General features: G+C 39.4%; 3 protein-coding genes and 1 long non-coding RNA gene across 5 annotated transcripts in view; 2 read left to right on the top strand and 2 right to left on the bottom strand.

Annotated features, from left to right (window-relative positions):
• The window catches only part of LOC136696840 (hyaluronan and proteoglycan link protein 4-like), an 11,193-nt gene extending 3,066 nt beyond the window's left edge, over positions 1-8,127 (top strand). Inside the window, exons 2-4 of the mRNA XM_066671553.1 lie at positions 3,886-4,221; positions 7,389-7,487; positions 7,641-8,127. Coding sequence (XP_066527650.1) covers positions 3,886-4,221; positions 7,389-7,487; positions 7,641-7,702 — 497 coding nt within the window. The 3' untranslated portion in view covers positions 7,703-8,127. The remainder of the gene's footprint in view (positions 1-3,885; positions 4,222-7,388; positions 7,488-7,640) is intronic.
• A 31,281-nt stretch (positions 8,128-39,408) lies between these two features.
• Positions 39,409-40,789, top strand: LOC136696836 (uncharacterized). 2 transcript variants are annotated; one of them, XM_066671549.1, is made up of 4 exons: positions 39,409-39,537; positions 39,736-39,843; positions 39,934-40,026; positions 40,333-40,789. In XM_066671549.1, exons 1-4 carry the CDS (start codon positions 39,436-39,438, stop codon positions 40,639-40,641), a joined length of 612 nt encoding a protein of 203 aa, XP_066527646.1. In that variant the 5' UTR covers positions 39,409-39,435; the 3' UTR covers positions 40,642-40,789. The 2 variants fall into 2 exon arrangements, with proteins under 2 accessions (XP_066527646.1, XP_066527645.1); XM_066671548.1 differs by having other exon boundaries at positions 39,688-39,843.
• Positions 40,790-58,252: 17,463 nt separating this feature from the next.
• On the bottom strand, positions 58,253-61,930 carry LOC136696414 (polymeric immunoglobulin receptor-like). The gene is made up of 5 exons (XM_066670809.1): positions 61,882-61,930; positions 61,410-61,736; positions 59,138-59,446; positions 58,774-58,938; positions 58,253-58,453 (listed from the first exon to the last, which is right to left on the bottom strand). The coding sequence occupies exons 1-5, from the start codon at positions 61,928-61,930 to the stop codon at positions 58,413-58,415; spliced, it is 891 nt and encodes a 296-aa protein (XP_066526906.1). The 3' UTR covers positions 58,253-58,412.
• A 2,739-nt stretch (positions 61,931-64,669) lies between these two features.
• LOC136696850 (uncharacterized) lies at positions 64,670-69,102 on the bottom strand. Its single transcript, XR_010802646.1, has 4 exons — positions 69,041-69,102; positions 67,852-67,911; positions 67,708-67,770; positions 64,670-66,130 (listed from the first exon to the last, which is right to left on the bottom strand). It is a non-coding gene; the product is annotated as an uncharacterized lncRNA (long non-coding RNA).
• Positions 69,103-72,089: the final 2,987 nt, after the last annotated feature.

Here is a 72,089-nt window from a genome sequence, read left to right as displayed (position 1 = left end):
AAATAAGTTTCTGTAGTAATTCAAACAGTGAATAAAACTTACACAAGTTAAACTCCTGCCATGTACAAACAGTTGTTTTTGTCCATCAAGCATACCATTCCACCTTAAAAGACATGGAGCTTCTGAACGTAAACAAACCAGAAGGAACAGCGTTTCCCCAAAATCATAGCCATCCCCTTTAAGGCTTGAGGTGTGCAGTTTATAAACGTAACCTCAGATTATGTCGTAGTCCATGCACGCAAGCTGAACATTGGTCTGGTTTTATCTTCTTGATGACCCACTGCAGGAATTCAAATGTGTATTTCATTTTGCGATGGTACTCAAGATTAAGGCAGTATATTGTACCCATTAGCATAGCAAATCCAGTGGACACATCTTTGATTTCATGAAGAACAACTGCCTCCTCTACCACCAAAGCAATGTTGATAATTTTATTAGGAAAAGCATCAAGGGGAACACCTTCATGTCCAATCAGAAGTCCAACGTGCATTCACTTCATGAGGACATCCAGGGTTTCACCATGAACCTAAAAGACATGGACAAATTTAGTTCCAATTTATCATGACCAGCCACTTTATTAAAACTATATGTAAACTTCATAGGTGTACAGTTACAGACTGCAGTCTGGCTGTATCTAGTTAGCCCTTATATACTCTGTCCAACAATGGTCAGGACCACAACAGAACTACTACTGCAGCATGTTGTACTGGTATAAGTGGATCAGACAGCAGTGCTGCTTGACTTTTAAACCCCTTATTATCACTGCTGGATTGAGAAAAGTCCGTGTACTAAACATTAAACCAACAGCGTCCTGTGTCCAATGATGAGGGACAAGAGAAATTGTGAGTTACTGTCTGAGGTGGACCAGCATGGAAGACCAAGTAGGGCAGCTGTTCTTCTGTTTTGTGTCCTACATACAAATAGAGTGCACATAAACATAATTATCCAAATTCCTTATTTTAGTACATATTGGTAAGTACATTTGTATACGCACCTCCTTTTTAAGACACTGCATAACACTGTTAAGTGTCAATTTCCTGCTTGATAAAACAATTGCCTTGAACTGCTCTAGAAGCCTTGGCACGAAGGCATCCAGTCAATCTAGGAATGGCTGCAACAGGTCAGTGGTGACTAATCTACAGAACTCTGCCTTTATCTGAAACAGATGTATAAGACAGCAGATTTGTCAATACATTTTGTTAATACTCGTCGGTTCCTTGTCGAAACTAAAACGTTAAAATCTTCTGTGGAAAACCTCCCTCACCACACTTTAGAGTATAACTTACCGTCTATCTGTATATCCCTCTGGTGTGCTTAACGTAGGAGAGCTATGCAGCAGAAAAACGAACTCCGACGGTAATGACTGAGCCAATCAACAATTATTTGAGGCTTGGATAAACAGAAAACCCATGGTAATGTCTACTATGCGGAACCTTTCTCTTTCCACCCCGCAAGAACTTATCAGCACCATTACGTCTTATCAGCACAAATTCACAAATATAAAAATACACATTTAGCTATCTAGCTACATCCTTGCTGCCTTCGTGTTTTCAGCGGGAGTTCCCCTTACTTCGCAAACTTTCCACACAACTCTCAGCGTAATAATCTACACTCTGCCTCAAATTAGTCCGGTGTGTCCCTCCGCCACTGGCATTAGACGACTACTGTTTTCTACACTTTCAAAGTTTCGGATTAAAATCTTCTGTGGAAAATCTCCCTGACTTCAGAGTATAACTTGAAACCCACTGTATAATTCCCTGGTGTGTGTAACGTATTCAGAGCAAAAAACGGCGAGCTGTGCAGCGGAAAAACGAACTCTGATGGTAGTGATAATGACAGTCAGCAGCTAATTAGCAGCAATTAACAATTATTCAAGGATTGGACAAACAGAAAAAAAAAACATGGACATATTTAATATGCGAAATTATTCTCCTTTCAACACGCAAGAAAGGGGCAACATCATTACTTTATCAGCAAAAAATACTATAAAATATACATTCGCTGTCTTCGTGTTTTCAGCTGGAATTCAACTTACTTTCGCGAACATTCCACACAACGCTCAGCGGAGTAATCTTCACTCTGCCTAAATTAGTCCTTAGTCAGGTGTGTCGCTCCGCCACTGGAAGTAGTCAACACTGTTTTATCTGTCAATATTTTATCTGAAATATTATGTAAATATTTAACTGAAATTATAAGGTTTATCCGGTGTGAAAACTGATAATAATGTTTTAATGGTTTTCTACTAATTGTTCTGTATAGTTAAAAAATGGCGGCAAGTGTTTAATAGATTCTCTGCATTGCCCCTCCTCCCACTTTTCATTTATTTTTTCAACATGTAACTTACAGACATGAGTTAAATGAACATTGACAATGCAGACAAAACTCACAAATAGTCAAGACAATAGATTACTATAATTTTAAATTTGGAAAACCTAAAAACAAAAAAGCAGATTTGTGAGAAACTAGTCTCCATTGTGTCATTTCCCAAATCTGAGAAACAAAAGCATGGTGTAACATTAGTGTAATGAGGCTGAGGCTAACAAGTTGGTAGGATCCATATGCAGGCTTTAATACCACAAATCCAAAAAGCAGAGTCAAGGGCAGAGCAAAGAGTTAGAAAACCAAGAACAGGAATCAGAGATAACCAGGCAAACAGTTCCAAAACACAATCCAAAATCTAGATGTTTGAGATCAAAACACAAGAGGGCAAATAAATATGAACACTTGGCTTTGCAGAACAGACTGGCAATTCTTCACCGTGAATTTCTGTGTGAGGGGAGTATAAGTAAAGGAGTTAATGAGATATTGGAAACTGGTGCGTATAATGCATCCGATGCTAAGGGCGACAGCTAATTTTCTGGTGATGAGGACCTCTGGTGACCGGGTTGGGTATTGCACATGACAATTAGACTGTGCTGTTTTATTCCTCATGTAAACACAGTCACTACAGTGGGGTTTTCTCTCTGGAGAAACTCTGCTAAAGTGCTGCACAGAAACATGTTGATGTGTTTGTTACTATCAGGACTGATTACTGAGAGAGAAAATAGTGGAGGGTAGCAGCGATGCAATCCGAAGTGGATCTGTTGGCACGGTAGGAATACTGCAGGAGGTCCAGGGTATCCGGTATACTGCGCTGGATGTGGGTCAACACTACTCTCTCAAAGCACTTCATAATGATCGGAGTGAGTACCACTGGCCTGTAGTCATTCAGGCAGGTGGGAGTGGTTTTCTTAGGGAGGGGGATGATGGTTGTGGTTTTGTAGCAGGTTGGGACGATGAGGGACAGGTTGAAAATGGAGGTGAGAACATCAGCTAACTCGGTTTGTAAGGACTGGGTGTGTGTATGCCTCTCAGTGCTGCTGCTGGAGGTCTCGAAGCAAGTGTAGAAGATGTTGTGGTCATCAGGTAGGCTGTCTGTGGAGCTAATGGTGTGAGTAGTGCTCCTGTAGTCTGTGATATGCTGCAAGCCTTGCCATATCTGCCTGGCATCAGCAGTGGAGTAGAAGCTGGCCAGTTTCTCCCTGTACTGCCTCTTGGCTGCTGTGATGGCTTTCTTCAGTCTGTACTTCACAGCTTTGTACTCAGTTAAATCAGCTTTGCCTGATTTAAGTGCCAGAGAGTGAGCCCACAGCATGTGTCGTACCTGACTGTTGATCCAGGCCTTCTGGTTGGTATACAGTATACATTTTGTATTAAACTTTCATTATATTACTTATCTATTATTGCATCTATAGTTTATACTTTACTAAGTTATTGTAAAAAATGTTGCGCCACGACAAGCACAATACTAATCTACACCTGTTGATGTGGTTCCTTCAGAATCAAACGCAGCTTTACACTGACGTCCAGTCCAACTTTTTACAACTTTTGCTCATTTTCCTGCAGGTTGCACTGTAGATCAAGGTCTGCAGGGATCTATCACTAAATCAGTTGGAGAGTCTGTGGTGCTGAGCTGCTCCTGTGAAAATCTAGAGGATAAATCTTATACAGTACAGTGGGGCTATACGGAGACTATCACACATGACACATACAATGTCCAGCTACTGGTGTTTCCAGAAGACCACAAACAGAATCAGCGCTACAGAGGCAGAGTTCACATACTGAACCAGAATCCAGGAAATGTATCTCTGATAATCTCTCACCTCACTGTAGAAGATTCAGGAACATACCTGTGTGGTGTCAAAGGGAAATTTTCCAGTGCTGTTTCTCTTCATGTCAGAGGTAAGTCTAACAAAAACACGTCGTGAAATAAATCAAGTAAAATAATATGATCTTTTATAAGCTTTATTTTATAAAGCAACATGCAATTTGAACAGATGTCCACTAAATGTTTTCATATCCACTAAATGTTGTTATCTAGTTATTAAGGTTTTAATTCATTAATCACCAATTGTTGATATGTAATTAGTTGTTTATGAAGCAGATATTATTATACAGTAACAGATGTATCAATAGTGAGTAATAATCCAATCCTCTGATTTCTAACAGTTGTCATAAGTTCAAAGCTTCCTTGCTTATGAATGGATTTGGTAGAGAAGTCTGTAATTAAAATGAATAAATCTGTGTCAAATTTAGGTTCAAGAGTAACACAGACTCAGGGCTTTGGTGATTCAAGAAATCTCTCAATTTTTAAAAAACCTGATGCCGGCAAATCTCTCAAAATGTAAATAAATTTAAATAAAACAGAAGGCAATGATTTGCAAATGTTGCAGATCCATATTTTATTCACAACTGAACTTGACACAACACCAACAATATCAGCGGTTCAAAGTGAGACATTTTACAATCTCATGAAAAATATGAACTCATTTTGGACTTGATGGCAGCAACATCTCAAAAAATTTAGGCCGTGTCTACTACTGTGCAGTGTCCCTTTTTTTCTCAAAGCAAACACAACATGTTGTGACATCAAGGAAAGAGCACATATTTCCAAATATCTAAGAGATTCTGTCAAAGGCAACAACTATAGGTGTAAATGAGGTTAAAAAACCAACCATTTCCTGTGTCAGTACAAGCAGTTATACACGTTGGAACACGATTTATGAGGACTTCAATAGAAAAGAACTCTAAAGCTTATAACTGATCATGGTTTTTATATGACGTAAATCGGATAAGGTAGACACGTTCTCTGGTAAATATTATTAGTTTGCATGCCATGACAAGAAATAGGTTAGCCATAACACGTTTCTGCTTTACCTGTTCTACACCATTATCCAATCCGCCCCATATCTCAAACAGCACCCTGAAAAAACACAGCTTTTATATTTGTCTTAGACTTTGATTTCTCATCACTGTATTCTTTCTCACACTTTAGAGGAGCTCCACAGTATCTAATGTGAAATTGTATGTAAAGTGTGGTGTTTTAAAAGATATATGCACTAACAATAAAAAAGACAAAAAAATCATTTTAATTTTAAAACATAAAGCATGAGCATGGTTAGAGCATGCTCCTACAGGCTGCACACTTTCAGAAACATTTCATTTGCTGCCCTGTTTGTAGAGGATAAAATTTCACGCTGTGCTCTGGGCCGGGTCATTGCAAAAGCACAGCCAATCAAAAACCATTGCTGACAGAATACATACATTTAATGACATACATTAAGCCAATAATTGTACTCGATCTTGTTCAAAGCTGTTTACGGCGGAGTAAAAATTTGATGATTATTGGGGATTAATTCAAGAACAGGATTTCAGCAGCTTCCACAACAAGATTCACTTATTTCCAAAACACATCTGAGAGAATGACTTTGGTTAAGGAACTACAGGATAAAGATATCTAGGAATGTAAAGCTTTCTAAAAAAATTAATATCATCTTAATAATGTTTCTGCTACTTATGTTTCTGAACCTATCTGTAATGTATGATTCATATAATGCAATACCCCTTATATCTGAGCACATTACAGCTGCAATCCATTAGCAATGACTGATTTTCACTTAGCTTTGCTGTCCTGCGGTATGTGTTAAAGGGTATTAGAATAGTTTTTGAAATTGACAGTGTGGCAAAAAAGTGCCACCTAGAAAAAAAAAAAAAAAAAAAAAAAATATATATATATATATATATATATATATATATATATATATTTTTTTTTTTTTTTTACCAGGGGCCACTGCTGACTGCTGACAAGTCACTCTCACTTCTTCTTTACCTGATCAAACCATATCCTTGCTAAAATGAAACATTTATAGTATCAGAACTGAGAGATTATTACAGTGTTGGTGTTCCTGAATTTTGCTGTAGTCTGAAAGACACGACTCATGGTTTTTGATGGAACATTTGAATATCCATCAACATAAAAATTCAATATATTTATTACAGTGTGAGATAATAATAAAAAAGAAAATAAAACAATATAAATTAAATGTGCCATTGTAATTATCTATATAATTTTTCACTGTGATGTTCCTAGAGTGGAATATTGACATATAATTAGTTATGGAGTTAAATGAACGCAAGGATATCTGGCATTGCTGCAACCTGATATCATGGCTTAAATGTACCTATGCTACTATATATATATATATATATTCATTCATTCATTCATTCATTATCAGTAACCACTTATCCAATTCAGGGTCACGGTGGGTCCAGAGCCTACCTGGAATCATTGGGCGCAGCTCCTCACAGACAGTCACCCGGAGCAGGAATCGAACCCACAACCTCCAGGTCCCTGGAGCTTTGTGACTGTGACACCTACCTGCTACCGTGCCGCCCTACACATTTTTCCACTAAAAAAAGTTAAATAATCTTCTACTTGAATGCTTTGGTTCAGCATGCCATTTTCCAAGCGGCCTTAGAGGCTAGGGGGCACATATCAAGTTAAATGTACGTTTTAGCTGGTGTGGTCTTTTAGTAGCATAGGTACGTTTCAACCATGATATCAGGTTGCATTAATTATTATTTTTGTATATAAATAATTAATTTCTGTATGCCCTATGCTGGCACACCTGAAACATAGCTTCAAAATTTCAACTTTTCAGAAAAAAGTAAAATCATGAATCTGAAAATACTTCAAACCTCAGTGGTGTTTACTGTTACTCTGATTAATGAAATTGTAATACCTGCATTATTAAATCATGACAGTATTATTATACTGTATTTTAACATACTACAGTTTGGTACAAATATTGATAATTAATTACATAATGAGTTTCAAATGATTTTGCATACAGAGAAAAACATACTAGGACATGTTTAATAAAACCACAGCAAATTATTTAATCATCTACTTTAAACACCAACGTTGATTTAGAACTTTCCTATGTTTCCACTTGTTTCAATGGTCTACAAGTCAGTATCAAATCTAATGTCTTTACAGCATAATATTGACTTCTTAGGATGAAGTACAGTATATGAACAACTTTTACAAACATTTTTTCTTCCTGCAGGTCCATCAAGAACTGTTTCTAATCCCGTGATAAACTGGACCATCATCTGTATTGTCTTACTGTTACTGCTCTTACTGCTAGGATGTGCTGCTTACTGCTGTAAGTACAGAAAATGTACTTCAAATAACAAAACATTACATTAAAACGTAAAAAAACAAGGGACTTTTAAAGTCAACCTGAAATAGAAAATATTTTTTTGGAAAATGATTCATATTCATTTCATATTAATCCTAAATTTCATATCTGTTTCAGGTCACTCTGCACCATGTGAGAGATGTTTCTCTGATTTTTGCCTGTTTATGAGTGTTGTATAACTTTGATGCTTGTGGGGGTAAGATTATTCTCAACAACTTCTCCATCAAGCTCACTAGCCAACAAACCAAGTCTGAGTTGTGAGCTGTGCCAACCTCTAGATGAAGGTCCTGCAAACATAAACAGCCATTCTAAACCATGCAATGGTGAGTTTAATTGTGCTGTCTTCACTGAATGATACTAATAAATTAACAGACAATTGCGAAGTTAAATTGATGCAAACTTACTTAAATGTTATGAGGTTATTAGAATACTAATGTAGATAGGATGTGACCCTATGTTTTAGAGGTTTGACTGCTATTCAAAGTACTTGTGGTTTCCTTTCTCACATAGGTGATGAAAATGAGATGAGCATAATGACATGCGTGACTCTGTTTTGTTGCATCTTGTCTTAAACCAGTCACAAGGTTTGATCATACTGGCATGATCAGGGATTCCTTTTCTTATTTCAACACACATTTACACTTTTATATCAGAGATAGATAGAAAGATATAGATGTAGTTATATGTATTTCTGTATGTTTGAAAAATTTGATGCATAAAATAAAAATAAAAAAATATATATATATATATATATATAAATATTGTAATAAAATGATCTATAGAACTACAAAATATTAGCTTCTGATGAGTCATTGAAATGTAATATTTAACATATTTAGCTTAGTTTGAACCCACTGTGAATCAATAATAAAAAAAGAAATATGGAGAAAATGTCTCAATAGTTAAGTATACAGTCTATTGTAAAAACATAAAAAAAAACAACAACAACAATCTAACACAGGGGTAATTAGTTAAAAATAATTACGGTCCAGTTAGAGAAACGTTTCTCTAAGCCTGAAAGGCAGTGGCGGTTGCTGGTCTTTCAAGGAGGGGAAGCTCAATTTCGGCCTACATCATAAAATGTGTCGGTTTATTTATACGTAAATTCTACCCTCCGTTCCTTTTCAAGAAAATGATCTGTACCCTGTCGTACCAACAAGGCGTCTTTTCCAGGGACTTGACTAGTGTCCTCTCAATGGCCAGCAGAGCTAGGCTGCTTAAACGGCCTTGGCCCATGTGAAGTGTGTCCGCCTGTGAGTGCTTTGTGACGGTGGAGGGGCTCAGCAGCACCCGCTGGACAGAAACTGAGATAGAAGTCAGAAAGAGTGATAGAAGTCCGTCTCCAAACACAAGCAGCTACAAAAAACCCACCAGAAATAGAAGCTCGATTTGTCGCTAGTCGTTTTTAACAAAGAAAATGCTGCTAAGAGGATTAAGAAAGTCTGGTTCAACGCAGAACAGAATGAAAATGTATTGCTCCCTCGGATCTTTACACCAAAGGATCGCTGATTCACTCATTTCGCTGTCAATCAAACAGGGATTCAGCCTCAGACAGATCATCCAATCATCATGCAGAAGCTGAGCGTCCAGGCCAGCCGAGGCCAGCCCACTGCCCCATAGACCCCCAGAGACGCTGAGCGTCCGATGGGCGGGACAAAGTCCAGCATTTATCCAATGACTCGTCTCGTTTCGCTGCACTTCGCTGCTTCACAATTGAACTCTGTGGACGCTCAGCGTCCTCACTGTTTAAAGCACTGTGAAACTGCGGGAATGATTGAGAGTAAAGCCGCGTCTTTACCAGTGATAAGAAGCTGATTCTGAACAAAAGTTGAGCGCGTTGTAGTGCATATTTATTCAATGACTTGTACACACAACAGTATATATATGATCACTTATTTTTTGACATTTTAGGGGAAGCTGAGCTTCCCTTGCAGTCTTAGAGCAATCGCCAAGGTCTGAAAAATAATGTAAAATCTGCATATGATCAGTGCCATATCCTGCATATTGAAGAAGCCTTGAAGTTATACTAACATTTTATGTCATTAACAACAGATTTTCAAACCAAATTACACCTTCAAATACATTTCAATATGCAACAACATATTTAAATACTATAAATAACAAATATTCTAAATAAAATATCCTTGTACAATTGTAGAAATAAAATGCATATGTGAAATACAGTCCCTAATGACTTGTAGTTGCAGTCAGAGTTGTACAGGCTCTGGTTGCATTTGATTTACTGCGTTACATAACCAGTTGAACTTCATAAATTTAGCTTTGGAGATACTGCTGTGAGTTTCTCTCTTTGAGTCTTATTTTTTAGTTGGAAATGTGGCAGTCTTCTGTCCTGGCTGATTTATCACCATCACCTAGTGGTGATGGGGGAAAGGAAAGGTCGTGAGATAGGATAAAAATCTTCCAGACCAACAAGTTACTTGGTGCAAGTTTTAGTAACCCAGCTTGTTTTCAGTCTGTCTTTGATGACATTTACATATATTTCATGTTGTTTTTAGTCTGTTGCCTGTCTCCTGTTATACAGGGTTCAAGGTTTATTTTGATCTCTGTGAGATTAAGTTTTTAGTTTACCCTCAGTCATAGGTTACAATCTCAGGTCTTTTACTCTGTTATTGTCTAGTTCTAGTTTTGCCTTTAGTAGTGCCTTTAGCCAGTGTTTCAGTGTTTTGTGTTTATCTAACTCAAGTTGTTGCTTGAGTGTTTATACCTTTCCTGGTCTGTGTATATTTTTATGTGTTACTAATAAAATATGCATCACTGCATCTAATTCCAGCTCCCCTGTTCTTTATTGGCACTGTGTGTGATTTAGACAGAATCCAGTAGTGTATGTCTCACGCTGAGTCTGAAGTGGCGGTACTGGTTCTGGTTTATCCAGCATGAATACCTTCCTCCATCCTCTTCAGTCAGGTCTGAGATCAGAACAGAGATTTCCTGGAGAGATCTTGTTAAACTCCTGAACTCATCTGCTGTAGCTCTGATAGATTCCAGTAAATAGTTATCCACTGCACTGTCTAAGGTTTGTCCTGCAGCTCAGTGCAGGAGCAGAACAGTAGTACAAAGTCTACTGGAGATCTACTGGTGGTTACTGTCTGTTTATTCTCCAGCAGAGCGCAGCATGAAACAACAACAGAACAACTAATAATAATAATAAAATTATTAATAAAAATTAAAATTAATAATAAAAAAAAATATGAAAATGTAGAACCTACTGGATGATGCAGGGCTGAAAGCCATATAGCTTCACAAAATACTCCCTGGATATTAGCACTGTTATCCGTAAAATTCCCCACTACTTCTGCTTGGCTGGACCCTGTGGAATCTGGCTCTAATAAGACACAATGTTACCGCATCTATTGGTCAGTCAGTCATTCTGTAAGGCAGGAAGAGATGAAGAAATGGAGGCATGTGCTGAAAGGGATTTTTAATATTAGAAATGACAGTGAAGCTATAAACATAGAGCTTAAAATAGCTGATGAGACACAGGGCTTTAAATCTACAGATACAAAATTGTTAATTATGCCACTTTTGCATCTGGACCACTTATATTATGAAGAAGCTAATATTATGAGCCTTTGCACAACTATGATGATGAGTTTGGAAATATTTATTACATGGATACTTTGATCTTTTTTATAAACAAACAAATTATTAAATATTAAGATTTTACCTTTTAATTACTTATCTTTCCTTTTTTTTCCACAAGCTTCACCCACATTTCATCCCATGACTATTGCTTATAAAAATACAACATTGACATTAATTTTAAAGTGATTTTTACAATTTAAATGTAACACAATGTAATTCACAAATGAATAGCATTTAAAAAATATATTCTAAAATACAATATTCGAAAAACTGTTTAAAATGTTTAAAAATAGAGGCAGGGACACACACAAATCACAGTAAGACTTTCACGTGTGTCTAATTCTAAGGTTCCACAATTTCTTGATTCAGGAGAGAGCACACATTTATCTACAGAGAATTCACAGAGCACACTTCACTTCATTTCACATCTAAACGCTAAGACCTGGGGTTTTCACCAAAATGTACCACCCCTGAGATAAACAGCACTGCCATCAAAACCCAGCTCCACTCTCCCTTCAGATCTGAACAAATCCACAGGCCTGTGTGTTTACTCTTCCACTGTGAGATGAACAACTCGACACTGTGTCGGTATGTGGCTTGATCAAGGAAACCTTTAAAAGTAAGTAGGCAAAAAAAAAAGAACATGTGTCAGAACAATGATAGAAATTGCTGCCATTGCTAAGCACTTTGTACCAAACTTAATGAAAACATTGTCACAAATTTCAAAATTAACATTACTCAGCATAAGATTGCAAAGAACAATTCTTGGACACGACACATACACTTTCTTTATGTTCAATCACCTGCATAATATTTATGTGAATTATTTAATCCGTTGAAAGCCACTTCAATATTTTAGTATTTTTATACTTTATTGTAATATACATTTTTTCTATTTTAGTAATACATACTTTAATATCTCTTTTTTTTTTTTTGCTCTTGTTGGATTTTGTTTTGCTCTTATGGTACTTATGATGCTGTAATACATGACTTTCCCTCTTGAAACAATAAAGTGAGCTGTATATCTATCTATTTATCTATCTATCCATTGCTCTAATATTGTAATCACTTACATAAATCAGAATAAAGATGTTCACACACAATGTTTTATTTGATTTCATCAACACTTTCTTTGCTTTTCTTTTTTCTTTGTAAGGAACCAAAATTGGGATATATTTATATTTGCGGAACATGGTTTATATAGATTTCTCTGAATACAGTTTTGCCACTTTCATTTTCCAGCAGTCTGGTATGGCTTGAAATGAAACCTGAAATCTTCAGCTAAATGTTGTACAGAAATTAGCTTTGTATTGTTTTGCATTTACCCGGTCTTTTGTGGGTTTACAGATTCATTGGTAAATTACAGTTGTGTATGTTTTCCAGCCCTAAGGAAGGCAAACAATTTGTACATATTACTGATCTATATATTACAGTATCTTTATGTTGGTTGTAAATTGTTTAGAAAACTTAATTTATAAATGTATCATTTATTTTACCTTGTCCTTTGGTCTCCATTCAGTTTCTTCTTCACTCTTTTTTGTTCCTGTAGAGTTTGAATGTAACCTCATTTATATTCACTCACACACACGCTGTTTTTTTACACAAACAAAATAAACTGTGTAATCCCAACCTGAACATAACATTGTCCTTCTACATCTGATTAGAAAACAAGGTTTTATTTATTGCAGAACGGTCTCTGGACTAAAGAAAAATATCACTTTCAGACATTCAATGAACATTTTGACATTGCCCACAACATAATGACCAAGGACATGAACAACATTTTTAAATAGTTCCACTTTTCCATCTCAATTTTTTAAATGTCCCTACTTTTATTACCTCCAACTTTAAGTGATTTCTACAGTGAGGAGCTGATGGTGATAATGGAGCTGTATGTTTGTGTTATTGTGGATGTTTAGTTGATTCTGCTGTACCTTTTCCAAATTTCCAGAAGTTGTAAGGAGCTCCTCCCAGCAGTAGGAGAAGTGTCAGTAAGAAAACAGAGAAGATGATGATGATGAGGTTCCAGCTTACCGAGAAAAAATCACTTCCTGATGGATCTGCAGAAAATATCAGTTGTTTGTTCAAGTGGTTTATGGAAACACTAAGCAGGAACAGCTTAGACAAGCTAAAGAGCTAAAGAGCAAGGAAAGCAAAGGAAACCAAGACAAGCAAAAAAGAGGAAGAAATCAAAATCAAAATGACCCCCCTTCTCCAAAAACAAAAGATGTCTACTATAACACATGAAAAATAAAGTGACAAGCTTTAAAATTATAGTCTCTACATAACATTTTAATGAATGAATTTGTACTAAAATAGTGACTTTCAATGGATAACGGTGGCCAACAATACACCGAAAATATTACACCTTTAATATAGATAAAACGTTAGCATCATCTACATCTAGAGATATAATTTCAGTAACGTTCTTATTCTGAAATTTTATTTCTGGGTGCAGACTAATTACCTTCATGCAAATCTTTGACATAAAAATTAAGTAATATCAAAACCATTGTTTTAGAATAGAAACATTACACTGAAAAAAAATCCACATATAATAAAAATAAATACACATAATACATTTGCTGCTAAAATATATTTATGTGCAAATCTTGTTGGTCCCTTTTTCAGATTGAGTTTTAGTGAATGGATATTTAATGAGTGAGCATCAGAAACATGGCTCATGAGAGATGTGCCCATTGGACTGCAGCATAATTTATGAACATCAAGATTGAAACAGGGGTGGCACTGTGGCGCAGCAGGTAGTGTCGCAGTCACATAGCTCCAGGGGCCTGGAGGTTGTGAGTTCAATTCCTGCTCTGGGTGACTGTGAGGAGTTTGGTGTGTTCTCCCCATGTCTGCGTGGGTTTCCTCTGGGTGTTCCGGTTTCCTCCCACAGTCCCAAAACACACAAAAGTGTCCGTATGTGTGAGTGCGTGACTGTATGTGTGTGTCTGTGTTGCCCTGTGAAGGACTGGCGCCCCCTCCAGGGTGTATTTCTGCCTTGCGCCCAATGATTCCAGGTAGGCTCTGGAAACCGCGACACTGAACTGGATAAGGGTTACAGATAATGAATGATTGTGAAATAGACCATTTATCAGTTCATAAAAAGTTTTAGATACGCTGCAGTGCGATTATATAATGAGGAAGTGGCAAGCCCTCAGAGAAGTGTCAATTTACCTTGAACAGTGAGTCTGATGCTGACGGACTGGTTGTTGTTGATTGTACATCTGTATGTGCCCTGGTCCTGCTCCGTCAGGTCGGAGATCAGTAGTAAGACTTTTCCTGGAAGGACATCATTAAACATGTGGACTCTACCTGTGTAGAGTGGTGTTCCACTGGAGACCTCAGTCCCACCTGAATCTACACGCTGCCATTTCACACTCAGAGGTTTGGTGTTGCGGTCGGTGCAGGAGCAGGGCAGGAGAACAGACTCTCCTGGGTATTTCATAATCATCTTCCTTCGAGGTTCGGACAGTGTGCAGCCTGCAAGGACATAAACGGCAAAATAATCAGGGATATATTCATTACTGCTGTAGACGTTTTACACAAATGTACTTATGGCATGGCATACAAACCAAAATTTACTAGACATCACTAGACTTTTGTTCTAAATCTTTACATCAGCAGAGCAGTGATGAGCTGTTCTTGTTCAGTGTTTTTCTGGGAAATATTGCCCCAATGTCCACAAATGCTTACATTGACACATTCAATGGCTGGATTTATAACATAGTAAGTGTGCCTTTAAGTGTGCCATAAGTGTGTGTAATCATTGTTTTTTAATACTTGTAAAACTGCTCATTTTCTTGTTCTGATCTTGTTCTCAGGGGTTTGCCTGGTTTGTGTCGTATATATAATCTATTGGGCTTTCATTATTCTTCAACGGATTGGATATTCATCAGGGAAAATGTCAGGTGAATTTGTGATACCCAAAGAAATGTGATGAAAGGTGTGTTCACAAGATTGTGAGTTTAGTAAATTCTCGGTCCAAAGGGGATCTGCTTGACATTTGGAAAAATACAGCATGCTTCAGCTATATTCATGCACATAACTGCTGTTTGGCTTTGTTTTAGAGACCTTTTTGATCTATTAAATTTTTTGGCTTGTGACGTTATGTAAATCAGTGATGACCATTTTGGTCTGAAATATAAAACACCTCCAATTTCCAAAACCTCCAACAAAACACTGTATTATGACCAAAAGTGAAGCACAGTTTGATAAAAGGTTCACTGAAATATTTTAATGTTTAGTTCTAGGCAATGCATTTTATAATAATCATTTTATTTATTTATTTATTTATTTATTTTAAGATATTGTGTGTGAGTTTGTGAGTGTGTGTGTGTGTGTGTGTGTGTGTGTGTGTGTGTATGAATAAGAGAGACTCCAGTAGTGTACCTCTCACACTGAGGCTGAAGTGGCGGTACTGGTTCTGGTTTATCCAGCATGAATACCTTCCTCCATCCTCTTCAGTCAGGTCTGAGATCAGAACAGAGAGATTTCCTGGAGAGTTCTGGTTAAACGTCTGAACTCGGCCGTTGTAGCGCTGAGGGAGTTCAGTAGAGAGGAGATCTCCATGGTGTGGTGTTATCCACTGCACTGTCTCAGGTTTGTCCTGCAGCTCAGTGCAGGAGCAGGACAGAAGAACAGAGTCTCCTGGAGATCTACTGATGGTTACAGTCTGTTTATTCTCCAGCAGAGCGCAGCCTGAAACAACAAACCAACCACTAAGAAATACAGTGATATGAAATAGTGTTTGCCCGTTCATGATTTCTTTTTTTTTTTTTGCATGTTTGTTACTATTGAATGTTTCAGATCATCAAACAAATTTAAATATTAGTCAAAAACAACACAACTAAACACAAAATGCAGTTTTCAAATGTAGGTTTTTATTATTAAGGGTAAAAAAATATCCAAACGTACATGGATGCTATATGAAAAACCTAATAACTGGTTGGGCAAACCTTAGCAGCAACAATTTCAATCAAGCACTTGTGGAAACGTGCAATGAGTCTTTCACAGTGCTGTGGAGGAATGTTGGTCCAGTCAACTTTGCAGAAATGTTGTATTTCACCCACATTGGTGGGTTTTCAAGCATGAACCGCCTTTTTAAGATCATCCCACAGCATCTCAATAGGATTCAGGTCAGGACTGTGATTAGGCCACTCCAAAGTCTTCACTTTGCTTTTCTTCAGTCATTCACACGTGGACTTGCTGTTGTGTTTTGGATCATTGTCCTGCTGCAGAACTCAAGTTGGTTTCAGCTTGAGGTCACAAACTGACGGCCGGACATTCTCCTTCAGGATTTTTTGGTAGCGAAATTCATGGTTCCATTTATCACAGCAAATCTTCCAGCATCAAAACAGCCCCAGAGCATCACACTACCACCACCATATTTTAGTTTAGGTATGATGTTCTTTTTCTGAAATAAGGTGTTACTTTTATGCTAGACGTAACGGAGGACACACACCTTCCAAATTTCAACTTTTGTCTCGTCAGTCCACAGAGTATTTTCCCGAAAGTCTTGGGGATCATCAAGATGTTTTCTGGCAAAATTGAGACAAGCCTAAATGTTCTTTTTGCTCAGCAGTGGTTTTAATCTTGGCACTGTGTCTTGCAGGCCATTTCTGCCCAGTCTCTTTCTTATGGTGGAGTCATGAACGCTGAGCTTCACTGAGGCAAGTGAGGCCTGCAGTTCTTTGGATGTTGTTGTGGGGTTTTTTGTGACTCTTGAACGAGTCGTCACTGCACACTTGGGGTAATTTTGTTCGGCCGTCCACTCCTGGGAAGATTCACCACTGTTCCATGTTTTCACCGTTTGTGGATAATGACTCTCACTGTGGTTCTCTGGAGTCCCAAAACTTTAGAAATGGTTTTATAACCTTTTCCAGACTGATAGATCTCAATGACTTTCTTTCTCATTTGTTCCTGAATTTCGTTGGATCTTGGCATGATTTCTATCTTTTGAGGATCTTTTGGTCTCCTTGGCTTTGTCAGGCAGATCCTTTTAAGTGATTTCTTGATTGAGAACTGGTGTGGCAATAATCAGGCCTGGGTGTGGCTAGAGAAATTGAACTCAGGTGACAAACAGTTATGTTTGTTATGCGGGGGCAAACACATTTGCACACTGGGCCATGTAGGTTTGGATATTTTTTTCTCCCTTAATAATTAAAACCTTCATTTAAAAACTGCATTTTGTGTTTAGTTGTGTTGCCTTTGACTAATATTTAAATTTGTTTGATGATCTGAAACTGTTACTGGTAAAACTGAATGGTAGCATGGTACAATATCAGATGGAAACTGCCAAAGTTTTTAATCAACATTTTGTTGGTTCAGTTGTGGAGATTGCAGTGTTTTGCCCTGTAGATGACAGAATGTTAGTGGATGTTTCTAAACCTATGTTTTGTCTTAGTAATATCTTGGAGTGTGAAGTAATTAGGATAATTATTAATTTATTCATTCATTTTCTTTTCCGCTTCTCCATTTCAGGGTCGCGGTGGCAACAGGGCGAGCAAAGAAGCCCAGACGTCTCTGTCCCTCGCAACATCCACCAATTCCTCCTGGGGGATCCCAAGGCGTTCCCAGGACAGCCGGGAGATATAATCCCTCCAGCATGTCCTGGGTCTACCCCGGGGCCTCCTTCCAGGTGGAGATTACCATGGCCTCAGACTTGGAGGTGCTGATCCGCATACCGACCGCTTCACACTCGGTTGCAAACTGCTCAAGTGAACGCTGGAGGCCTCCGTGCGAAGAAGCCAGAAGAACAACATCGTCCGCAAAAAGCAGAGATGCCACCTCCTGAGCTCCTCGACGGAAGCCCTCCTGCCCCAGGCTACGCCGCGCCACCCTGTCCATGAATATCAGGAACAGGAGTGGAGATAAGGCACAGCCCTGACAGAGTCCAATGCCCACATTGAACAAGCTTGACTTACTGCCAAGGATGCGAACACAACTCAAACTCTGAGAGTACAAGGACCGTACGGCTCGCCGGAGTGCCCCATACTCCCGGAGCACCTCCCACAGAATCTCTCGGGGAACACGGTCATATGCCTTCTCCAAATCCACAAAGCATGTGTAGAGTGGAGTAGCAAATTCCCACGCCCCCTCAATCATCTATGCAAAAATAAAGAGTTGGTCCATAGTTCCATGGCCAGGACGAAATCCGCATTGTTTCTCCAAAATCCTAGGTTCGACTATCGGACGGATTCTCCTTTCCAGCACCTTGGCATATACTTTCCCCGGGAGGCTGAGAAGTGTAATGCCACGATAATTGGCACACTTTCTCCGGTCCCCTTTTTTGAAAATAGGAACCACCACCCCGGTTTGCCAATCCAAAGGCACCGTTCCCGAGGTCCATGCGATATTGTATAGGCGTGTCATCCAAGACAGCCCCACAGTATTGAGTGCCTTCAGTAACTCTGGGCGAATCTCATCCACTCCTGGAGCTTTGCCACTGCAAAGCTTTTTCACCACCTCAGTGACTTCAGTCAAGGAAATGGAATCTGATCCCCCAGACACTTCTGGCCCTACCTCACGCACAGGAGGCATGTCTCTCGGGTTAAGGAGTTCCCCAAAGTGCTCCTTCCAACGCCCAACAATACGCTCAGTCGAGTTCAGAGTTTCACCATCCTTGCTGAGCACAGCTTGGACAGTGTCCCCCCTCCCCCTCCTGAGCTGTCGGAGTTTTATCCAGAACCTCTTTGAGGCCGCCTGGAAGTCATTCTCCATGGCCTCTCCAAACTCCTCCCATGCTCTGGCTTTTGCTTCAGCAACTGCCACAGCTGCAGCCTTTTTCGCCTGCCGGTACTCATCCGCAGAATCGGAAGTTCCCAGAGCTATCCAATCTCGAAAAGCCTCCTTCTTCCGCTTGACAGCTTCCCTCACCCCTGGTGTCCACCAACGGGTTCTTGGGTTGCCGCCATAACAGGCACCGACAAGCTTTTGACCACAGCTACATGCAGCCGCTTCCACGATGGAGGTCCGGAACAGTGTCCATTCAGACTCCATTCCCCCTACCTCCTCCGGAACATGTGAGAAGTTCTCTTGGATGTGAGAGTTGAAATCCATCGGGACAGAGTCATCTGCCAGCTTTTCCCAGCACACCCTCACTATACGTTTGGGTTTACCAGGTCTGTCCGGCAGCTTTCCCCACCATCGGATCCAACTCACCACCAGATGGTGATCGGTTGACAGCTCAGCCCCTCTCTTTACCCGAGTGTCCAAAACATACGGCCTCAGGTCAGAAGACACAACCACAAAGTCGATCATTGACCTTTGGCCCAGAGTGCTCTGGTACCAAGTACACTTATGAGCAATCTTATGTTCGAACATGGTGTTCGTTATGGACAAACCATGGCTAGCACAGAAGTCCAACAACATCACACCACTCGGGTTTAAATCAGGCAGTCCGTTCCTCCCAATCACTCCTCTCCAGGTTTCCCAGTCATTGCCAACATGAGCATTGAAGTCCCCCAGTAAAACAACAGAGTCAGTACATGGAATCCCCTCTAGAACTCCAGTCACTGCCTCCAAGAAGGCCGAATACTCTGAGCTGCTGTTCGGTGCATACGCACACACAACAGTCAAAGTTTTCCTCTCTGCAAGCTGGAGCCGCATTGAGGCGACCCTCTCGTTTACTGGGACAAACTCCAGCTGTACAGGTGCCAGCCGGGGACTTGTGAGTATCCCCACACCCGCCCGGCGCCTCTCACCCTGTGCAACTCCTGAGTAGAAGAGAGACCAACCCCTATCGAGGAGTTTGGTTCCAAAGCCTACACTGTGTGTAGAGGTGAGCCCAACTATATCTAGCTGGTATCTCTCAACCTCACGCACCAGCTCTGGCTCTTTCCCCCCCAGTGAGGTTATGTTCCACGTACCAAGAACCAGTTTCCGCTGACAAGTTCCACGAAGCCAGGGGCCCCTTCGCCCCCGCTCTGTGCCCGATGGGCATTGCACCGCACCCCTACTCTGGATCTTGCGGGTGGTGAGCCCACATGATCCTTCCACGTTGCCATTTCGGGCTGAGCCCGGCCGGGTTACGTAGGTTGCCCGGCCACCAGGCGCTCGCTGTCAGACACTACCCCCAGGCCTGGCTCCAGGGGTAGGTCCCGGTAACCCTTTCCCGGGCAGGGTACACTGAATTTTAATGGGTGTACTCATAGGAATGCTTTTGGATCATGTTTGTCTAACCCTTCCTGGATCAGGGCCTTGTCATGGCGGAAGGGCTTGTGTGGTCTCATGACCTCCAGGGCTATGTCGTCGCAGCTCCCAGTAGGGTCTCCCATGGCGAACAGGTCTGGAGTGAAGATCCAGACAAACATGATCCAAAAAAAAATAGGATAATTAATTTTCTTAACAATACTAAGGCTTAATACTAAGGGGATGGATTCTGTAATACTTAGGTCCTTAAAGGAGTCGTTTGCTTCACCTGTAACTCGTATTATCAACCTTTCAATCTCTCAAGTGGTTTTTCCAGAGTTTGGGAAAACTACTGTTGTATCGCCAATTTTTAAAGCAGGCGATCCCCTGCTTGTTACAAACTACAGGCCTAGTATTATATTGCCTGTTGTGACTAAGGTAGTGGAGTGATGGGTGGCATAGCAGATTATTTCTTATTTAAATAATAGTTCTTTTACCCTGCATCAAATGCAATTTGGTCACTCCACAGAGACCGCTACCTGTTTGCTTCTGGATTAAATTAAGTTGATGATGAATAAGGGTGGTACAGTAGGGGCTGTGTTTCTTGATCTTAGAAAGGCATTTGATACAGTGAATCAATTGTTATTCAACTGCTCTTAGCACTCATTTTACATACTGTTTGACAAGCTGGTCACAGGCTAAAAAATCTACAGCAAAGCCACTTGAATATTTATATAAACATACATCTTAAAGTTCCAGATCAAAGTTTCCAGTAGATCCAGTAGTTTTCACAGATGTCAATTTTTAAAAAAGTACAAAATTTTAAGTTGGGTAAACTTGTTCAAATATTTTAATCTTTGTGTTACTTTAACTATATTACATAAAACAGCTCCTCCTCCATTGAAGACTTTTATTATTCAAAGAAAAAGTGCTCAGGCCACCAGAGGCACTATTACAGGATACTGTATTATTCCTATCTGAATAAGTGCCTTTAGTCAGTCAGCATTTTCTGTAACAGTATCTAAGGAATGCAGTTTACTGCCAGTTAGTATTAGAGGAAGTAATAATTATATTATTTTTACTGAACTGTTGAAGTTATGGTTGGTTACTAAACAAGTATGTGCACATTAGAATATGAAATACCTACTGATAATTTCTGCTGCATGTTATCTTGTATGGGGTAGTGTTGTTATCCATTGTGGTTGTGTGAATTGTGAGAAAATACTTTTAAAATGCAACTACAAATGAGTAAATGAATAAATAAACAAACTCAGTTTTAATTACATCATAAATATGATTGATTCTGATCTGAGATCAGTCTCTAAATTATCTCAGTTCTGCTGAACACAGAGCCAACATCAGACAAGACTCTTCATCACCACTTCAGTAATTACAGCAGATGTGTTTACTACATTTCCAGAGAGAGAGAGGATTCTGGATCAAACCTTGGTGCTGAGTCAGTGAGAGAAATGATGACACTATGTAATGAGTTCAGTGACTGACCTGTGACCTGTAGAAAGACATTTGGTGGATTGTCCTCGTAGACCGTACAGTAATAACGACCACTGTCCTCTTTAGTCAGGTCTGAGACGAGGAGAGAGAAATTCCTGGACTTTTCTTGATCAAACGTCCAGACGCTGCTCCTGTAGGACCCTGTATCATTAGACACTGGGATCTTTACTCCACTCTGTCCTTCCTTTGAAAACCTCCATGTGACTGTCTTTGGTGTGGTGTTGGAGTCACTGGGACAGGGGCAGGGCAGCAGTACAGACTCTCCTGGAGATCTGGTGAACCTGTTCTCACCAGTAATCAGCACGGTGCAGCCTTCTACACAAACACATCATCACCATCACTCTACAGTCTACAGCATATTAACATCCCTCACTGATTTAACAACAACATAAACCGGCGAAATACTGGCACTAGTTAAACTCTACACAGACTCAATGTGATATTTTTATTTCAGTGTTTCACAGGTTCCAGCATCAATTAAAGAGTTGGAGAAGATGTGTTTTCTGAAATGATGAATATTCTTTTGATGCTCACAGAAAAACACAGACACTGAGATCAGCCTCATCTGACTCTGGAGAACAGAGAGAGTCACAGAGAGTTTCACCGTCTCATATGAGACACTTTATACCCAGCGCTCTCTCTCAGACTCTCGGCGGTGTGGGGCCCAGTCTGAATCAGTTATAAGGGGTGTCCACACACTTTTGGCCACATTGTAGGCAGGTGTGTTCAGTCCAGTGCTGAGGTCTGTGGTCAGTGTCTCTGCACAAGTCTTTCAGAGAGTATCGGGCACTGAGACACAAACGCAATAAGCTGATTGGCTGGTTGTGGCTTTAGTGACGGCAGAGACTAAGACGATTGGACTGTGAGTTTTTGTCGTGGACAAATATCTGCTAAAATCAAAGGACAAATCATATGCTGCATTTCACCGTCCAGAAAAATGGAGTCTGATGTAAAAGACACCATCAGTTCCACAGAGGCTCCAGTTCATTTACATTTCTCCAAATAAACCAGATTAATACATCCCCCTCAGTGCACACAGGCCTTTAATCATGAGTTCAGAGTGTAACCCATGGACCAATAGGAGATCAGTTTTTGGAGGGACACAGGAAGTAGTAATTAGTGGTTAATGATGGTAACGATGGTCATAATGTAAAGACGCTCTGAACACAGCAGGAGGCTGAACATGTCGAAGTAAAAGGAAAGAATGGAAAAGAAGTGTGTTCCACACAAAGCAGCACAATAAAAGAGAAGTGCATCAGTAACTCAGTCTATCAGCTACAGACCATTCACCAGCTCCATCTTATTTTTCTACAGGAGAAACACACTGATCAGTTCAGGAGCGTAACACACAGCAGGTAGTGCACACTTCATGAGGAAGGACGCTCTGAACTGAACACAAGTCAAACTATTAGAGAGCAGAGGATTGGATTATTAATTACTAACACTGCATCTGTTACTATGTCATTACTGCTTAATAAACACTGAGCTACCACATCAACAAGGGCTAGTTACTGATTTATTACCATCATTAGAACTGGATTACAGCCGTTAATGTGAAGAGTTCCTCAGACTGAAGGAGGAAGTGATGATCATTCACAGAAAACACTGATCACAGAGAGGAGGAATGGAACTGAAGCAGGAACAGACTACAACACATTCCCCTGTTGTACGACATCTATCCACAAACATACTGCTCTAATAAAGGCCACAAAAGACCAGATGATTTTATGTGATGTATTTCATGTGCTGTGTTTCTGTTAGATTTACCTTTGACATAAAGAGTGACAGCGCTGGCAAACTTCCCATTGACGCCACACACATATGTTCCTCCATCTTCTTCAGTGAGGGCAGAGATGATCAGAGATAAATATCCTGGAGGATTCTGGATCTTTCTCTGAACTCTGCCTCTGTAGCGCTGACTCTGACTGTCATCCTCTGGAAACACCCAGTCCTCAGCTTCATATCTTCCTCCTATGTAAGTCTTTCTATATCCCCACTGTACTGTGTCTGATTTACTCTCAGGGTTTTTACAGGAGCAGGGCAGCACCACAGAGTCTCCAACTGATTTAGTGATGGATGGTTTCAGACCTCGCTGTACCTCACAACCTGCAGAAAAATGAGCAGAAGTTGTGTTACAGTCTCTTTCAGCTCCAGCTCAGTCTCAGTCCAGCTGTAAATCACCAAACCTGGACGTCAGTGTAGAGCTGTGTGTGATTCACCTGCTCACATCTGAAACAACCACATCAACAACCACAACACAACAACAACTGCTTACAACTTAGAGCCACAGCCAAGATTTTATGTAGAACAATCTGGAGCTGTTTCACACAGGACTACATTTATCTGTGAAATACATTCAGACTTGTTTATAACTCATTTATTACACATCATACGTGATTCTTCAGAAGGTGAATCCTTGTTTCTGCTCGAGCTGATGGATCCGTTCTGTCCAAACAGCTACAGTTTTCTGATAAACTATGGAGAGGAAATAAGAGGAATTAAATGGAGAGGAATTCAGTTTGACCTCTGCTTCATCACAAATAGTTTTATCAGCTCAAGCTCGGCTTCACTCTCAGAAAAAATGGTACAAAACAGTGTAGTGTATCTTTAAAGGTACAGCAGTGGTGTTAGAGTCCAGTTGTGTTCCCTAAAGGTTCATTACATTCTCTTCTCCAGAAGAAGAGGGGGATCTCTGTAATCTTTCATTATACAACTGTGGAGAATAAAAGAACACAATAAAAGTCCTGCAGATGAAACGGGGTGTGATCAACACAACTTTAAAATCTACAGCTACAATAGAATATGGTACAGTTCTGTTCCTAATTAAAGATACACAGTGTGTTCTCTTGAGGGTTCCACCACAGAGACAGTTTTTCTGACAGTGAACAAACCACAGGGAAATAGATGAAGTCTAATAATCTACTGACTACAACACAACACTGTATTTCAACATTTGTAGCAGATCTCAGTAAAAATATTAGGAAAATAGTATTAATAAAGATCTTTATAGGACACCTTTCTTATTCACAGCAACTGACAGTGTTTTACATAAAATGATTAATAAACATTTTTAATGTGTAACCATAGCTCTAATTACTATAGTACATCAAAATAAAACTAAAGGACTTTAATTTACAGCTGTGTTCAGATGTTTATTAAAAGCCTGCACTGAGCTGGACTCTCTGGAGTTACAATAACTAGCTATCATCAGCTGTAGAAATGTACTTCATGTTTCCTAATGAAATCACCTAGGGCTGACAGGTTTAAAGAGAAGAGCAGAGGCCTTAAGATTGAACCTTGTGGAACTCCACTAGAAATGTTACTGTTTTCATGAAAGAGTTTCCATTGAGACAAAAAAACTATAAACAAACATTTCATCCCTGAGCCACAGAGACCAACTCAGTTTTAAATTCTGTGAATTAAAATGTGATCAACTTTATTAAACACTGCTCTAAGATCTAATAAGATCAATACAGATTAATACTGAGGTTTTCTGGAACATTGCCCACAACTGTCTCACTGTTATTGTTAGAGTGAGAGACTGAAATTCTTCAAATAATTAGTTTAAAACATATTTAAGATAAATCTATAATTATTAAGTAAAGCATGATCCATGCTGCTCTTTTATTTAGAGTTTTCAGCCACAGAGTTGTTACATTCAGCAGTGAATTGATGTTAAATAATAATTAATAAGTTCACATTTGTAAAATATCAAATGTAGTCAACAGAAGCTCTCCTCACACTTTCTTTGATCATTTCTGTTCATTTTCTGAATCAAGGCAAAGATAAATAACACATGTTTAAAAGTAACCCAGAGTTTACACCAACATTCAGCAAGCAGTTAATTTTCACCCAAGAATGCAGTCAGAGTTCAGGACTGACATCAGGAGAGACACAGAGGACACAGCCATAGAAAATACTAATAATATTAATCATAATAATAAAACCATAAACATACACCTCCTACACGTTGTGTCCAGTTCACTGCAGTAAAAGTGGACACTGTTTCCATGAAGAACACCTCAGAGTTACTGTAGAACTCACCTGAATTCACCTGCAGCAAACAGTACAGTAGATACACACACAGCAACATCTTCAACACCAGACTTATACACTCTCTCTCTCTTTCTCTGTCTCTCTGCTCCTCTGTCTCTCTCTTCTCTCACTCTCTCTCTCTCTCTCTCTCTCGTACTCGATCGCCCGTATCCACTCTGAGACAGAGAGAAGGGTAGAGAATGTTTTTAACTCTGTGTCTCTTTCACTACATCCTGAGAAGACTTCCCCTTCTCTCTCTCTCTCACTCTCTCTGGTGTCCACTCGGAGACTAGGGGAGGTGTAAGTGCTGTATTTAACTCCAGCTCATTCAGCACATCATGAAAAACACTGGTTCCTTTTCTTCTGATGCTTTTTATGAGTATAAGGAAGCCTTATTCCTGCACTGACTGATGTCCCACTGAGTAAGGTTGTGTAGTGAGGGCCATCCTATCCACTCAGAGAGAGAGAGAGAAAGAGAAAGAGGGAGAGAGATAAAGAGAGAGAGACTGTGAAAGATTTTTTTTAAACATAAATTTTATTCAACCATCAATAAAAGCAAAACATTAAGTAAACACAGTGTGACATAACAAAACTGCCCCTCCTGTCCCAGCACTACACCCTCAATTTCTGAGTGAAGCTTATGCAAAAGGAGTACTCAACCCACCATTGATTTTCAGCATACTCTCAATATCTCTGTACAGTACTGGTATGATGTTAATAAAAGAAGGCCCAAAACCTAATATTTAAAGAGTGCACCACAAATGTTCGTGTTCCACCCTGTCAAAAGCTTTTTCTTGTCAATGGATATGAGACCGATATCAAGCCTTTGAGTTCTGAAAATGAATAGACCTGCCAGGCACACAGTAAGTCCGATCATGACAGACTTCTTGCCCCATCACATCCCTCAGTCCGGTAGCCAAAGGTTTGGAGAAGCTCTTAAAGTCTGTGCAAAGAAGCCTCAGCACTGTTCATTCTAGAAGCAGACATGATACTGTGATAACCAACAACCTCCCCCACAGCCAAGCTGCACTCCTCCACCGAACACTTCACCCTGGGGGTGATTTTTAAACCATGTCGGTGAGAAAGTTCTTCAAAACAAACTTTCTCCATCGCTGCCACGGCGACCAGATAAATACCAGCAACGACACCACGTGCAACACAATAAACCCAAACAGAAGATAAAAAATAAGGTGATGATTTCAGTAAAAACAGAAACACCACACGAGAGTGACTTTATTACTTTATTAAACAATAAACAACAACAAACATCCTGCTGTTTATTTCACTTCATTCAAGAGTCCACTGAAACTCTATTTATAAAAACAATAAAGAGGTTTATAAATAAATGTAAAGACTTTAAATAAACGAAATAAAGTCGTGTAAACTCTCCCACACAGAATACCTGAGGACAGTGGAAGATAAAGAAGGTAAAAATGTAAAATCACACGTTTCTGGTTTTCTACCGTCACTTTGAATTCTCCATCAGTTCTGATTATCATTAAAGCACAGAGTCCGAGTCTCTCAGTTCTCTCTCTGTCCACCGGAGGGCGACTCTCTCATGGTTCTCCAGGGTTCCTCGCACAGTACTTTACAGGCTCTGTATAACACACACACAGACACACACACACACACACACACAAGCTGTTGCTAGAATTAAAGCATTTTTAGCAAAGCAAATAAATACATCATTTATTATACTCTAAATCAGATGTTCCACAGACATAGTTCAGAACAAAGCCAATGCAGGTTTCCATTTGTTTTTAGTTTAAATATTAATTCTTAAATTATTTTACAGTATATAATACAGTTAAATAAAGTATCTTTAACATTGAGTGTGATGCTGATGGACTGGTTGTTGTTGATTGTACATCTGTATGTGCCCTGGTCCTGCTCCGTCAGGTTGGAGATCAGTAGAGAGAGATTTGCTGGAAGACCTTCATTAAACATGTGGACTCTACCATTATAGCCGTCTGTTCCACTGGACACCTCAGTCCCACCTGAATCTACACGCTGCCATTTCACACTCTGAGGTTTGGTGTTGGGGTCAGTGCAGGAGCAGGGCAGAAGAACAGAGTCTCCTGGGTATTTACTGATCTCCTTCTCCTGAGGTTCTGACAGTGTGCAGACTGCAGAGACACACAGATTACTGTAACTCAGCCCCTTTACATGGGTCTACCTAGGCTTTGTTTTAAAACATGTTTTCAAGACTTAGTTCTGCTGCTCTAGGACACGGTAATATACTAATATTTAATGTCTAGAGACATTTTGTGGTTTCATTTGTCAGTATGAGGTGTGTTTCTGGGAAAGAGAGGGAAACCAGTAGTGTACCTCTCACACTGAGGCTGAAGTGGCGGTACTGGTTCTGGTTTATCCAGCATGAATACCTTCCTCCGTCCTCTTCAGTCAGGTCTGAGATCAGAACAGAGAGATTTCCTGGAGAGTTCTGGTTAAACGTCTGAACTCGGCCGTTGTAGCGCTGAGGGAGTTCAGTAGAGAGGAGATCTCCATGGCGTGGTGTTATCCACTGCACTGTCTCAGGTTTGTCCTGCAGCTCAGTGCAGGAGCAGGACAGAAGAACAGAGTCTCCTGGAGATCTACTGATGATTGCAGTCTGTTTATTCTCCAGCAGAGCACAGCCTGAAACAACAAACCAACCACTGAGAAATAGTTCTTATATCTGCACAGAGACCTGTGTTCTCCACCTGAGCTGCTACAGTTACCAGTGCCAAGTGCAGTCAGCATCTACCTGTTGTTCTATTGATGTCCATGACACATTTGCCTGTAGAAACCTGTCTACATTCATTTTAATTCTATCTATATTTATGGTTATAGCCAGCTAATCATTGCATATTTAAATGGAGGTTCTGACACCATTATCCTAATAAAAATCTTTACAGCAGTATTAGCAGGCCACTAACCACCAGGCAGCAGTGATGATAAACGGCTACCTTGATTGATTTTAGCAGTAGCTAGCAGCCAAATTAGTAGACCACTAACTAGTCACCAAGCAGCAGTGCAGTCGATGTTAGCAGGCCACTTTGCTCAACAGTCCCAGCTTTTAGCCTCAGAGTTAACAAACAGCTAATGACTAAATAGCAACAAATATACCAGCTTCTCCCAGGTCGTTGTTCACAGTAACCAGATAACAGCAGTAAAGTCCAACACAACACAATCAGCAGGACGCCAGTGTCCTCTCACACAGAGCCAACATCATACAAGACTCTCCATCACCACTTCAGTAATTACAGCAGATGTGTTTACTACATTTCCAGAGAGAGAGAGGATTCTGGATCAAACCTTGGTGCTGAGTCAGTGAGAGAAATGATGACACTATGGAATGAGTTCAGTGACTGACCTTTGACCTGTAGTTTGACAGCTAGGGGATTGTCCTCGTAGACCGTACAGTAATAGACACCACTGTCCTCTTTAGTCAGGTCTGAGACGAGGAGAGAGAAATTCCTGGACTTTTCTTGATCGAACGTCCAGACTCTGCTCCTGTAGGACCCTGTATCATTAGACACTGGGGTCTTTACTCCACTCTGTCCTTCCTTTGAGAAGCTCCATGTGACTGTCTTTGGTGTGATGCTGGAGTCACTGGGACAGGGGCAGGGCAGCAGTACAGACTCTCCTGGAGATTTGGTGATGGTTCTCTCCCAGGTCTCCAGCACAGTGCAGCCTGCAGATTCACACAAACACATCATCACCATCACTCTACAGTCTACAACACATTAACATCCCTCACTGATTTACACCACACTGTTCAGTCTTCTGTTCACATCAGGTCAAATCAGGGAAATTTTACATTTTTATTTTCTGTCATCCAAATAAACCAGATAAATAAATCCCACTCAGTTTTTATTACCATCATTAGAACTGGATTACAGCCGTTAATGTGAAGAGTTCCTCATGGAATGGAACTGAAGCAGAAACAGACTACAACACATTCCCCTGTTGTACGACATCTATCCACAAACATACTGCTCTAATAAAGGCCACAAAAGACCAGATGATTTTATGTGATGTACTTCATATGCTGTGTTTCTGTTAGATTTACCTTTGACATAAAGAGAGACAGCGCTGGCAAACTTCCCATTGACGCCACACAGATATGTTCCTCCATCTTCTTCAGTGAGAGCAGAGATGATCAGAGATAAATATCCTGGAGGATTCTGGATCTTTCTCTGAACTCTGACTCTGTAGCGCTGACTCTGTCTGTCGTCCTCTGGAAACACCATTACTTCAGGTTTGTAAACACCTTGTTTGAAAGCCTTTGTATATCCCCACTGTACTGTGTGTGATTTACTCTCAGGGTTTTTACAGGAGCAGGGCAGCACCACAGAGTCTCCAACTGATTTAGTGATGGATGGTTTCAGACCTCGATCAACCTCACAACCTGCAGAAAAATGAACAGAAGTTGTGTTACAGTCTTTAACTCTTTCAGCTCCAGCTCAGTCCAGCTGTAAATCACCAAACCTGGACGTCAGTGTAGAGCTGTGTGTGATTCACCCGCTCACATCTGAAACAACCACATCAACAACCACAACACAACAACAACTGCTTACAACTTAGAGCCACAGCCAAGATTTGATGTAGAACAATCTGGAGCTGTTTCACACAGGACTACATTTATCTGTGAAAGACATTCAGACTTGTTTATAACTCATTTATTACACATCATATGTGATTCTTCAGAAGGTGAATCCTTGTTTCTGCTCGAGCTGATGGATCCGTTCTGTCCAAACAAGCTGGTACAAAACAGTGTAGTGTATCTTTAAAGGTACAGCAGTGGTGTTAAAGTCCAGTTGTGTTCCCTAAAGGTTCATTACATTCTCTTCTCCAGAAGGAGAGGGGGATCTCTGTAATCTTTCATTATACAACTGTGGAGAATAAAAGAACACAATAAAAGTCCTGCAGCTGAAATGGTGTGTGATCAACACAGCTCTTTCAGAACGGGAGCAAGAGTAGTGTGTGTAGTGTGTGCTAGATTCTTCTGATGCAGCTTTGTTAAGGAGGAGTTGTAAAGGATGGACAGTGTTCTTAGGAAGCCCAGTTTTAATTTCCACAGTGTTTCAATTTGTTCTTGATCTAACTGTAGAACAGTTCACAACATCCACTGAGAGAAATGTAACACACAGCCGAACACCTGTCAGAGTTTTACTGTTCAGAAGGAGTTAAAATCAATAAGATTTGAAACTATTATTTAGACTGTAAAAATGTCTGTAGATTTTACAGTTAAAAACTGTAACACCATGACTGCAAACTCTAAACAAGTTGAAAAGATTTTCTGTAAGTGAAATACTGTAAATACTTTCATCAACGAAAACACAAATTTTCACATCTCTTTACTGTAAAAAATACACTTTCACTGCTAAATGAACAAACCATTAGGGGACGGTACAACTAACCTTGCTGCTCCATATTTTCAGAGATGTTTTTTTTTTTTTTTTAGACTTTTCGATTGTGGGTTGCATTGGGGTGATCTTGTGTGTGTGTGTTGATCAGGAAAGTTTTCTTTTGACATTATCTCTTTTTATAAGCTGAATATAAGGTGTGGTTTGGCTGCATTTAAATTTGGCTATATCTGTCACGGTTGGGCAGGAGAAGGCAAGGAGGTGGACGTAAACGCAAGGAATACTTTATTACAAAAACAGAAACAAAACAAACACAGGCAAGACAGATGAATAAAGAGAAGACTAAACTAAACAAGGACAGACAGGAAACAATCATGACCCAGGGTAGATACATGTAACCAGACGAAGGCACAGAAACACACATCTACACACACAAGAACTGACCAGGAAGCACTGAAACAAAGGGACCATATATAAACAGCACTGACAAGGAACACCTGGGGACAATAACGAGAGGGCAGGACTACAAAGGAGGAACAACAAGGAGGTGGAGCTAAGGCGGGACTAGGGTGGAGGCAGGAACCAAAATAAACAGAACCATGTGCAAGAGCACATGGCTGGGAAAACAGACAGGACCAGGGCGTGACTATATCTCAGTCCGTTCTCTCATTTGTCACACTATGCATATGTTAATTTTATGGCAAACCAATGTTCCTTGTTATTTTTATGTAAATACTATGGGGTTTTTTACAGAGTATATCTGTTTATTTAATGGAAAAGTACTGTAAACAAAACAGTTCTTGAATATAAAATTTACAATTGCCAAAAATAATATACATTTTACAGTGAAATTTTGGCAACCACAGCTGCCATTTTTTACCGTATTCTTTGGGGGATTTTTTTTTTTACAGTGTACCTTTTATTAAATATAAACTGGATTCCAAAAAAGTTGGGACACTAAACAAATTGTGATTAAAAACTGAATGCAATGATGTGGAGATGGCAAATGTCAATATTGTATTTGTAATAGAACATAGATGACAGATCAAAAGTTTAATCTGAGTAAATGTAACATTTTAAAGGAAAAATATGTTGATTCAAAATTTCACAGTGTCAACAAATTCCAAAAAAGTTGGGACAAGTAGCAATAAGTGGCTGGAAAAAGGAAATTGAGCATATAATGAACAGCTGGAAGACCAATTCTCTCTGTCTCTCTGAAGCCAAGACGATAAGAGGATCACCAATTCCACCATTTTTGAGCAGAAAGATAGTGCAGCGATACCAGAATGGTGTTACCCAGCATAAAATAGCAAAGACTTAAGTTATCATCATCAACTGTGCATAACATCATCAAAAGATTCAGAGAATCTGGAACAATTGCTGTGTGTAAGGGTCAAGGCTGTAAAACTCTACTGGATGCTCGTGATCTCCAGGCCCTTAAACGTCACTGCACCCGCATGTCATCCGGACCAGAGAGGACAAGGATAACCCAAGTTGTTATCAACATATGCTTCCATCTAGACGTCATCTCTTTCAGGGAAGACCCTGCATTTTTCAACAAGATAATGCCAGACCACATTCTGCAGCAATCACAACATCATGGCTACGTAGGAGAAGGATCCGGGGACTGAAATGGCAGCCTGCAGTCCAGATCTTTCTCCTATAGAGAACATTTGGCACATCATAAAGAGGAAGGTGTGACAAAGAAGGCCCAAGACGATTGAACAGTTAGAGGCCTGTATTAGACATGAATGGGAGAGCATTCCTATTTCTAAACTTAAGAAACTGGTCTCCTCTGTCCCCAGACGTCTGTTGAGTGTTGTAAGAAGAAGGGGGGATGCCACACAGTGGCAACTCTCTTTGTGTTACTGTAAACACTGATCAAACTTCTCAGATAATTAGTTTGGTGAAGGAATATTTGAGATAGAGATGTTACTATTAACACGGGAATGATCCATGGCTATCTTTTTAGATGTTTCAACAGAGTTGTTACAAATAGCAGTGAATTAATGTTAAATAATATGTTCGTTAATAAATATAAGTTTACATCTGTAAAATCTCAAACGTGGCCAGAAGAATGAATGATATCTTCTTTCACCTCTGATTATTTCTATACATTTTCTGAATCAAGGCAAAGGTAAAGAATTTATAACAATATTTAAAATACAATTTAACCCAGAATGCCATCAGCCTTATAGAGTTATAGAGACGACAAACCAGAAACAGTAATATTAATAATAATGAAACCATAAACATAAACCATAAACATAAACATTTTAGTTCATTGCAGTAAAAGTGGACATTGTTTCCATGAAGAACACCTCAGAGTTACTGCAGAACTCACCTGAATTCACCTGCAGCAAAAAGTAGAGTAGACACAGCAACATCTTCAACACCAGACTGATACACTCTCTTTTGATATGAATCTCAAGGTGGACACGGGCAAATTGAGAAGTTTTATTTTTAACTCTTCAGCTCATTCACCACATCCTGAGAAAATATTGTCTTTCTGTTAGTCTCTGTCACCTTGGTCCACCCTGAGACGATCTCTACTCACCACATCCTGTGAAATATTCAGCTTCACATTCAATCAACTCCCATTGTCAGAAACAACAGATTCATTATATTGCCAATTTTTATTTTGCCCTACTCTCTCTCCTACATAGACATGGCATTCCACCAGTACACTCTAAAAAATGATTCTTGTGTCCAGTAATTATTGCTCATTAAAATGAAAAGATTTTACCTAAAATTACATTTTTTTAAGTTCGCTTAATTAAAAGAATAAAAGCAGCCCAATATTTTGTGTGTTTACTATATTCAGAATTTTGCAGAAATATTGCATATAAATTGCGATGTTTCTTTGCAAATGTCAGTGTGACTATAGAATTGAGTAAACGTTAATAAATATTTTAAGACTTTTTGGGACACCACGTGACTAAGGACGTTGGCGCAAAGAAGAAAAAATTTGGACAACATGCATAACATCCCAAGTAAGGATTGCATAGGTAAGAGCACAATGACTGATCATTGAAGTGTTTACAGACCGTTTTCAGTCGAGTTTGAACATTTGGTATGTAGCTGTTAACAGTGTGTTCTCATGTGTGGAGCTGCGTCTTTAAAAACAGTTCAAACGCTCAAACTCAGCTAACGGTCATCGGATCTGTGTGCATAAACACTCTAAAGGAGTGCCTGGACGGCCTTTAGTCTTTTTGAAGTTTCGTCTCAATCACTCCTTCTTCTCTGTGCGGTGCACTTTCTAGGTTATGAAATAGCAGCACATCCACCCAAAGAGTGCATGACATGTCTGAATTAAATTAATTTGTAATGTACAGTAGGTTAGCCAACTCTGTATGTACCACTTTGTCACTACTCGATAAGCTACGGTTAAAGTAGTGCACTATGAAGGCAGTGGGGAGTGGTTTGAGAAAGTGACGGCGGTTTCCACTCTTCAGTGCAATCGTTGTGCAGGCTGGTGGAAGGTAAAAAGAGAACTGGGCAGAATAAACAGGAGAGTATCTCCATACAGTTCGTTTGTGTGTTCATTCATTTTGAGCTGCTGCTAGAGACGCAGCCCTACGGTAAAATGCGTTGTCTCCCGACTGGAAGTAAGTTCGTAATCTACTAAAATTAAATCTCCTTAATAAACTGGCATGCTGTAAAAAATGTCTGATTAATTTTAGGACAGATACATTTCAGTTTAATAGGTAAAGAGCCAAACTGTATATTTTACGCGGTCAAATGCCTCGTTCCTCGAAGCTAATGGCGGTCGTACCCCGCCAGTGACCCACACTGTGTTTATCTGGAGTCAGTGTGCAGCTGCAGGTGGATGGTTTAATTTTTCCGAAGCAGACTTCAGATGTTCAGTGTGACCTGCTTTAGTGTAAATTTAGGAGAGCTCCGCAGCCATACACCCATAATGTTAAATAAAAAGGTCTTACCCAAACCCAGTACTTCACCCAAAACGAGGCAGGTAAACCAGCATAACCACTGAATGCCCATGAATTTAAAATGGCAGGTAGATTAGACATTATACATTGCAGTGTATTTATAATTGTCAACTCAAATTAATAGTGTTTATCTAAATGACTTTGAGCAATATGAACTGATAAATGTTTTCCTTTGTTGTATCTAATTCAGGGAAGCCTTTGTTGATCAGATACCATCTGAGTTACGGTAATAACATCAGCATTTTTGTGTTTTAAATCAGAGTGTTGGAGTGATCTTTGAGATCCCTACACTCCTCCCTTGTTGGTCCACCTTGTAGATGTAAAGTAAGAAACAGTAGCTCATCTGTTGGTGCACAGTGTGTGTTGGTCGTCCTCTAGTCTTTCATCAGTGACACGGGACACTGTTGGCTGGATAATATTTGGTTCGATTAAAGAACAGGATAATAAAGTATGAAGAGAAACATATGGGCTACATTCTGTAATTGTAGAAAGTCCTCCTATATCGTAAGTAGACCTGTTAGTGTTTATATTTGTATTATTTCACTATAGCCACATATTACAAAGCATGTGTAGTTATTTTTGTCCTCTTTAGGATTACATGAAGTGGACATGTAAAATTTGTCAAATACAAGTTTCAAGGAGAGGAGCTCTACTTAAACATTATAGAATTGATCATGACTGTTTAGGACGCCACCAATCACAGCCTTGTCCACACTTTGAATGTCCTTGCACTTTCAAGACTCATAGTTCTCTGCGATCACACTTGGCAAGACATCATTTCCCAGATGGGTCGATAAGCAGAGAGCACCTTTCTTTCTGTTGTCAAAATTGTGGATCAAAGAGATTCACAACAGAGAAGGATTTTTTTGCTCATGTAAGACGTCATCTGAGTCAGCAGGAAACAGTTGACTGTGTTTTCAATGGTTGTGACTTTAAGACAAATGTGTATGGGACATTTGCAGCTCACAAGAGCAGAAAACACACTCCTTATTCAGCCAGTGATTTTAAATGTGCAGTTCTGCAGAGAAACACAGATGCTTGTAATGCTGTTGATAGTGTAACTGATACAGAAGATACTACTGAAAACAATTTCTTGACTTTTGAAGAGGAGAGTGAACCTTTACAGAATACTTGTGTGAAAAAGCTTGGTTCATTGCTGCTTAAATTGGAAAGCCTCTTCCATGTATCAGGAAATTGTGTGGATGAGTTAGTAGAGGACTTGCAGTTCATTTCATCTGTAGCATCAGCTCAAGATTTTAAAAATATTATTGAGCGAACTTTGGAGAAACATGGTTGCATACTTGCTGCATCAGTAATTACAGATTTAGTGAAGGAGCTTTGTGAATCAGGACCAGTAAGTACAGCACTTGGTTTGAAAGGTCCCTTTAACAGTGCATACAAGAGAAAGAGATATTTTGAGGAAGATTTCAGTGTTGTTCAGCCTGTGGAGTATATAATTGAGTTAAGGGCAAAAAGGTGTTTTCAATATGTTCCAATTTTGAAATCATTGTCTCAGTTACTGAACAACAAATATATCTTAGAAAAAGCTGTTGAAAGTACTGAAACTTCCAAACATGGTGTGACACTTCACTTCAAATCTTTCTGTGATGGTTCTTACTTTAAAGAGAGCAATTTTTGGAATGGAGATGAATTCAGGTTGTCCTTAATTTTGTACGTTGATGATTTTGAGGACTGCAATCCCCTTGGAACCTCCAGAAAGAAACACAAGATAACAACTCTGTACTGGGTGTTAGGAAATATTCCATCACCTTTGAGATCTGAATTGACCTCCATTCATTTGGCAGTTCTTTGTAAAGCAGATGATGTCAAAACACATGGTTACGCTGTGGTTCTAGAACCACTGTTGAAAGACCTTGTATTTTTGGAGTCAGAAGGAATTTATGTTTCAACTCTTGCCAGAAATGTGAAAGGTAGTGTACAGTGTGTAGTAGCAGACAATTTAGGTGCACATGCAATTGGGGGATTTGTGGAAAGTTTTTCAGGGCAGTACCCTTGCAGATTTTGTATTGGCCAGCGCTCAGACTTTCAGCTGAAGGAAGTACGCACAGGTGAATTTCAGTTGAGGACTGAACAGGAGCACTTATTGCATGTTCAAACAGTGTTCTATGACCAAAGTCGTTCCCACTGCTGTGGTGTCAAAAAACAATGTGTGCTGACTGAAAAACTGACTAACTTTCATGTCTTGAAAGGGTATCCACCAGATATACTACATGATCTTTTTGAAGGGATTGTTCCTCTTTAAATAGCCTTATGTCTGAAAGTGTTCATTGAGAAAAAATATCTGACTTTGTCAGTGGTCAATGATTCCATCAAACATTTTCCATTTAAATGGGCAGACAAAACTAACTCTCCAAAGTCAGTACCTCTCACATTTGCAACTAGAAAGAGCATTGGAGGAAATGCTCACGAAAACTGGGCCCTGTTAAGATTTCTGCCATTTCTTATTGGAATGAAAGTACCAGTTGATGAACCAGCATGGTTACTTTTAATGGATCTGAAAGAAATTGTTGAGCTGGTTGTTGCTCCAGTCCATACCAAAGAGACCATTTGCTACCTAGGTATCAAAATATCAGAGCACAGACATAGATATTTGCATGTCTTCCCAGGTGAAAAACTGATACCAAAGCATCATTTTCTGGAGCATTATCCAGATTTGATACAGGCCTTTGGTCCTCTTGTGGCTATGTGGACAATGCGTTTTGAGGCTAAACATAGTTTTTTTAAACGTGTAGTCCGGCATACAAATTCTTTCAGAAACATTTTGCTATCTCTTGCGACTAAACATCAGCTAGCAATGGCCTATCAGTCACAGGATTGTAGTTTCTCAAAACCAGACCTGTCTGTTTCTCATATTTCTCTTGTGCCTTTGGATTTGTTGAAGACTAATATGCAAGAAGAAATACTAATCAAATTTCCAAATCAGACATCAGTACAGTTGGCTAACTCTGTGTCCTGCTATGGAACAAAATACTGTGCAGGTATGATACTGGCCCATGGCTGTACTGCAGGGCTCACAGATTTTGTGCAGATTCACCAAATTGTTATTGTTGAGAATGTGGTTGGATTTATCGTGAAGAGCCGTGTATCCTGGTATTATGAACACATGAGATCATTTCAGCTGGAAAAACCAGGACATCTCAAATTCCTTCTCCAGAGCGAATTGAATGACACTGTGCCATTAGCTGCATACAATGTTGGGGGGAAATGTATGGTTACCCTGAAGCGCCACATTGATGTTCCATTCTAGTGGATCAACTTTGAATGTTGAGAAATAACTGATTTTTGTTTGTGAATATGTTACTGTGCTGCCTGTCTAACGATTTAGTTTTCCCCTCACAAAATGACTCACAAAATGTCACCAGCAACGCTTCGAGTGATGATAAAACATGATGCACATAAATTGAGCCTACCTTCTGGGATTCCTGATTCAGTTGAAGAACTGGAGAGGGTAGTGAAAGAGACATTTAATTTACCTGCAAACTTTGCTCTGCATTATATGGATGCAGATTTTGGAGATTTTTTTTCTGTAACTACTACAGCCACTTTGAAAGACAGAGACACCATTAAGGTTGTTTTTGTGGAGCCTTTGTTGATCACCTTAAGAGCAATTGACAGCCCTCAGTATATGTCCACTCCATCTCAAGATGCCTTATCAACACTGTCTTCATTAAGCTCATCTGATGCTGTATCAACTGAGTCTTCTGTCAACTCATCAGCTGCCTCATCTGTTCAGTATGGATCATCAGATGACACAGTGTTGCTGTCCCCCCTGAAGACTCAAGGGATGCGGTCACAACATTGGCCAATGCAGTTTGACATTCCTGAATTTCCATATGAGACAGAGCTGATTCTGCAAACTGGAAATGAAGAGTTCCTTAAAACTGGAGTTCTTTTGAATGATCACAGTGTGAGATCTCAAGTTTCTGATGCACTAGTCAAAAAAATGTTCCAGCATTGTGCATACCCCACCAGCAAGCAGATATGTGCAGTTGCGCAGACACTAATAGAAAAGTATCAGTGTCTGAGGGAGCCTGGATCATTGTCTGGGTATGATGGCTGGTTATCCAGATTGAAGAATAAGATGGCCAATTATAGGAGGAAACTAAACAGCTTGGATGCCCTGAATTGGCTGTCAATTCTTCGCAACACAAGAGACCTGCTGCAGTAAAAAAGCCACACAAAGCAGAGCTAAACTACCTGTCCCCTTTCCCACCTGGTGAAACTAAACAGACGTTGGAGAGGGTGAGGGTAGAGCTTCTCAGTGACTTCAAGGTTAGAGACAACCGGAAAGCTATTGGTGAGAAGATGGCCAGAACCTTTTCCAGTCGCAGACAAGAAATAGTTGAGGACAGTCCACCTGTACAAGACCTTCTAGAGAGATGGCCTGCACTTTTTGATGTCATTCAGGTGACTTTTGTATTTCATAATTTCCTGAAAATGTTCTGAATATCACTGAACATGAAGAGAAGAATATGCATCACAGCCCATACGTGACTATCAATATGTTTTATTGTAAAATACAGCATTGATAATAATGATTAAATCTTGGTTTTTAAGGTGAAAGAGGAATTCAAAAGGTTGACAGCCACTGATTTGGAATCGCAGTTTTATTCTAATCTGGACAAATACACGGACAGGCTCCTCAGGTTGTTCCATTCCAAGGGAGGAAACGCAGCCCGCAAAATGAATGAAGTACTGATTTTGCTTGACCAGGTAAATCAGATGTGTTTACTGAATTTTTGAAGTGCTGATATGGTGCCTGAACATTAACTCGTGAAACATTTGTGTTTGTATGCCACTAAGGATGATGGTGTAGATAACCGTAGAGAGGTAGTGATTTATGGCTTGATGGTATACTTCTCTGAAAATGCTGAGCACCTTATTACACATTACCAGGTTAGTGTGGTATATACAGTCATGTTTTTAACATATTTAATGTTTAATATTTTTAACATACTTAAACATATGGAGTTTTGAGCTTCACTTTAACAGTATTGAGAGATGGCAATGTAACTAAACAAATAAACTGAAGAAATGTCTTTGAAAAATAATTTGTAAAATGTAATTAAAAGAAATGCAATTTTCCTGGGAGGAAACAGTTAGGACACGTCTACATTTAAGAACTTGTAAAGAGAAGACCAGTATGGAGAGGAACATATGTTTGCAAACACTATCATATAATGTCCTTTATGTTTATTTTAGCACACCAATGGCGATATCGACCCTGATGACCTGAAAGATCACACACTGAAGATTGTCACCAAAGGGGGCTCTACAGATGGCAGCCCTTTAGAGGCAGGGATCGTTTTGGAGGGGGTGCAGGTGATTGCAGGATTACAGAGTGTCCCGAATGCATGCGTCATCCTCATTGGCCTAATGTATGCAGTCAATCTCAGTTACCCCAAATCACCGAGGTACACGTTTGAATTTTTCCAAAAAATGCTACTGGAACTAGACAGTGGGAAACTGTCCCCAAGGATTCTGTCATTGAAGAACAAGTTGTTGACATAAATGTATGATGAAAAGTGATGCTTCCAAAACTCATAAGCACACAGACATAACATCACATACCTGAATACACATAGTAGATCATCTCAGCAGCATATTGTTGAACCAGCTTATATGTAGACTTTGTGATACTGTACACTACTGTTTGGATTTTGGCTGTACATCAATTTTGTTTTTCATTGATAGGTTAGCGAGGTGGGTTTGGGGTAGGGGGCTATGGCAATGGTAATGATGTGAACATGTTTAAATGTTCCAGTTCACATACAATGTCAATTTTTGGCTTTAAGGTTAATGTTTTTAGCGTTTCCTCTCTGATTAATAATGCTGAACTGGGGGATGGACAACAACCGGCCACTTCATTAAAACCACCTCCTTCTATTTACACTCATTTTCCATTTTTATCAGGTCCGCTTACCATATAGAATGTAGTCCATCTGTTTCTCTGTATACTTTGTTACAATCTTTTTCTATGGTCAGGACCCCCACAGAGCAGGTGTGATGTGGTGGTGGATCATTCTCAGCGCTCCAGTGATACTGACGTGGTGGTGGTGTGTTAGTGTGTGTTGTGGTTGTACGAGTGGATCAGACACAGCGCTGTCCACTCTATTAGACACTCCTACCTTGTTGGTCCACCATGTAGATATGTTGGTCTGCACAGTGTTGGTCATTCTCTAGTCCTTCATCAGTGATCACAGGGCAGCTGGATATTTTTGGTTGGTGGACTATTCTCTGAGAACCAGCCGACAGCTCGTTTAAAAACTCCAGCAGCACTGCTGTGTCTGATCCACTCTACACCAGCGCAAAACACACTAACACACCACCAACACGTCAGTGTCACTGGAGCACTGAGAATAATCCACCACCATGTCACACCTGCTCTGTAGGGGTTCTAGCCTTTGCAGAAAAGGGTTACAAAGTATGCAGAGAAACAGATGGACTATGGTCTGTAACTGTAGATCTAAAAATTGCACCTGTGTGGTAAGTTGGACAGTGAATGCAGATACAAGGAGCTGGTTTTAATGAAGTGGTCAGTTGGTGTATATGAAAAGTGTCTATGACTATGGTACTGATGCACATATACAATGTGTTTAATGATACACTGTTTTTTCTTTAACCGAGTTTTTTGTTTTTTCCTGCATTTGTTATACATAAACAGTTTTCACTGAGAGTATTGGTGATGGTTGAGCTGGTTGAAGCTGATATTGTATGCTAATTGTTAGCTTCCCTGAAAAATTCACCTGTGGTGTGTTTTGTGCCCTGGAGGATAAGCAAAAAGCAGAGCTCTTCTGTCCCTTGCTCTTCAAAGTATCATAACTTGCTAATCGTTATTAGTTGTAATGTAGGTAAAAAAAAAACTAAGTAAAATATTTTTAAGGGAGAATAATAATAAATAAAATGGAACCTAGACTCAGGAAGACACTTTTTTTTTCACCTGTATGTTTCTTGCTTGCTTCCATATGGAAGAGTACAGTGGATGTGATTTTACATGCCATTTCTTGAAATAAATGATGTTGAATTTAAGTTCACTTAAATACTTTTTTGTGTATTGCTTATTTGATGTACATCTGTAGTACAACCTGCCATAGTTTTTCATTGTGTCATTAGTAGTACTCATCAGTTGTAGTATTAACGCAAATTCTTACTTATATTCATCTTAAAATGTTAAGGAAGTCTAAACTAAACAGCTTAATTTTACTGACTGGAGAAACATATTTTTCTAAGTAACAACATGAAATAGAACACTGATTTGTTAGTAATGTCTGTTTTAGATTTTTAGTAAAAATTGCAAAAAAAAAATGAGTGGGTTATACTTAAAAAAATGCTTGCAAAAACGTTGCACTATATAATTAAGTAAAATCAACACATCATTTTTTACAGTGTAGCTTGGACCCCCTCTATCACACACTTGGCTGCAGCTGGGAGAAGGTGGGATCATAGGTTTCTTTGATACAGTCACAGAGGGAATTTTGATCCATCTTTAAAAACTGCCACTCAAACAACGTCACTGGTGCTTAATAAGTTTGAGGAGAAGACGTTTGGCCCCAACTGCTCGGATCTGATCACTTGAATCACTGCTGGACAGATTATATTGTAGCTGTTTCTGTTGATGGAAAATCTAATTGAATTTTTATTAAATCCAAAATTTTCCAAACATATATTTCAATACGATTTTTAGTTGTACTCTAAAAAGGTGTTTTAACAGAGTAATGTTTACAGTGTGTGTTTTAGGATTATTTTCAAGTAATTTCTGCACAAAGTGCATCCTCAACACTTTAAACATCAGTCCCACTTAAATCCACCTCCCAAGGTGGGATAAAATCATCCTGGTAAAGGGTATGAAAAGTTTCCAGGATTTCTGATTTGAGATTTTGAAAAACACAGTGGTAGTGCTTGTATCTTCAGGTTCAAAACACTTATCTGTTTTGAAAACTCCAATTTTCACAAGTTAAATCAAGCTATACTACGTTAAATGAATCTGGTACATTTTTTTTATTTCCTTGAAGCCACATAAGAGCAAACATTACCATGGTGTTGCAGAGAGGTCGGTAATATCTTGCTACAGGAAGCTATTAACTCTAGACTATTGCTGGTTGAAATGTTACATAAAGGAGTAAGCCAAGAACAAATTGTGACACTTAAAAACTAAACATGTCAACATTGTCTTCTCTGGTATCACCGAACACACACTGGAAACCCCTATTATGAGATTTTATGATGAATTTTTGATGAATGAGTATCGCCACTTAAAACAAAGGGAAATTAGCTTGGACTGAATGCTACAATGTTTTAAATGAATTTTAAATAAATGCATCTTAGTAGACTTAACCTTTGTGAAATTCTCTTTTTTTCCTTACCTTTTTTTGTTTTCCTTTTCAGCAGTCAGAATATGGTAATAATTATAATAATAATATATTTTATTTTTAATGCACTTTACATTTCAAGGAAATCTCAAAGTGCTACAGGATAATCAGAAGCAATAAAAATCAATTAAGAGCAAGTAAATAAAATCAAGATCAGATTAAAAAAAAAACAAAAAACAAAACAAAAAAATCTAAATCCCAGTGGTACCAATCAACCTTAAACAAAGGTGTTACAGTAGTTTGCTGTTTGCCATAGCCTTAAATGCAGGGACTACCAGGTGCAGATGGTTAGCACTAATTACCTCATAGTATTCTGGAATTTTAAGTCCACAAATGTGAACAAATGACAAAGAAAATATAAACAAGGAAGAGGAGAAATAAGATGGTGAATGGAGCAGATAAAAATAACTACATTTAATGCTAAGAAACTAAGTGCTACTATTCTAGCCTGGACTGTGGGAGAGAGGCAGTTTACATAGTATTCACTTTTACTGGCTTATACACACACACACACATTAACATATCATCACTGCCCAATTAAAAAAAAAACATGTATCTCCATTTTTGTGCTTGCTTAGTTCACTACATCATTTGAACACAGCAGCTGTCCTTCACAATTTTGTGAAAATGTTGAATCGACCAGTAGGAATGCTGTGAAGTTACTCTGAATACATCGACTTCCTCTGAAAGTAAAGGAGGTTTATTCCTTCTGCTGTAGAATTACTGTTTAGGGAGATATATGTTTTGTAATTGGACAGCAGCAAAATATGTCATGTGTTTTAAATAGCTATGGATTAACTGTAATTATTAGTATGGTCCATATATGTGTATGTATATTTGTATGTGCATATATATTTTCCTCTTTTTTGTTCACCTTATTAAATCCACCCTGATGTCTAGGATCCACACCATCACCCACAATACCACTCGCCAATTGGTCAGTGGTACTTTAGCTAAAACACACACACACACTGACCAGAACTGTGTTTGTGTGACTGAGGAGAGAGGTGTTATCCTACCCATTCAGAGCCAGACCAATTTTAGTCTTAAGGACTTGAGAAAAATGTGAAATGAAACATGGGGAATCAAGTTGCGGCGCAAGGAGGTAAGAGGCAGATGTAACTGCAGAGTCTATCATTCAATATATGTTTATTACACACAATAAAAACAAAACCAAACACTAAAAGAAGAGAATAATGGAAAAAATACTCTAACAAAAGAACGTCAACTATAAATCTAAAGCCAATCACAAACTACAGATAGAGATAAGCTAAAAAAGATTACTAAACAAGAAATGTATTAATATTGGAGAGAGAAAAACAGAGAGAGATACCTAAGAGTACACAGAGAACTCCACAGCATCTAAAACTAGAAAACAACAGGATTCACTAAAAGGGGATGAAAACTGAAGAAAACCAGATTAAAAGAGAAGTAACACAAGGGGAATAATGAGAGAGGGAGACTGAGGGGCAGAACATGAAACAAAAAAACAGACTACAGACTAAAGGCAAACAAAATAACCAGAGAGACAGAGAGAACAGAACCAGGAAATTAGAAAAGCAACCAAGACTTAAACCACAAATGACAGACAAACTGGAGGATACAAGGACTGGGTTTATAAACACAGACTAATGAGGCACACCTGGAGCAGTCACATGAGGGAATGGTGAAGGGAGGGCAGAGAGGATGGGGGCGTGGCTGAGACAGACAGAAATAGGAAAGTGCTGTTTCTCAGTATGAAGTACACAAAGAATGGACTTGTGTTCTCCAGGAGAAGGTTCTTCAGAAGTCACCTCGCTAGAACAATCTGTGAATGATGGGATTTTCAGGTTGCTCTGTTGGGTTACTCATGAACTGATGCATCCTCGTCATGTTGGGAGGAGGGTGGAGCGAGAAAATTAACCATTCTTGGCATGTGTCTTCTTGATTATCGGAACGTAAATTCAACAGAGGAAGATGATGTTAAGCAAGAACATGACAATGTAAGAACACATATTTACTGGAAACATTTAAACAGAAAGCAGATCAGACACAGGAACTGTGAAATACAGGGGTTAGACAATGAAACTGAAACACCTGTCATTTTAGTGTGGGAGGTTTCATGGCTAAATTGGAGCAGCCTGGTGGCTAATCTTCATTATTTGCACATTGCACCAGTAAGACCATGTGCATCCAATGGTTCAAACATTGTGTCCTGAAGGCGGTGCCGTGTATCAGGACTACAATGCACCAACACACACAGCGAGACTGGTGAAAGACTGGTTTGATGAACATGAAAGTGAAGTTGAACATCTCCCATGGCCTGCACAGTCACCAGATCTAAATATTATTGAGCCACTTTGGGGTGTTTTGGAGGAGCGAGTCAGGAAACTTTTTCCTCCACCAGCATCACGTAGAGACCTGGCCACTATCCTGCAAGAAGAATGGCTTCAAATCCCTCTGACCACTGTGCAGGACTTGTATAGTTCATTCCCAAGATAAATTGACACTGTGTTGGCCAGAAAGGAGGCCCTATACCGTAATAATAAAATATTGTGGTATAAAACCAGGTGTTTCAGTTTCATTGTCCAACCCCTGTATATGAAGGAAAACATAAGTAAAGAAGGAGAAAATCAACAACAGAAAGACTAACAATTAAGACTGAAACAAGGAAAACCAAGGGTCAACTGTGACATATGCTGTGTGTTTGTCTTTGTTCATGTTTAGGTTAATGCCTTCAACAGCCTTCATTGCAGCCCACAGACACGTAGACCACATTGTCCTAGAAGAAAACACACGCACACGCACACACACACACGCACACACACACACACACACACACATACACACAAACACACACACACACACACACACACACACACACACACACACAGTTACAGCAGGTTTGACATTCCTGTATCTATTTCTGAGCTTTGAAACTTGTCTTATCTAGGGTCAAGCAAAACTATATTTTACAAAATCTGAATCTACAGCATGTACTGGCGCCCCCTGCAGGTGTTTTTTCAGCTTGCGCCCAGTGATTCCGGGGAGGCTCCAGCCCCACCATGAGCCTGAACTGGATAAGGGTGACAGATAATGAATGAATGAATGAATCTACATCAGTGTCAGACAGCCGACCAATAAAAAGGGAGCTATTTCTGCACTAGAAAGGTCATAGTGAACCTAATGAAGGGAGTAAGCAATATTTGGATGAGGTGGATGGCAGTGAATTGTCCACCATCACATGACACTCTTCCGGATCCCAACCTCAATATGACATATAAGGGGATCTTGCAGTGCATGCTGGGAGCTTACCTGTGAGCCCCCAGCCTCACGCAGAGTCTGCCACTCCTCATAAAATCTGTCGACCACTCCACACTTGATACACCACTTTGCTAAGTCACTCAAGCACCTGACTGGGGCCCCTCCTACAATGACTGGAGCTTTGGGCTAGTCCCAGAAATCTCACTTAAAATAAACTCCAGGTTCTCTACAGCACAGGCCACTCATGCACTACATGCATGTTTTCAGGCTTGGTCTCCCCTCTGTCACTGATCACAGTATATCCCAGGAATCATTGTAGGAGAAGTAGTAGGAGATGGCATTTTTTGGGGTGAGGTTAAAGTTTGGCCTGGTCAGTTGGCCTGGAACACAATCTCTATACTGTTGTGCTGGCAAAATCAGGCCTAGCTTATAGAACATCACCGTCATCATCCACAGCACCCATATCACCAAATGTTGAAATATGCCAGGAGCATTAATGAGCCAAAATGGTAGTACAGTGTTGTTGGCGGGATGTGGCCAGAACCTGCTATGGAGATCCAGAGAGTTTAACCCTGCTGAGCCTCATACCCCTGGCCCCTGCTCCTCCAATCCAGCACAGTTCACTGTCCACTGTTTACAATCTTAAAGTCTAGAGGCAATGTCTGATTTGCAAATTCTGTACTACTCCAGTAGTCTCGAAAAATCAATACCCAGGACACACACGTCCTGAATCAGAACGAGTCAGAATTCCTGCAAGTCATGTCTGCCCCCTCAGATTAACTCAGTGACCTGTCACAAAAATAAACAACACCAATTTAACTTTCAAGCCATTTGATCTTCTATTGTCTGGGAGCTAACATGGATTCCCATGACTCAGAGGAACTGATATCAATGTAAACAATATATAGTTTCTTTTTATTTTTATTTTATACTGATTTTTTAACAGTGGTTATTTTTGAATGCAGTTACATCAAATGTAAATTGTACTTTATATTGTTCTCTAAATGTGCGTTTGTTGATTTAAAAAAAATTAAATAAACAGAGTTCTTCTTCTGCTCTAGGACTAAACCAAGGGGTGGCGTATTCTCAACACCTATGTCTGTTACTGGAGGGGGGAGAAACCATAAATGCAAAAACATCATTAGAGACACTGAACCGTAAAAACTGCAGATTAGTTTGAGGAACTGAAAGTGAGTCTCCTAAAAATAGTGGAAGATGTGATGAAGGTGATATATTTTCTTTCTGAAGTTTCTGTATTATTTTCTGGAAAGTATATGTTGTCTGTTTTTCAGAAAGTGAAGTGTGGCCTCTGACTTTTGTACTTTTAAAATGCTTTACCACGTACCTCCTGGGTTGATCTGTGAAGCCTATTCAAAGCCACTTCTGAATATGTCACATTCTCTTCAGCCTAGAGATGACATTAATATTATTAAACACATTAAGGGGTCATTATTTGCAAACGTTGATTTCTCCATTCTCTGTCACACACCTGATTTTGTGTTGTTTTCTCATTTTTACCAAAGACTATGGAGGAGTAGGTCACGGTGTCCTTAAAATAAAACACAGACACATCACAAATACACACAACTTTAAAGTTAATAACATTACCATTTCTATTTTTATAGATGTTATATTTAAAAAAGAACTATGCACTCTTTTGACGTGTGCTAGTGTTCCTTTAAAGGAGCAGCACATCATTTCTTACAGCATGTCAACCACACAACTTTTAAACTACCACCTAGAAGCAGGGTGTTAGAGACTGTGTTCTGAACTTATTTCCGTTTTACCGTCCCATGACAGGTTACAAAACCATATGTTCAAACACTCTTCGTGTCCTCTGAGCTATGCTCTATAAACTAATGAGTAAAAAATAAAAAAGAATACAATCACTTTAAAAAATATGTTCTTTAAAAATATGTGGATACATTACACAGCCTCGACAGACCTAAGAGTCAGGGGATAAGCCGAGGGTGTCTAGTCAGTGTATTTGGTAAAGAAACATTTAAGAACTAATTCTCAACACTGAGTCCTGTCCAACCCCCACCACTAATAAGATGGGCTTTGTGGTTTCTCACTATACTGCAGCAAAAACGCTGTCCACACCGTGTCCCTTACTGACTGAGTAAGGGACAGTGTGTTTTATTTCTTAACAAAGAACGATTCCATAGGCTTTATACAGTTTATTAACACACTTTACATTAAATTCTGAGATTACATTTAATTAAAAAAAATAATAATTTTAGTTTAATTTAAAGTAGCATGGATCTCACACAAACACACACACACACACACACACACACACAAACACACACACACACACACACACACACACACACTAAACAATTCAGGATGTGGTTTGCGTGTGTATAAGTGTGTTGCTGAAAACTTCATCTGGGTTCGTTAAATACCTCAGAGCAGGGAAATAGCACCTGATTAAAAAAGATGTGCCAATCTTAAGAGTGGTTCTGCTGAACTTAGAGGTGGTTACAGATATCTCAGAGATAAACAAACAAGTGAAATGTAGAATGGATTTTTTAAAACTCATTATTTAAATATGATTTACATAAACTGTTATTATTACAATGCTTTAAAGTTATCCAGCAGTGTTTCACGGCTTTTAAAAATTGTTTTTGAAAACCTTATATATTCATTATTGTGCTGGGTGTTATCTGTAAATATTGTGTTGCAGAAATATGTTTGTTTTTGAGCTGAGTGATGTGTGTAATGTAAAAATACCTGCTCTTCTTTTGGTTTAGAGTTTACACTGGGAGTCACATTTGTGTATATTAAGTCCACCTGGGGAAAGATAAAGTCAATACATATTATAATTGAATAGACACATTATGTTTCTCCTACTGGTAGCAGAATTAAAAGCAGACGTATTTACCTCGCCCTTTGGTCCTGTTTCTGCTTTGCTGCTCTTTCTTCTTCCTGTAGAATTTGAAAAATTTTTTCACACATGCTATTTTTTTTACCACACTAAACAACAACTTCTTTATCTTATCTTTATCCTTATTTGAAAGTTGTTCATGAATTGTTGCTTAATTCATTGCCACTGAATTTCTAATAATCCTCATATACCATAATCATAGTAAAATATTTTTTTCCAATGCAAATAATCCAAATAATCTGTTTGGATCAAATATGTCAATTATAACAAGTTGATAGGTCAGTCCTGATTATTTTACTGTAGAAAATCAAATAAATGTAAGTGTTAAATATGGTGGTGGTAATGCTCGATAGGTGGGAGTAGTAAGTTGTGGTGGGGCGTGCTGAAGGCACAATATTTTTGTGTATTGTCTCTCATACCTTTTCCATTACTCCTGAAGAAGAAAACCCCTAGCAGTATCAGTACAAACACACAGATGATGAAGAAAGTGATGGTGATGATGATGATGATGGAATTCCAGTTACCTTGGCCAGGAGTTGAATGCACTGATAGGGCAGCAGAAGAATATACAATTGTTTTTGAATCTAATTAATGGACTGTATTTAATCATTTTCAATTTGCTAAAAATCCTCAACATTTGTGTTTTGTAAGTAGAAGATAAATTACTACGATTTATGATTCACGAATAAAAATCCTAATTGTTAATTTCTTAACACATTAATTACTTCACAAACATCAAGGGTTAATGTGTAAATAGATAAGACCCAATATTGTCTGACATTCAATAAACTACCTTTACCTTTATTGAATTTGAAAATTCATTCACCAAAAATTTTTTTTTTTTCCCCATCAGTGTCAGTCAGATAGATATGAAGAACAGGTTTCTTATTACTGTATATAGAAGGTCAGGCTACCTTTACATTTAGATGTACTGTAAATGTTTCTTAGACAAGCAATCAAGGCAAGTCCCTGTAACATTGGAAACGCTTACTGCCGGTATATTTCATTCATAAGTATAACAGTAAAAACCCTTGAAGTGTAAAGCTTTATTGTCACATACGGAGGTTTAAGGGATAAGGAACGGAGATGGAAGTAAATGCGGGAGAATAATTTAATGAAAAAAAACAAAGACAATTCTAAGACAACAATAACAAAAGTAACAATACTGACATTTAGCAAAGCAAAAAGAAAGGAAACACCAATAATAAGAAACAAAGCAAGCAAGGGAGAGAAACAATACAAACAGAACTAGGAGACTACAAAGAGAGCTAGGAGGCAAACCAGTGAACAAAGTGGCTACACACTAGACAGTGAGGCTACACACAGAGCTAAGGGGCTACACGTTAGACAGTGAGGCTACATAAAGAGCTAAGGGGCTACATGCAGAACAAGAAGGCAAAACACAGAAGGAGGAAGCTAACCAAAACCAGAAGTCTAAACATAGAATATGAGACAATAAACAGAACAAACACAGAGACAAACCTAGAGACAGATATACGAAGACAAGACAAGAAACAGACAAATGACCAACAACTAAGAAACACACACACAAGTTATAAAAAGGCACCACAGACAAGATACACCTGGGAACTAATCACGACAGGTGACACTAGAAACATGACCGAAGGGTAATCAAAGGGAATATGAGGGAAGGAAGATCACATGACAATGGGGAACAAAAACAGGAATCAAAACAAAACAGAACACAACAAAATCAATGACATTCCATTCATATTCAAGATTCTAATTCCCTCTGTCATCTGAGATGTTTCCATTTTGGAGATGCAGTTTCCTATTTTCAGGATATTTAGCTTTTTCGTAATTTTACAATATTACAGCTTTCAGTAATGATTACAGTATTAATTCTAACACTTTGTATGTGTTTTTGTGCATAACAAATACTTTATAGTTTTAAAATTTAGATTCCTATGTCTGTCACAGTCAGTTTAACAATTAGTAAATGAAATTTTATTTTGACGGAAGTTCAAACTGTGAGAATCTCTAACAATAACGATTAGAGCCATGTGTCACTCAGTCTACAGCAAATTGAATAACAGCAGCTTTATAAAACACAATCCTTCATTTCAGTTCTTAATAAATCTACTGAATGTTGTAGTGATGCTGCAGTGTGATCAGATAAAGAAATTATATTCTGAGAGAAGTGTCCATTTACCTGTAACGTTGATGTTGACGGACTGGTTGTTGTTGATTGTACATCTGTATGTGCCCTGGTCCTGCTCCGTCAGGTTGGAGATCAGTAGAGAGATATTTGCTGGAAGACCTTCATTAAACATGTGGACTCTACCATTATAGCCGTCTGTTCCATTGGACACCTCAGTCACACCTGAGTCTACACGCTGCCATTTCACACTCTGAGGTTTGGTCTTTGTGTCATTGCAGGAGCAGGGCAGGAGAACAGAGTCTCCTGGGTATTTACTGATCTCCTTCTCCTGAGGTTCTGACAGGTTGCAGCCTGCAGGAACAGAAACCATACTCAAACAAAACTCACTTTCACAGTGGCTGTTTGGCTTTGTGTCCTAAGAGACCACTCTATGTTCCTTTCAAATGTGTGAAAAATTCATATAGCGGTGGGAGAGCAAAGTGTTTCAAGATAAAAATAAGAGATTTATTTTTACAGGGTGCTGTTGTGAGAGGCACAAATAATCAGCAGTGGATTTGGCTGTTGGTGTTAAGTGGCAGTCACAGGAACTGGTTAATAATGACTAGTGTAATTGTTGTCAATAACATACAGACCATGAAAATGTACTAGAGAAGTGTTATCTGATCTGCATCATCTGTAAAGTGGTGCTCACACTGACATCTATGACTGGATTTGTGGCATTGTTAATTAAGTGAGGAATCAGTGATTTTTCCAGAGAGCCTGGAGTGTTTTGAGACCATTGTATTTTGGCAGAGCACATTGGGTAGGTTGTTTATATGATAATTTTCACCATATATGATTTTATATCTTTGCCCTCATATACTGCCTTGTGTAATAAGACCTAGTGGCAGGTCTGTGTCCTGAAGGTCTTCTCCAAAAAACACATTTGTTTCTGCTCACAGTCCTTGTCACGTTCTCCCCTAGTTCCTCCTTCAACTCCTAATTCCTCAGAAGACTGCCTCTACATTGGATGTAGCCTGTATCTCATTTTAAGGAAGTTAAACACATCTATCTGGCATTATTTAGCTTGTGATCTAAAGCTGGAAGAGACATTTAGCATTTATTTATGGGTTTGACCAGAAAGGAGGTTCAGTTTAACAGGTGGTGTATCAGAGAGTACTGTACTGTACTGATCTGGGAGGCTGTGTAACATACATCACATGACTATATCCTGTATGGTGTGAATGTTTACCTCTCACACTGAGGCTGAAGTGGCGGTACTGGTTCTGGTTTATCCAGCATGAATACCTTCCTCCATCCTCTTCAGTCAGGTCTGAGATCAGAACAGAGAGATTTCCTGGAGAGTTCTGGTTAAACGTCTGAACTCGGCCGCTGTAGCGCTGAGGGAGTTCAGTAGAGAGGAGATCTCCATGGTGTGGTGTTATCCACTGCACTGTCTCAGGTTTGTCCTGCAGCTCAGTGCAGGAGCAGGACAGAAGAACAGAGTCTCCTGGAGATCTACTGATGTTTACAGTCTGTTTATTCTCCAGCAGAGCGCAGCCTGAAACAACAAACCAACCACTGAGAAATAGTTCTTATATCTGCACAGAGACCTGTGTTCTCCAACTGAACTGCTACAGTTATGAGTGCAGTCAGCGTCTACCTGTTGTTTTCTGCTGCTGTCTGTGCTTTGTCTAAGCTCAAAAACCTCAGCAATAGCTTATTACACATACGTTTATGGCTTTAGCTACAGTTTTTAGTAACAGAGAACTCAATGGATTATTCCATGCTTTATTTGACTACTAAGATTAGACAAACCCTCACCTTATTATAAAACACTGTGGTAAATATATATTACTGATCATTTATAATTTTATAAACACATCTCAAATGTAGAATTACATTTCTTCTATTTTTTAAATGGCATTTTAATAGTTAAATTGCAATAAATTAAAGTATCATCTGATAATTGTGAACATCATGTTCTGAGTTTTAAAGAGAAATATTTTCTGAAATTCAAGAGCATTCATTCATTCATTCATTCATTACCTGTAACCCTTATCCAGTTCAGGGTTGGGTCGAGAGCCTACCTGGAAGGCTTGAAGAGCAATTAAATAATGAACATCATAAATTTGATGACATCATAAATGTTGACATCATATGATGCTGACATCATAAATCTGATGAATCTGAGATCAGACACAAAGTGGCAGAGAAGATAAATATCTCCTTTGGTCAACATCAGTAGTGGCTACTGCAGCACTTGCAGGATGATGCCACTAGGCAGCAGTGATAATTAAATGCTCCCTGGCTGATATTAAGAGCAGGTACTAGCCATGTTACAAAGCTTCTAGCCACCAGACAGCAGCAAGGCTCCCTCAGTTGATTTCAGCAGCAGGTAGGAAAAATATTAGCAGTGTATTTGCATTTCTCCAAATAAACCAGATTAATAAATCCCCCTCAGTGCACACAGGCCTTTAATCATGAGTTCAGAGTGTAACCCATGGACCAATAGAAGATCAGTGTTTGAAGGGACACAGGAAGTAGTAATTAGTGGTTAATGATGGTAACGATGGTCATAATGTAAAGACGCTCTGAACACAGCAGGAGGCTGAACATGTCGAAGTAAAAGGAAAGAATGGAAAAGAAGTGTGTTCCACACAAAGCAGCACAATAAAGGAGAAGTGCATGAGCAGTTTTTTAATTTTTAACAGTTATTAATTACAGATGTTTATTAAAACTGTGTAGAGTGCTGAAGTCTCATACTAAACGAGGAACAGAGTTCCACAGTTCAGAAACATAATAACTGACATAGACCTCTCCACGTTCACTATATTTTACAGAAGGTGTTTACAGAAGGATCTACAGATGTAGTGTTACACGCTGGAACATAAACAGAGACAGTATTCTGTGGTAAACCGCAGCTGTAGGAAGATTTAGAGTTTAAAAAATCCATCCCTATCCATTTTCACACTGGCTCATTTTTAGTTGAATTGTTGTTAACTAAAATGAGAATTGTCATCTTTAATACGACACAGTTACTATGAAATGATGTGGTGTGGGAGAACGTTTCAATTCTGAATTGCAATTAAGCATCGCACAAAGACACTTCAGAACTGAAGTTCTGTTCACCTAATAAACACACAACCTAATGCTCTACGACACGTTTCAACAGGCCACCAGAGTTCAGGACACACTTTAGAGGACGCCACAGAACAGAAACACTAATGAAAATCATTTTAATAATAAAACTATAAACATATACCTCCTACACGTTCTGTCCAGTTCACTGAAGTAAAAGTGGACACTGTTTCCATGAAGAACACCTCAGAGTTAATGTAGAACTCACCTGAATTCACCTGCAGCAAACAGTAGAGTAGATACACACACAGCAACATCTTCAACATCTTCAACACCAGACTGATACAACCTCTCTCTCTCTCTCTCTCTCTCTCTCTCTCTCTCTCTCTCTCTCACTCTCTCTCTGTATATATATATATATATATCATGCTCGATCGCCCGTGTCCACTCTGAGACTGAGGTTAGTGTGAAGGCTGTTTTTAACTCTTCGTCTCATTCACCACATCGTGAGAAAACTTCTCTTTCTCATTCTCTTGTTCTTTAACAATGACCTGTGTCCACTCTGAGACTGGGAGAAGTGAGACTGCTGTATTTAACTCTCTTCTTTTTTCTACTGATGAGTCCTAAAAATACCATTGGAGCTCAACACACTTAGATGAGAGCATTACACCTGCATTGGCTCATTCACATATGTACTTACGAATTCATGAAAATCAAAAATTATTTTCAAAAACATACGCGTGTTTTTCATACTACATTCAGTAGCAGAGAACTACAATCCTGAATTATGTAGCTGTATGTTCCTAGTGTGGGAGGCCAGCTGTGTGTGTTATTGTGAAGTGTGTAGAGTTACAGTCCCCCACTGTGTAGACCCTTAGTCTGAGACTGAGCATAAACTCACACAGTGTTTCATTTCATTCCAGTGTTTAATCATTTCATTCACATCAAACATGTAATCAGATTATCTCTTGATTCACACGTTTAACAGAAATATATTCCATCAGAAGTTTATTTCCCAGTGCAGTAGCAGAAGTGTATTTATTACTGTATAATTGTACATTATTAAAGTATTATTTTGGAGCCTCTGGACCAGCTGGAGGGCTTTGACTGGGTGCAGGAGGTGACCCAGGACGTCTACAAGGTGAAGAAGGATGCTCAGGGGATGGAGGTTGAGGCTCATCCCTTTAGATGCTGTTGGCTCTTTTTCCCAGAGAGGTTTCCTCTTCCAGGGTCAGGGCTGGTGTAGATGACTGACCTCCACTCTCTTGGCTCCCTCTCTTTACTGACTCATGCGCCCTGTCTTTTAGCTCGACTAGAAAAACTCATGCAATTTTCCCCTGATTCAGTGGCAGATCTGTTCATGGTTCTACACTTTATTTTTGTTTCTGCCAATTTCCCACATTTCTGCCCCTTCCCTTTAGTTTTTTAAAACTTACATTTTTTTTCCTCATGTATGTCATGTTCAGGTTTGACATTGAAGGGTTTTTTATACCAATAAAATTGGTCATTTTTAAAAATGATATCTATTTGCCTAATGATACTTTTGTGGTATAATAATGTGAAAATATATGTAAATCATTCATTCATTCATTGTCTCTAACCCTTATCCAGTTCAGGGTCGCTATGTAGCCTACTCGGAATCACTGGGCACAAAGTGGGAACACACCCTGGAGGGGGCGCCAGTCCTTCACAGGGCAACACACACTCACACATTCATTCACACACTCACACCTACAGACACTTTTGAGTCTCCAATCCACCTACCAACATGTGTTTTTGGACTGTGGGAGGATGAGTGTAAATCAATGCTTCCGGTTTTGAATGGTGCTGCTTTTCCAGCACAGACAAAGGGGCGGAGTCAACAAGGAACTACTTAAATCTAGTTCGTAATTCTGGAGAAAACAAAAACACACCCCTTTACTGATTTCAGTAAAAGTGAAGCAGTGGAAATGAAACTAAACACAAATGTGGTCAGTGAACCTCAAAGAGAATAATATCAGGAGAAAATGTAGGGTATAAGCTCTTTAAATTCTCTAAGAATCCACAGCGTGACACTCTCAGATCTTCAGGAGTTTACACACGTTCCTCTGTCACTAAACATAGTTCTTTAAGTGTTCTTCAGTAAACGTTCTAGATATTTTACCAAAAACTGAAAGTGTAAACGCTCTACTCTGGGACTCTGCTCTAGAACCCACTGTAAACAGTTCTAGATAGCACTGAGAGTAACTCAGGTTACTCCTTCTCTATTAGAGTTCGAGCTGGTTTTCATATTATCACTGCTCTGTATTAACCCTGTCATACAACCATAGCTACAGCTTTTTAGTTAGCTTTCTAGTAACCGCCAACACGCTGTCTGGTGCTGGGTTCTCTTGCCTGACCCGTGGAAGCTTTTTTCACAGGACAATTTTGCCAGTTCTTTACCATGAACCTACTAACCTCTGTATTTTTATTTGTTCCCTTTGTCTGGTTCTTTCTCCTGTCTCTCTCATGCTTTGAGATGTCCTGCTGCTCTCCAGGTGTTGCCCTGATCCAGCCCCTGGGTATCCTGTACAAGACCCTGGCCTTGTCTCATCTAAATCTCATCTTATCTCAAATTAACTCTGCACCTACTTTTAACTCTCACAGAATCACTGATCACCTCCTCCTTCCTCAAACTCATACATCACTAATATACTACATTTACATTACTATAACCCCTTCATCTGTCATCATTTCACTTTTACTTTGGCTCTGTTCTCTGTTGTGTCTCCGGTGTCGACCGGAGGAGGATGGGTTCCCCGTATGAGTCTTGGTTCCTTCCAAGGTTTCTTCCTCATGTGCTGAGGGAGATTTTCCTTGACACTGTTGCCCCTGGCTTGCTCATAGGAGGCTTAGACCTGGATCTCTATAAAGCTGCTTTGTGATAACTTTTGTTATGAAAAGCGCTATATAAATAACATTTGATTTGATTGATTGAGAGGGTTCTCCAGCTGGTGTCTGGTGTAGAACATGTTTCACTAAGAGTGTTTATCTAAGTCTGTTAGATCTTACAGGAGTGGAGTGAGCGAGAGGACTTTGGATGGAAGTTGATGAGGGACAATAGGAGACAGGTGTGTGAGACTGAACCGGTGCTGGGACAGTGGTTAATATTCAGGGGAGGAGGACCTCTGGTGGACAGGCTGAGAGCTGCACCGGACAGGTTTTTCTGTATCTGTAGGGGGCAGTATTCGCTGTAGAGTTTAGAGCCGAGTGCAGAGACGTGTTTTAATCACTGAGTAAAAGCAGTGAAACAGAAGATGAAGATTTCAGTAAAATACAGAAACACCACAAGACTCTGAGTGACTTTATTACTTTATTAAACAATAAACGACAAAGAAAACCAAATCTAACAGACTTTAAAAGCAGAGCAGAGAACAGAACAGATCTAAACTGAAATAAAGTCATGTAAAGTCTCCCACACTGAACACCTGAGGACAGTGGAAGATAAAGAAGGTAAAAGTGTAAAATCACACTCTTCTGGTTTTCTACCGTCACTTTGAATTCTCCATCAGTTCTGATTATCATTAAAGCACAGGGTCCGAGTCTCTCAGTTCTCTCTCTGTCCACTAGTGGGCGACTCTCACAGTTCTTCAGGTTTCCTCACACACAACTTTACAGACTCTGTTTAACACACACAGTGGGGATAAGATGTTAACATGTATTTTTAATATAATTTAACAAGGCAAGTAAAGGTATAATTTAAATTTATCATCAGCTAAATCCAATGTTATAGATGTTCCACAGACACAGTTCAGAACAAACCTGCTGCAGCTCCATCTCAATTTTTTAGAGAAGAATATGAGAATATTCTACCTTTAACAGTGAGTGTGATGCTGATGGACTGGTTGTACATCTGTGTGTGCCCTGGTCCTGCTCCGTCAGATTGGAGATCAGTAGAGAGAGATTTGCTGGAAGAACTTCATTAAACATGTGGACTCTACCTGTGTAGAGTGGTGTTCCACTGGACACCTCAGTCCCACCTGAGTCTACACGCTGCCATTTCACACTCAGAGGTTTGGTGTTGGGGTCGGTGCAGGAGCAGGGCAGGAGAACAGAGCATCCTGGATATTTGATTATCATCTTAGTGTTAATGATTAGTGTGCAGACTGCAGGAACACAGAATATTGTAATTTAGCTCATTTACATGGGTCTACCTAGGCTTTGTTTTAAAACATTTTTACAAAACCTAGTTCTGCTGCTCTAGGGCAGTAATATATTAATATTTAGTGCTGTAGACATTTTGTGGTTTCATTTGTCAGTATGAGGTGTGTGTTTCTAGGAAAGGGAGAGACTCCAGTAGTGTACCTTTCACACTGAGGCTGAAGTGGCGGTACTGTTTCTGGTTTATCCAGCATGAATACCTTCCTCCGTCCTCTTCAGTCAGGTCTGAGATCAGAACAGAGAGATTTCCTGGAGAGTTCTGGTTAAATGTCTGAATTCGGCCGTTGTAGCGCTGAGGGAGTTCAGTAGAGAGGAGATCTCCATGGTGTGGTGTTATCCACTGCACTGTCTCAGGTTTGTCCTGCAGCTCAGTGCAGGAGCAGGACAGAAGAACAGAGTCTCCTGGAGATCTACTGATGGTTACAGTCTGTTTATTCTCCAGCAGAGCGCAGCCTGAAACAACAAACCAACCACTGAAAAATAGTTCTTATATCTAGACAGAGACCTGTCCTTTCCACCTGAGCTGCTACAGTTAGCAGTGCAGTTGGCACCTACCTGTTGTGTTTAATACAGGATCATTGCACTGTACTGCCTTGCACTATTTATTTTATTATATTTATTTCTAATTCCAAACCTCAGTCCACACTGATATTGCACATTCCATACACTTTGCACTATCCACACTTTTTCAACTCTTAAACTATATACTGCACTTAAGAGATCATCCTCAGCTGCTCACTGTATCACAGATTCTTGCCAGGCTATGTCTGATCATTCTTAAGCACACTATGTTAATTTTTTGGTATTTGATTTTTTGATAGTTTGATTTAGGTTATAAAATATTTTCAGCATTTAATATTTTAGTATCATGTTCTATCTTCTACTGTCTCTTATGTATAGTGGATTTATATATATATTAGTCCATTGCTGTTAGTGATTGTTTGTATGTGATGTCTGTAAGCTACTGAGACCTTGAATTTCCCCTGGGAAGTCTATATCTATCTATCTATCTACATACTAATACTCCTGCCGTGTTTTCTTTCTTTTTTATAGCAGTGAGTGATAATGATATTAATAGAGTTCCTTTTTCATAACTAAATTTGTTCTGCAATTCAAGAAGGAACATTAATTAATTAATTCATTATCTGTAACCGCTTATCCAATTCAGTGTCGCGGTGGGTCCAGAGCCTACCTGGAATCATTGAGTGCAAGGCGGGAATACACCCTGGAGGGGGCATCAGTCCTTTACAGGGCAACACAGACACACACACACACACACACACACATACATTCACTCACATTTTGGGAAACTTTTGAGTCACCAATCCACCTACCAACATGTGTTTTTGAACTGTGGGAGGAAACTGGAGCACCCGGAAGAAACCCACGCAGACACAGGGAGAACACACCAACTCCTCACAGACAGTCACCCGGAGCGGGAATTGAACCCACAACCTCCAGGCCCCTGGAGCTGTGTGACTGCGACACTACCTGCTGCGCCACCGTGCCGCCCCGAGAAGGAACACTAAAGACACAGCAATACAGAGAGTATAAATCAACACAGAGAGAGCTGGTGAGAGGAGGTAGCAGTAAGTGATTAGCAGCAAAACAACAGGGTTAAATGGGCTTGCTTAGTTTACAGTAACTGTAACAGTCATGCGGCAATGCAGATAAGACTTTTTTGAGATCATCACAAGCTAGCAGCAGTATTAGCAAGCTGCTAGCCCCAAGCTAGTAATGATGATAAAAGGTTACCTTGGTTGTTATGTTGTTAGCAGGACACTAGCCACTGAGCGTCAGGAATTATAAAAGACTCCCTTTGCAGTATCATTTGCTTGCAGCCACATTAGCAGACTGCTAGCCCAGAAGACATCAACATTATTATCAGGCTTCTTACACAGCAATGATAAATGGCTCTCTTTTTCAACATTAGCAGTAGCTAGCAGCCACATTAGCAGACCACTAGTCACCAATCAGCAGTGACCATTAAAGGGTCTGTCAGTCAATGTTAGCAGGCTGCTTTGCTCAACAGTCCCAGCAATAAGCATCAGAGTTAGCAAGCATCTAATCACCAAAGAGCAAAAAAAAAAATAAATAAATAAATAAATAAATAAAAAAAATTTTTCTAGTCAGTGTTCACAGTAACCAGACAACATCAGTGAAATCTAACACACCACACAAAACAGAATGAACTATAGCACAAACAAGTAAGACACGGCAGAAAGCTGCAGAATAACAGCAGGACGCCAGTGTCCTCTCACAGAGAACCGGCATCAGACAAGACTCTCCATCACCACTTCAGTAATTTCAGCAGATGTGTTTAGTACATTTCCATAGAGATATGATTGTGGATCAAACCTTGGAGCTGAGTCAGTGAGAGAAATGATGACACAATGTAATGAGTTCAGTGACTCACCTTTGACATGTAGAAATACAGCTGGTGGTTCTTCCTCGTAGACCGTACAGTAATAGGCTCCACTGTCTTCTGTAGTCAGGTCTGAGACGAGGAGAGAGAAATTCCTAGACTTTTCTTGATCGAACGTCTGGACTCTGCCCCCATAGGGCCCTGCATCATTAGACACTGGGGTCTGTTCACTCCCTTCTTTCTCTGTGAAGCTCCATGTGACTGTATTTGGTGTGATGTTGGAGTCACTGGGACAGGGGCAGGGCAGCAGTACAGACTCTCCTGGAGATTTGGTGAAAGAGTTCTCACCAGGACCCAACTCAGAGCAGCCTTGCAGATCTACACAAACACATCACCACCATCACTCTACAGTCTGCAACATATTAACATCCCTCACTGATTTACACCACACTGTTCAGTCCTCTGTTCACATCAGTTCAACAGGAATCTGTCGCTCCTGATCCCTGCTTTAATCACAGTTTACTGACTACTGCTTTAGTGAGAGGTAAGACAGAGAGGAAATTTCGAACCATCTTTAAAAACTGGCACTCATACAACGTCACTGGTGCTTAATGAGTTTGAGGAGAAGACGTTTGGCCCCAACTGCTCAGATCTGATCATTTGAATCACTGCTGGACAGATTATACTGTAGCTGTTTCTGTTGATGGAAAATCTAACTGAATTTTTATTAAATCCAAAATTTGCCAAAGGTATATTTCAATAAGATTTTTAGTTGTACTCTAAAAAGGTGTTTTAACAGAGTAATGTTTACAGTGTGTGTTTTAGGATTATTTTCAAGTAATTTCTGCACAAAGTGCATCCTCAACACTATCAATCCCACATAAGTCCACCTCATCCTGGTAAAGGGTATCAAAAGTTTCCAGGATTTCTGATTTGAAATTTTGAAAAACCCCCTTTGGTAGTGCTTGTATCTTCAGGATCAAAACACTTATCTGTTTTGAATACTCCAATTTTCACAAGTTAAATCAAGCTATACTACTTTAAATGAATCCGATACATTTTTTTTATTTCCTTGAAGCCACATAAGAGCAAACATTACCATGGTGTTGCAAAGAGGTCGGTAATATCTTGCTAAAGGAAGCTATTAACTCTAGACTATTGCTGGTTGAAATGTTACATAAAGGTAAGCCAAGAACAAATTGTGACACTTAAAAACTAAACACGTCAACATTGTCTTCTCTGGTATCACCGAACACACACTGGAAACCCCAATTATGAGATTTTATGATGAATTTTTGATGAATGAGTATCACCACTTAAAACAAAGGGAAATTAGCTGGGACTGAATGCCACAATGTTTTAAATGAATTTTAAATAAATGCATCTTAGTAGACTTAACCTTTGTGAAATTCTCTTTTTTTTCCCTTACCTTTTTTTTGTTTTCCTTTTCAGCAGTCAGAATATGGTAATAATTATAATAATAATATATTTTATTTTTAATGCACTTTACATTTCAAGGAAATCTCAAAGTGCTACAGGATAATCAGAAGCAATAAAAATCAATTAAGAGCAAGTAAATAAAATCAAGATCAGATTTAACAAACAAACAAACAAACAAACAAACAAACAAACAAAAAACTAAATCCCAGTGGTACCAATCAACCTTAAACAAAGATGTGACCGTAGTTTGCTGTTTGCCATAGCCTTAAATGCAGGGACTACCAGGTGCAGATGGTTAGCACTAATTACCTCATAGTATTCTGGAACTTTAAGTCTCCCAAAGTAGCAATGCTTTGCTGCTGTGGCACAGGCTGACCCTTCACAGTGACAGAACCAGACCTGGGGATACCTAAGCTGTGGCCTCTCTGTTCTGGACTTGTGGAGGGACAGTTTATGCTGGACAAGCTTTGCCTCCTGCAGGACTATGGGAAATGGTGTGCAATGCTCAAAAGAACTGACACCTTCCAAAAGAAAGCCATTACTTGGACAGTGTGTCAGACACAAACAGGACCTCTCTGACCTGCAGGACCTGGATCCCCACACTATGTCAGACCTCATGGAAGGCATCGCTGTCTGTCTGGAGGGTTCTCTGAAAGCCATCTCTGATTAAACGGTCTGGTGATCTCCAGTGGAGAGTCTTACACTGGTTTCTAGCCATCAAGGCTTTTGTTCCCATTACTGATCCAGACGTCAGGGTTCTGCTTGTGCTTTTTGGGAAATCAGAGAGACTTCCACTCACTCTCACTGCAGGTGTCAACAGAGAAATATCATTCTGGGAGCAAACAAATGACAAAGAAAATATAAACAAGGAAGAGGAGAAAAAAGATGGTGAATGGAGCAGATAAAAATAACTACATTTAATGCTAAGAAACTAAGTGCTACTATTCTAGCCTGGACTGTGGGAGAGAGGCAGTTTACATAGTATTAACTTTTACTGGCTTATACACACACACACACATTAACATATCATCACTGCCCAATTAAAAAACATGTATCTCCATTTTTGTGCTTGCTTAGTTCACTACATCATTTGAACACAGCAGCTGTCCTTCACAATTTTGTGAAAATTTCATGTTGAATCGACCAATAGAAATGCTGTGAAATAGATAGATAGATAGATAGATAGATACTTTATTGATCCCCAGGGGAAATTTAAGATTACTCTGAATTACTCTGAATACATCAACTTCCTCTGAAAGTAAAGGAGGTTTATTCCTTCTACTGTAGAATTACTGTTTAGGGAGATATATGTTTGTGATTGGACAGCAACAAAATATGTCATGTGTTTTAAATAGCTATGGATTAACTGTAATTATTAGTATGGTCCGTATATGTGTATGTATATTTGTACGTGCATATATATTTTCCTCTTTTTTGTTCACCTTATTAAATCCACCCTGATGTCTAGGATCCACACAATCACCCACAATACCACTCGCCAATTGGTCAGTGGTACTTTAGCTAAAACACACACACACACACACACACACACTGACCAGAACTGTGTTTGTGTGACTGAGGAGAGAGGTGTTATCCTACCCATTCAGAGCCAGACCAATTTTAGTCTTAAGGACTTGAGAAAAATGTGAAATGAAACATGGGGAATCAAGTTGCGGCGCTAGGAGGTAAGAGGCGTATGTAACTGCAGAGTCAATCATTCAATATATGTTTATTACACACAATAAAAACAAAACCAAACATTAAAAGAAGAGAATAATGGAAAAAATACTCTAACAAAAGAACGTTAACTATAAATCTAAAGCCAATCACAAACTACAGATAGAGATAAGCTAAAAATGATTACTAAACAAGAAATGGGTTAATACTGGAATGAAATTCCAACAGAGAGAGATACCTAAGAGTACACAGAGAACTCCACAGCATCTAAAACTAGAAAACAACAGGATTCACTAAAAGGGGATCAGAACTGAAGAAAACCAGATTAAAAGAGGAGTAACACAAGGGGAATAATGAGAGAGGGAGACTGAGGGGCAGAACATGAAACAAAAGAACAGACTACAGACTAAAGGCAAACAAAAACAGAGACAACAGAACCAGGGAATTAGAAAAGCAACCAAGACTTAAACCACAAATGACAGATAAACTGGAGGATACAAGGACTGGGTTTATAAACACAGACTAATGAGGCACACCTGGAGCAGTCACATGAGGGAATGGTGAAGGGAGGGCAGTGAGGATGGGGGCGTGGCTGAGACAGACAGAAATAGGCAAGTGCTGTTTCTCAGTACGAAGTACACAAAGAATGGACTTGTGTTCTCCAGGAGAAGGTTCTTCAGAAGTCACCTCGCTAGAACAATCTGTGAATGATGGGATTTTCAGGTTGCTCTGTTGGGTTACTCATGAACTGATGCATCCTCGTCATGTTGGGAGGAGGGTGGAGCGAGAAAATTAACCATTCTTGGCATGTGTCTTCTTGATTATCGGAACGTAAATTCAACAGAGGAAGATGATGTTAAGCAAGAACATGACAATGTAAGAACACATATTTACTGGAAACATTTAAACAGAAAGCAGATCAGACACAGGAACTGTGATATACAGGGGTTAGACAATGAAAGTGAAACAACTGTCATTGTAGTGTGGGAGGTTTCATGGCTAAAATGGACCAGCCTGGTGGCCAATCTTCATTAACTGCACATTGCACCAGTAAGACCATGTGCATCCAATGGTTCAAACATTGTGTCCTGAAGGCGGTGCCATGTATCAGGACGACAATGCACCAATACACACAGCGAGACTGGTGAAAGATTGGTTTGATGAACATGAAAGTGAAGTTGAACATCTCCCATGGCCTGCACAGTCACCAGATCTAAATATTATTGAGCCACTTTGGGGTGTTTTGGAGGAGTGAGTCAGGAAACGTTTTCCTCCACCAGCATCACGTAGCGACCTGGCCACTATCCTGCAAGAAGAATGGCTTAAAATCCCTCTGACCACTGTGCAGGACTTGTATATGTCATTCCCAAGATAAATTGACACTGTGTTGGCCAGAAAGGAGGCCCTACACCACACTAATAAAATATTGTGGTCTAAAACCAGGTGTTTCAGTTTCATTGTCCAACCCCTGTATATGAAGGAAAACATGAGTAAAGAAGGAGAAAATCAACAACAGAAAGACTAACAATTAAGACTGAAACAAGGAAAACTAAGGGTCAACTGTGACAGATGCTGTGTGTTTGTCTTTGTTCAGGGTTAGGTTAATGCCTTCAACAGCCTTCATTGCAGCCCACAGACACGTAGACCACATTGTCCTAGAAGAAAACAGACACACATGCACACACACACACACACACACACACAGTTACAGCAGGTTTGACATTCCTGTATCTATTTCTGAGCTTTGGAACTTGTCTTATCTAGAGTCAAGCAAAACTATATTTTACAAAATCTGAATCTACAGCTTGGACTGGTGCCCCCTGCAGGTATTTTTTTCAGCTTGCGCCCAGTGATTCCGGGGAAGCTCCAGCCCCACCATGAGCCTGAACTGGATAAGGGTTACAGATAATGAATTAATGAATGAATCTACATCAGTGTTAGACAGCCGACCAATAAAAAGGGAGCTATTTCTGCACTAGAAAGGTCATAGTGAACCTAATGAAGGGAGTAAGCAATATTTGGACGAGGTGGATGGCAGTGAACTGTCCACCGTCACATAACACTCTTTCAGATCTCAACCTCAATATGACATATAAGGGGATCCTGCAGTGCATGCTGGGAGCTTACCTGTGAGCCCCCAGCCTCACGCAGAGTCTGCCACTCCTCATAAAGTCTGTCGACCACTCCACACTTGATACACCACTTCGCTAAGTCACTCAAGCACCTGACTGGGGCCCCTCCTACAACGACTGGAGCTTGGGGCTAGTCCCAGAAATCTCACTTAAAAAGAACTCCAGGTTCTCTACAGCACAGGCCACTCATACATTACATCCGCGTTTTCAGGCTTGGTCTCCCCTCTGTCACTGATCACAGTATATCCCAGGAATCATCGTAGGAGAAGTCGTAGGAGATGGCATTTCTTGGGGTGAAGTTAAAGTTTGGCCTGGTCAGTTGGTCTGGAGCACAATCTCTATAATGTTGTGCTGGCAAAATCAGGCCTAGCTTAAAGAACATCACCGTCATCATCAACAGCACCCACATTGAAATATGCCAGGAGCATTAATCCTGACACACACATCCTGAATCAGAACGAGTCAGAATTCCTGCAAGTCATATCTGCCCCCTCAGATTAACTCAGTGACCTGTCTCAAAAGTAAGCTACACCAATGTAACTTTCAAGCCATTTGATCTTCTATTGTCTGGGAGCTAACATGGATTCCCATGACTCAGAGGAACTGATATCAATGTAAACAATATATAGTTTATTTTTATTTTTATTTTATACTGATTTTTAACAGTGGTTATTTTTTGACTGCAGTTACATCAAATGTAAAGTTTACTTTATATTGTTCTCTAAATGTGCATTTGTTGATTTTAATTTTTTTTTTAACAGAGTTCTTCTGCTCTAGGAATAAACCAAGGGGTGGCGTAGTCTCAACACCTATGTCTGTTACTGGAGGGGGGGGAAGCCGTAAATGCAAAAACATCATTAGAGACACTGAACTGTAAAGGTGAAGCTGCAGATTAGTTTGAGGAACTGAAAGTGAGTCTCCTAAAAATAGTGGAAGATGTGATGAAGGCAGAGTTTGGAAACAGTAAAAACTGAACCGTGTGATTTATATTTTCTTTCTGAAGTTTCTGTATTATTTTCTGGAAAGTATATGTTGTCTGTTTTTCAGAAAGTGAAGTGTGGCCTCTGACTTTTGTACTTTTAAAATGCTTTACCACGTACCTCCTGGGTTGATTTGTGCAGTCTATTCAAAGCCTCTTCTGAATATGTCACATTCTCTTCAGCCTAGAGATGACATTAATATTATTAAACACATTAAGGGGTCATTATTTAAAAATGTTGATTTCTCCATTCTCTGTCACACACCTGATTTTGTGTTGTTTTCTCATTTTTACCAAAGACTATGGAGGAGTAGGTCACGGTGTCCTTAAAATAAAACACAGACACATCACAAATACACACAACTTTAAAGTTAATAACATTACCATTTCTATTTTTATAGATGTTATATTTAAAAAAGAACTATGCACTCTTTTGACCTGTGCTAGTGTTCCTTTAAAGGAGCAGCACATCATTTCTTACAGCATGTCAACCACACAACTTTTAAACTACCACCTAGAAGCAGGGTGTTAGAGACTGAACTTATTTCCGTTTTACCGTCCCATGACAGGTTACAAAACCATATGTTCAAACACTCTTTGTGTCCTCTGAGCTATGCTCTATAAACTAATGAGTAAAAAATAAAAAAATAATAAAATCACTTTAAAAAATATGTTCTTTAAAAATATTTGGATACATTACACAGCCTCGACAGACCTAAGAGTCAGGGGATAAGCCGAGGGTGTCTAGTCAGTGTATTTGGAAAAGAAACATTTAAGAACTCATTCTCTACACTGAGTCCTTTCAAACCCCCACCACTAATAAGATGGGCTTTGTGGTTTCTCACTATACTGCAGCAAAAACGCTGTCCACACCGTGTCCCTTACTGACTGAGTAAGGGACAGTGCGTTTTATCTCTTAACAAAGAACGATTCCATAGGCTTTATACAGTTAATTAACACACTTTACATTAAATTCTGAGATTACATTTAATTAAAAAAATAATAATAATTTAAGTTTAATTTAAAGTAGCATGGATCTCACACAAACACACACACACACACACTAAACAATTCAGGATGTGGTTTGCGTGTGTATAAGTGTGTTGCATCTGGGTTCGTTAAATACCTCAGAGCAGGGAAATAGCACCTGATTAAAAAAGATGTGCCAATCTTAAGAGTGGTTCTGCTGAACTTAGAGGTGGTTACAGACGTCTCAGAGTTAAACAAACAAGTGAAATGTAGAATGGATTTTTTAAAACTCATTATTTAAATATGATTTACATAAACTGTTATTATTACAATGCTTTAAAGTTATCCAGCAGTGTTTCACGGCTTTTAAAAATTGTTTTTGAAAACCTTATATATTCATTATTGTGCTGGGTGTTATCTGTAAATATTGTGTTGCAGAAATATGTTTATTTTTGAGCTGAACGATGTGTGTAATGTAAAAATACCTGCTCTTCTTTTGGTTTAGAGTTTACACTGGGAGTCACATTTGTGTATATTAAGTCCACCTGGGGAAAGATAAAGTCAATACATATTATAATTGAATAGACACATTATGTTTCTCCTACGGTAGCAGAATTAAAAGCAGATGTATTTACCTCACCCTTTGGTCCTGTTTCTGCTTTGCTGCTCTTTCTTCTTCCTGTAGAATTTGAAAAATATTCTCACACATGCCATTTTTACCACACTAAACAACAACTTCTTTATCTTATCTTATCTTGATTTAAAAGGTGCTGTGGGGCGTGCTGAAGGCACAATATTTTTTTTGTATTGTCTCTCATACCTTTTCCATTACTCCTGAAGAAGAAAACCCCTAGCAGTATCAGTACAAACACACAGATGATGAAGAAGGTGATGGTGATGATGATGATGATGGAATTCCAGTTACCTTGGCCAGGAGTTGAATGCACTGATAGGGCAGCAGAAGAATATACAATTGTTTTTGAATCTAATTAATGGACTGTATTTAATCATTTTCAATTTGCTAAAAATCCTCAACATTTGTGTTTTGTAAGTAGAAGATAAATTACTACGATTTATGATTCACGAATAAAAATCCTAATTGTTAATTTCTTAACACATTAATTACTTCACAAACATCAAGGGTTAATGTGTAAATAGATAAGACCCAATATTGTCTGACATTCAATAAACTACCTTTACCTTTATTGAATTTGAAAATTCATTCATTCATTCATTATCTGTAACCACTTATCCAATTCAGGGTCGCGGTGGGTCCAGAGCCTACCTGGAATCATTGGGCGCAAGGCGGGAATACACCCTGGAGGTGGCACCAGTCTTTCACAGGGCAACACAGACACACACACACACATTCAAACCTATGGAAACTTTTTGAGTCGCCAATCCACCTACCAACATGTGTTTTTGGACTGTGGGAGGAAACCGGAGCACCCGGAGGAAACCCACGCGGACATGGGGAGAACACACCACACTCCTCACAGACAGTCACTCGGAGCGGGAATTGAACCCACAATCTCCAGGCCCCTGGAGCTATGTGACTGTGACACTACCTGCTGCGCCACCGTGCCACCCGAATTTGAAAATTCCTGAAACATTTTTAAATTTCCAGCAAAATGAAACAATTCACTAAAATATATTTATCAGTGTCAGTCAGATAGATATGAAGAACAGGTTTCTTATTACTGTATATAGAAGGTCAGGCTGCCTTTACATTTAGATGTACTGTAAATGTTTCTTAGACAAGCAATCAAAGCAAGTCCCTGTAGCATTGGAAACACTTACTGCCGGTATATTTCATTCATAAGTATAAGAGTAAAAACCCTTGAAGTGTAAAGCTTTATTGTCACATACGGAGGTTCGAGGGATAAGGAACGGAGATGGAGGTAAATGTGGGAGAATAATTTAATGAAAAAAACAAAGACAATTCTAAGACAACAATACCAAAAGTAACAATACTGACATTTAGCAAAGCAAACAGAAAGGAAACACCAAGAATAAGAAACAAAGCAAGCAAGGGAGAGAAACAATACAAACAGAACTAGGAGACTACAAAGAGAGCTAGGAGGCAAACCAGTGAACAAAGTGGCTACACACTAGACAGTGAGGCTACACACAGAGCTAAGGGGCTACACGTTAGACAGTGAGGCTACATAAAGAGCTAAGGGGCTACATGCAGAACAAGAAGGCAAAACACAGAAGGAGGAAGCTAACCAAAACCAGAAGTCTAAACATAGAATATGAGACAATAAACAGAACAAACACAGAGACAAACCTAGAGACAGAGATATGAAGACAAGACCTGGGAACTAATCACGACAGGTGACACTAGAAACATGAGCGAAGGGTAATCAAAGGGAATATGAGGGAAGGAAGATCACATGAAAATGGGGAACAAAAGCAGGAATCAAAACAAAACAGAACACAACAAAATCAATGACATTCCATTCATATTCAAGATTTAATTCCCTCAGTCTCCTCAGATGTTGCCATTTTGGAGATGCAGTTTCCTATTTTCAGGATGTTTAGCTTTTTCGTAATTTTACAATATTACAGCTTTCAGTAATGATTACAGTATTCATTCTAACACTCTGTATGTGTTTTTGTGCATAACAAATACTTTATAGTTTTAAAATATAGATCCCTATGTCTGTCACAGTCAGTTTAACAATTAGTAAATGAAATTTTATTTTGACGGAAGTTCAAACTGTGAGAATCTCTAACAATAATGATTAGAGCCATGTGTCACTCAGTCTACAGCAAATTGAATAACAGCAGCTTTATAAAACACAATCCTTCATTTCAGTTCTTAATAAATCTACTGAGTGTTGTAGTGATGCTGCAGTGTGATCAGATAAAGATGAAGTTAGATTCTGAGAGAAGTGTCCATTTACCTGTAACGTTGATGTTGACGGACTGTTTGTTGTTGATTGTACATCTGTATGTGCCCTGGTCCTGCTCCGTCAGGTTGGAGATCAGTAGAGAGAGATTTGAAGGAAGAATCCCATTAAACACGTGGAGTCTACCATTATAGCCGTCTGTTCCATTGGACACCTCAGTCCCACCTGAGTCTACACGCTGCCATTTCACACTCTGAGGTTTGGTGTTGGGGTCGGTGCAGGAGCAGGGCAGGAGAACAGATTCTCCTGGGCATTTACTGATCTCCTTCTCCTGAGGTTCTGACAGTGTGCAGCCTGCAGGAACAGAAACCATGCTCAAACTACACTCACTTTCACAGCTGCTGTTTGGCTTTGTGTACTAAGAGACCACTCTATGTTCCTTTCAAACGTGTGAAAAAAAATCATACAGAGGATGGAGAGCGTTTCAAGATAAAAATAAGAGATTTATTTTTACAGGGTGCTTTTGTGATGAATGAATGAGCAGTGGATTGGCTGTTGGTGTTAAGTGGCAGTCACAGGAACTGGTTAATGATGGCTATTGTAATTGTTGGAAATAACATACACACCATGAAAATGTACTAGAGAAGTGTTACATTTGTCTGAGCTATAACATCTGTAG

The sequence above is a fragment of the Hoplias malabaricus genome, chromosome 5, assembly GCF_029633855.1.
Source record: "Hoplias malabaricus isolate fHopMal1 chromosome 5, fHopMal1.hap1, whole genome shotgun sequence".
NCBI classification, from domain to species: domain Eukaryota; kingdom Metazoa; phylum Chordata; class Actinopteri; order Characiformes; family Erythrinidae; genus Hoplias; species Hoplias malabaricus.
This window is presented reverse-complemented; position numbering and strand designations above follow the sequence as displayed.

What these genes read in the sequence shown, in the direction of transcription:
- LOC136696414 (XM_066670809.1), bottom strand. Translation starts at nt 61,930, where the DNA reads ATGGTTCGAAATTTCCTCTCTGTCTTACCTCTCACTAAAGCAGTAGTC. An exon ending in TCTCACTAAAGCAGTAGTCA is followed by an intron (nt 61,737 to 61,881) that starts GTAAACTGTGAT and finishes GTGTTTGTGTAG; the next exon opens with ATCTGCAAGGCTGCTCTGAG. An exon ending in TGTATTTCTACATGTCAAAG is followed by an intron (nt 59,447 to 61,409) that starts GTGAGTCACTGA and finishes TTGTTGTTTCAG; the next exon opens with GCTGCGCTCTGCTGGAGAAT.
- LOC136696836 (XM_066671548.1), top strand. Translation starts at nt 39,436, where the DNA reads ATGGCCAGAACCTTTTCCAGTCGCAGACAAGAAATAGTTGAGGACAGT. An exon ending in CACTTTTTGATGTCATTCAG is followed by an intron (nt 39,538 to 39,687) that starts GTGACTTTTGTA and finishes TTGGTTTTTAAG; the next exon opens with GTGAAAGAGGAATTCAAAAG. An exon ending in ACCTTATTACACATTACCAG is followed by an intron (nt 40,027 to 40,332) that starts GTTAGTGTGGTA and finishes TGTTTATTTTAG; the next exon opens with CACACCAATGGCGATATCGA.